Source organism: Hydra vulgaris, chromosome 06, assembly GCF_038396675.1.
Source record: "Hydra vulgaris chromosome 06, alternate assembly HydraT2T_AEP".
NCBI lineage: Eukaryota > Metazoa > Cnidaria > Hydrozoa > Anthoathecata > Hydridae > Hydra > Hydra vulgaris.
The window spans coordinates 30,531,406-30,585,000 of record NC_088925.1 but is presented as its reverse complement, the minus strand read 5'-3'; the positions used below and the strand labels follow the sequence as shown (position 1 = coordinate 30,585,000).

The following is a 53,595-nucleotide window of genomic DNA, read 5'->3' as shown; positions in this document are numbered from 1 at the left end:
ATAAGTATCGAAATCAGATTACAACATCTAGGCAAGTTATTTACATTTAAATTTTCATATTTTATTGATTCCACAAACATGCGAAATGACATCTTATTTTGCATTTCTACAGCTTTAAGTTATGATTATTTTGCAAAAACTGTTTAAATTGATATAAAATTTAATTATCTTTAGAAAAATTTCTACTTTTGAATTCTGGGAAAGTGCATGTTGTTTCTACTTTAACAATGAGAGCTAAACTGTGTGCATCTAATTTTATCAAATATGTCAAATACTGCTAAAAACCACAAAGAATGCAGGTTTGTATTCTTTGCTTTAGTGAATGTCAACGAGAGCTAACATCAAACCTAAAAGAATTATACTGAAGATTATACTGAAATAGGAAATCGCTTTTAATGATCATAAAGTTCTACTTGAAATTTGTAGAAAATGTTGCTCTGGTTTGAGAAGGAAGGAAAGTGGAAAAGACATCACACTTATATCATTGTATAAGTTTGAGACTTTAAATCTTCGACCAGAAACTCAGGGCTATCACTGTGACCGTTTGATCTGTTCAAATGGAAAACTGAGAAACAATGGTCAAATGAAAATTCATTTGGCACAAAGTTTAGCAGCTAGAACACCTTCTTTAACAGGAGAGAAAAGATTCTCAGATTGCTTTTCAGTTATTTGCAAAAGATTGCCTCACAACTGCACAAAAGGCACTTAGAGAAATAATCTTGTTGCTATTGTAACAAAGGATCCTTTAGCATCAGAAAGAGGTTGGAATTGACGGAGGAGATGGGTTCCTGAAAGTTAGCCTGGGAATTATTAAACTAAATCATGAACCTAGCATTCTTCCAGCAAAACTCAACTGCACAAGGTTTTTAAGTATAACGATTTGTTGTTTGACACTAGTGTCAAACAACAACTTGTTATTGTTGAGGAGTTGCAAGATTTAAAACTTGCAAATATTATTATTACTTTTCTTTTTAATTATACACCTCCCCAAGCCCAAGAAGACCACTACAGTCGAGGAGGCTACTTTTGTGGTTACAACCCTCTCTCAACTCTTCAACTCCGAAGCACGAACCTCGACAAAAAAGGCTGCTGTGCGGAGAAACAAGTTGAGCGCAGTACTACCAGGGATGTGGTTGGGATTGAACTCGGAACTTCGTGCAGAGAAGCAAGTTGAGCGCGGTACTACCAGGGACATGGTGGGGAACTCAGAACTTCTCACTTATGAGGAGAGCGCTCTACCACTACACCACTACCCCACTAATTATTTGTAGGCTTCAAGCACACTCAAATGCACATCTCTGCACCTGGTGTGAATCTGATTCAAAGGAACTTGTAAAGCAAGGGAAATTAAGGACTTTTTAATCTCTGTCTCACTCTATAAGTCAACAGGTTCCAATATCAGAAAAGCTTGTGACTATGAAAAATGTTGTTCATTCTCCAATACTTAAACAACCTAGAGACACTTTGGCTTTGAAGTTCCTTCCTCCGATGGAATTGCATCTCCTAATTGGAGTTTTTATTCATCTGTTTGCTGCGCTACTTCGAATTTTTCTTCAAGCAACTCTTAGGACTGATGCATTACACATTAAGCAACAGCCTTACCATGGTGAACATTTTTGCAGGAAATAAATCCAGAAAGCTGCAAATCAGTATTTATATTCTTCAATTAATTGCTGAGAAACACTCATGCTATGCAGCCATCCCATTCATTAATACTTTCCAAAAATTCAATGCAGTAGTTTCTGGCTTAATTGGGTGCAATCTTGATCCAAACAACCCACAAATAATTGAAGCATTCAGGGTGTCTTATGTAGCATTGCAAAATGTCTGTTACACCTAAAGCCCATGCAGTATTTTTCCATATGAAAGATTTCATCAATAGACATGGCCAAACTCTTGGAATTTACTCAGAACAGGTAACAGAAAATTTCAGGCATCAAAATTTTCAGATGCACTGGCAAAGGCACAAAGCCCCAATCATCCAGAATACAGTAAGAAATTGCAAACTTGTTTCCTTGATTTCAATAGTAAACATTGCTTGTGGAAAGTCATTTAAGAAAAAGGGATTTAAGAATGAATTATTTTAGAATTTGTTCCATGTAAAAGAAACTTTTACATGGAACAAATAACAAACATAAATAACAAGTAATAAACATGAAGTATTTTTTTGTGAAAATACTTCATGTTTATTACTTGTATACCTTCAAGAATATATCATTTTGTTTTCCTTGTTTATTTTTATTGTTTAAACTGAGGATTTTTACCACTGTAAAAAGCAATATAAGCTGTAATTTCGCATGTTTATGCAATCAATAAAATGTGAAAATTCAAATGTAAATAACTTGCCAGAATGTAATCTGATTTTAATAGTAACCCCCATAGTGTGGGCTATCATTCCACTAAAGGGTTTCTCTGGGTCAGAAAGTTAAGGTTAGAACATGTTTTATAACAGTGTGAGAAACATTTTTCTTAAACTCAAAAAAAAATTAATACAACTATTTACAATTATAACTAACTTATGCAATTTTCAACTATAAAATATTTTAATTAACTTTTTTTTATATATTATATCTTTAATTATTTGTTATTAATAAATTATTAGTTAATAAAAAAATATAATAAAAAGGAAAAATTTTATTTATAATATTGGTTAGAGTTGTTTTAAAGAGACAGCGTTACTAATAGAGCTTGAGAAGTAAGAAGTTATTTTAAATGATCATGCCCAGACATTTAATTGTAAAAATAAAAATTGCTATCTTATTAAAAAAAAAAAAAACTTAATTTATTAACAAGAACTATAGTCCGAATATATTTTGCACTATTTAGGCTTTAAAATGCACACTTCAATCTAGACAGATTTTTCAAAAAAGAAAAAAAAAGAAAATGTAAAAAGGAAATTAAAAAAACTTTTGTATATTTTTATATAAAAAGAGAGCTGATTCCTAAAATCATTGAAATAGTGGTCAAGTCAAGTTTGTAAACAACAAGAACTGCATAAAATTTGTTTTGCTTGTGTATATTCTGTCAAGGTGTACAAGCACATAAGTTGTTTATGCACCAGTGAATGATATGCAGCTAATAATTAAGGATCAGACATGATCCTTAATTATTAGTTGCATATGTTGGTTCTCAGAAAATAAAAACCAACATTTGACCTAAACCTATTATGCTGGCTTTGTAACATAGCTAACAAATGATGAGAAATCTCAGATCTCCACACATCAAAAACATACTTGAAAGTCACTCAAAAAATGATGCCACCCACATCTTGGGTAGGGGGGGGCGGTAGGGCTAAACATTAAAATTTTTGGGATACATACATACGCAAATATATCATAAGAGAATGAAACTAAACATTTTATTAACTAATTACATTAACTTAAGTATTAGATTAAACTCTGTAAACAGTAAAAATAATAAAAAATTTTAATCTTGAAAACTAAGATAAAACAGATTTTTTCAAAACACTATTTATTAATTTCTTTTACCATAAACTAACAATAACAAATAATATCCATATTTAAAATAAGAAATATAAATAAGACCATCAATATTTTATTTTATTCATGTTTACAATTTATTCATGTGCACTTGTTTTACAACTTTTTTGAACAACTATAAGGTATTATTATGATATAAACATATTTTTAATAATATTTTTTTTGGATAACACTTTAAAGCTATTGGATAATAAAAATTCACAAAATCATTGAAGTAGTGTGACATAACAGGACTCGGATTAGGTGATCACGAATTGCGATACCTGGAAATGCTTCCGGTCTTTAAATTTTTAGCATTTTAAAAACCATAAAATTGTTTTGATCACTAAACTTAACAGCTGTTGATCAATGAAAAACATGTATGTTGATCTTGGGTTATGATATAAAATCTTATTGCAAAACCATATTTTTACTACTATTTTTATTATTATTAAAGATTATGATTTAAACTTTAATATTTTAATTCATTTCATAAATCATCAGATAGAACTAGAAAAATAAAGCACAATAAAGTACGATATAATTATTTAAAAACTAAACACAACAGTCTAGAGGAATTTAGCGGTGATCAAATATTTTAAATAAAAGAAATTGTTAAATAAGGTAAAATACTTTTATATCTTATTCAATATTTTCTTATAAATTAAATGCTCATAGCTCTTTTGCAGATATGTATACAAAATTAAAAGATAGAGGAGTTTAAAAATATATATAAACTAATAAAAACATTTTTTAGTTATTTTAAAACAAAGCAAAAAAACTCTAATAAATTATTTTAAAATATATCTTTTTTTATTAATATTTTTATTATCAATTAATTTCTTATTTAAAACATTCAAATTTTTAAATAAATAACTCTTTAAACTTTCCCCTAAAACAAAAATCGATATTTATATTTCATGCAATGCGCAAATAGCTTAAGCATAATTTTTTATTGGTTGATTTTTCATACAATGTTTTATACAATGCACAAATAGCTTTAGCATAGTTTTATATTGGTTGATTTTTAAATTACAGCACAACTTTTTTAGACCTATAGTAATTTTTGTCTAACAACTTCTTTATTTATTTATAATCCCTAAATTACCTTGTGTTAAAAAATAATTAAAAATAAGTTTTGACTGTTATTACTTTTATGGTAGTAAATTTATTGTTTTGTTTTTTCATTATTTTTGCAATACAATAAATTTATTGTTTTGGTTTTTTATTATTTTTGCAATACAATAAACTGACCGTTTCATTAAAACATTGTTCACGGTTTTTAATAAACCAAGAATTTAATGACCAGAAATATTTCCGGATATTGAAATTTACAATCACTTAATTCGATGTGGTCAAAAGTAAAGTAAAAAAGAATTATGGTCAAAAGTAGTGTGGCACTGGTAATTATCAAACTAGCAACAAAAATATACCTTATAATTGTATTACAGCAAGATATGATGGAAGATTCTGAACACAAAGAAATTCTTTTGTTGAATTCCAACCAAACCATATGAACTACTTTAGTTCTTTAAATAAAAAAAAGTATATCAAAAATATATGTCAAAACATAATCAAATCAAAAACTTATTTTTTTAAAAAAAGTTATATGCACAATAATTTAAAAAATAATATTGTGTCATGTTATCAAGAACCAAATTACGTTTTTGCAAAGTTTAAAAAATAATTTTTTAAAAAGGTTTTTTTTAAAAATGAGGTTGTCAAATGAAATTTTTAAAATAAAATGGCAAAATGAATTTAACAGAAAATGACAATATATGTTTTCTTTATAACACAATATTTGTTTTTTTGTTGTTGTTTTAATAAAAGAGTTAATGCAAATCTTGGGAGTTGATGCAAACCTTGATAAAATCTAAATAAAGAACTTTATAAAATTCAAGATGAATTAAAAGATCCTTTTTACAAATTTTGGTAAAAAGTTGAAGACAAATATTAACATAGCAGCTGTCGTGCCTTGACAGAAGGTTCGGTTCAATATCATTTTATGTAGGAATTCAATTGTTTCAACATTTAAACTAAAGCTATAGAGTAAAAAACTGATACTTTTTAAACAAAAATGTTTTCTGACTCTTAAATAACTTAATGAAATGCTTCTATATTTTTATAGATGATAGAACAGAGTATAATATATAATATATAATTGTTATATTAATTTCTACAAACATAGTATATATCTCAATTAAAATATACCTCATTTTAAAGAAGTATTTAATTTTAAAAAATAAAAATCTATTAAACATTAAATGTTTAGACATATAAAGTCATTGAACAAGTCACTATGTCTTTGTTAAATAATGTTTTTGTAAGCAGAACTCATTTATTAAACCTATTGCCATAAAAATGAAGAAGAGCTTTAGAAAAGAGAAAGAAGAAAAAATTAAAACATTGGAAATTGGATATTGGAAAAAAAGAAAAAATATATTGGAAATATCAATATTTCATTTTCATTCCAATTCATCTGGAGAAAGTCTTAATATATTTATATATAACATTTTAACGAAATAACTATAAAATTATAATTAAATTATAAACATGAAAATCTTTTGTTGAAGCAGTAAATAAACTAAGCTAATTAACAAGTAAGCAAGTCAGAGCTGCTCATATTTAAAGATGTTTTGAAGAGATTCTAAATGAAGTAATACTTTTCTTTAATTTGTAAAAATATTTAAAAAAAACTGCAATCTTCGTTGCAACTAAGAAAATTAACTTTTAAAAAATTATAGTAAGAAAAAAAAAAAGAAATTTATGCTTAAAAATAAGATTTCCTTTAACCACTGATTGCGTTTTGCCCAAAGGCTCATTCATTCAATCATCTTATAATATACAAAATAATACATGTTAAAAAAGAGTAGATAAACAATCTAATTATGTCTGTGGTGAATGTGGCCAGAATCTTTATATTTTTCTAGGCTCAAAAGAAAGTAAAACTTTATTTTTTATATATGAAATCTAAATGGAAAAATATTGTGAAAGTGCAAATAAGACCAGTTAGTGAATAGGAGCAAAAAAATAAAAGAAACTCAAGAAAACAAATAAAATAATGAAAGTAATAATTAGGACACGTTTCATTATTATTATTTTACAATAATTTTCAGTTGGAATCAGATAACTTTAATACTAATTATAAAGAACTTTTCATCATGCATATAAAAATTTTAACTATAAAATCTTAATGTACATCATATTGGTTTGACAGAATTTAGATTAAATATAACAACATAATAAAACACAACAGCTGCATCAATAGGCAGTACAACATTAAAGGTATATATAACATTAATTATATATTAAAGGTATATATAACATTAATTATATATTAAAGGTATATATAACATTAATTATATATTAAAGGTATATATAACATTAATTATATATTTAAAGGTATATATAACATTAATTATATATTAAAGGTAATGCAAATTTTATTAAGAATAATGTTTCTGATTAAGCATTGCTATGTGCCATAAAAAATTTGAGAAACCAAAGTTAAGTGTTATGAAATAAAATATAATAAAGAAAATATATTGAAAAAAAAGTAAAAAAAAAATGCACCTATTCAATACAGATATCTTGTCCAAATATTTAAACGAAGTAGCAGGTTGTGGTGTAATAACTTCTGTATTGTCAATGCCAGACAACATCTTAAAAAAAAAAAGTTGAAAATGTTTTAATGTTGAAAGATTTTATGTATATACCAATAAAAAGGCGCTCTACATATGCATTACAATGAACTCAAATGCATTAAAGTGCATTGTAAAACAATGAATTTTTGAAATTCGCTAGTAGTACCTCTAAAAAAAGTGCATTTCTACATATTTTTTGAAATTTTTTATTTTTTTTAAGCTTTTCATAAAACAACTATTTTTAAAATTTTTATAACTTAAAATTCTTGTGAGTTTGAGCTCAAAAAAAAATTTTTCATACTAGGGACTAATGTAAATTTTTCTTTTTTTTTCTTTTTTTCTTTTCAACATCTTCCGCCCAACAAGTCTGCAAGCAACAACTACTAGAGTTGGAAGTTACTAAAAGTTAAGTTGAAGTTTATAGTGCAAGATAATGATTAACAGATGACTTAAAAGATTGCAAATTATATGAATCAGGAAACAAGATAAAAAAAGCAAATTCCAAAGAACTGATGTTTGAGGAAAAGAATCAGACAAATAAGAATTTTTAAAGCACTTAGGAACAGTCATTGTAAATGGACTAAGCCTAATTAAATGACGAGTAACACAAGAATCAATTTAATGGCACAAGAGAAGCTAGTTCTTTAGAGCAACACCTACTACAGTGTTCATGGAGAAAAAAAAAAGCAACATTTGAACGATGTGACAATGTTAAGTGTCCCTGTTTATACTTTTGGAGTGCATTGTCGAGGTCACATTTGAAGCCTTTTGTTTCAGCCTAGGGTTTATTAATAGTAATAAGGCAATTGCTTAGACTATTAGATTGTGTACTGAGTACTATCTGTGGTTTGAGTCAAGTTCTTTAAAAAATTTAAAAATGACTTAAGTATCAAAAACTATATAACACAAAACCCATTGACAACACCAAGTTCTCTGAATCTATTATTCAATAATATTTGTGGTCTCCAAAGTTGTTTTCTTCTGTTAAGTCTTATCTCTTGCAAAGTTTACTAGACCTACTTCCTCTTTGTGAGACTAAGTTAAGTTCAGCTGCCTCATCTTGTGATGGTGGTGTTGATGATTATCTTCCTTTGATTCATTAAGACTCCAATAGTCACATGCTTGGCTCGGGCATTTACATTTGTAAGAATTCACCCATTTGTTGGGAAAACAAAGTTTGAATCCACAGACTATTCTTTTATATGCTTTTGTTTAGCACCAAGACCAAACCCTTTTCTCTTTATCCTTCAGCCAATATTGTTGTTGTTGTTTGTGACTTGTTCATCACACTGAATGATTTAGTTCTAATGTAAGTGACTCTGCAGGCATTAAAAACCACAACATTTGCCTTTTTCAATCCCTAACTCAAATTGTCAACTATCCAACTTTTTTACCAGACAATCCTTATCATTTACCTCCACTGGACTCATTCCAAGTCAAGCCTTACACTTCTCCATGGTTTTCCTCACATTGTGCTGTTGCAGTTTCCAATTGCAACCATTACTTTCATATCTATCAGCAAAACAATTCTCCAGAGAACAGAGGTCTATTTACTATTGCAAGAAACCATTGTAAAAAGGTTTTGTCTAAGACCAAAGCCCACTGTTCTCAGGTCACCAAGTCATGTATTTCATCTAAAAATTTAGACTATTGTAACTTCTGGAGAATCTTTAACAGTATCTATAATTAGGGCAAACCTGTTGTTTCACCTCTCTTGTATGGTTCAGATTTTGTCACCTCGCCTAAAGGCAAGGCTGAATCATTTGCTAAGAACATCTCATCAATATCATCTCTTGATTCCACTAGTCGCTAGAAACAAGACATAAGTCGAGTGGAGGTAAATGATAAGGATTGTCTGGTAAAAAAGTTGGATAGTTGACAATTTGAGTTAGGGATTGAAAAAGGCAAATGTTGTGGTTTTTAATGCCTGCAGAGTCACTTACATTAGAACTAAATCATTCAGTGTGATGAACAAGTCACAAACAACAACAACAATATTGGCTGAAGGATAAAGAGAAAAGGGTTTGGTCTTGGTGCTAAACAAAAGCATATAAAAGAATAGTCTGTGGATTCAAACTTTGTTTTCCCAACAAATGGGTGAATTCTTACAAATGTAAATGCCCGAGCCAAGCATGTGACTATTGGAGTCTTAATGAATCAAAGGAAGATAATCATCAACACCACCATCACAAGATGAGGCAGCTGAACTTAACTTAGTCTCACAAAGAGGAAGTAGTTAAATTTTAAAAAAAAATTTTAAAAGTTTTAAATTTTTTAAAGAACTTGACTCAAACCACAGATAGTACTCAGTACACAATCTAATAGTCTAAGCAATTGCCTTATTACTATTCATAAATATGGTCTAATTTTAAACATTGCAGCTAGCCTTTCAATTAGAGATTATTATGCCTTGATATTTTTTGAAGATAGCCTTCACTTAAAATAATTCCTACATTTTAAAAATAGTAAGAACTCAAAAACAAAAAATAAATCAAAACATACCTTATGATAAATTGATGGAACAGAAATATTTGGAACTTGTAAATGAGCATCTTTTTGAAGTTTTTGATTATTCACAACCTAAAACATAAATATATCGTTCAAGGTTATTAGAATAAGAAAAATATCATTATTTAAAAAACTTTAAAACAAATGTTTTAATAAAAACTTTAAATTATATTCATTCTTGAAAAATATTTCAAGACTTTTTTTTCGAAAAAACTCATTTCAGTTTCTTGAAATGAATTTTTTGTTTTAAAATTATTACTTTTGTAGAAAGTCATCATTTTAAAAACTTTAAATTGACATTTTTAAGTTTACATTTTTATACTCAAAATAATATAATCTTACTTAAAACAACGCTATTCCATGCTACACGTTAATACGATTTAAATCGAGAAAACAAAAATTTAGATTTTTTACTTTTCAAAAATAAAAAAACATACTTAACTATAATATTGCAATAACCTAAATGTATAAAAAAAACTTACTTGCTGTTATTTTAGTTATTATTTTCAAAAATCAAAATACATGCGCCACAGCGTGACATTCTTTTGTCACACCATGACGCTCTTATTTTAGCAATAACTCCTAAAATACTAAAAAGAATAATTAAGATTTAATCCTAAAGAACATATACTTTTTTACCAAAATAATATAAATTTAAATGCTTTTTTCATACTCATAAAAGCTTCTTCAGCAAAAACATCAAGGTGCGTAGAATGGATCAACATTGTTGGTTTAAAGTTTTTAAATACAAAAATTCTTAACTTAAAAATTTTAAAATATTTTTGAAAAATTAAAAAAAAATAGCAAATCAATACTTTAAAAAACAAATTTAAATTAAAGTGCAGCTTTCAAAAAAATAAATTGCACAAGCATTTTTTTTTTAAATTTGAATAAATTTGAATAAAATTTTTAATTATTTGAAAACAGCATTATATTGATGCACTGTATTAAAAAATTGTCAAATATAAATTCATTTGACATTAAAAAATCAACTGTGCTTATATTCATCAAACCATCTTGCAAAAAAAATGAAACAAATAGGAAGAAATTCCAAATTTAGGCAAATAGTCAAATTTCAATACTTAGTATGGCAATCCTTTGCAAGAATAGCTTCTTACAGATGTAGAGGCATCGATTAAACAAGAAATTTTGTTTCTACTGGAGTTATTTTCTCCCATGCTTCAACTATAGCTGCTTTTTAATATCATTTTGTCTTCTGTAAGCTTGATCTCCAACTTTCTGGTATAGAATGTCTCACAAATGCTCAATTGGATTAAGGTCAGAAGAACATTCCATCATGGGCAGACCATTCTATCATAGGCAGGCCATTCTATCACATTAATATCATTATTTTGAAAATATACCTTTGTTGCTATGACAGTATGTATCAGGTCATTATCCTGTTGAAACACAAAATTATTTCTGAATCTAAATTTACAGAGGGCTTTAAATTTTGATTTAAAATATACAAACTGGCTTTCATAGTCGATTCAACTAAAGTCAATTCGCCAGCTCCTCGTAAAGCCATTGATTCCAACACCATGACATTTCCACCAGTGTTTCACTGTTCCTCTCATGTAACTTAATTTTTATACCTCACTTTGTTTCTGCAAGACTTTTTGCTGCCAATCTGATGATATCAGATTAAACTTAGGTTCATCACTATAAACTTCTTTCTTCCAGTACTCAATAGGCATCTTCATATACATTTTTTGCGAATAACAATCTTTGTTTCATAATTTAGAGTCAAATGGGGTTTTTCGTGACATACTCTACAGTGAAATCTTTGCTCTCTGATTCTAGTTTGAGCTAAAATCATGATTTTTAACTTTGTCTGCTTTTTATCTTTTGAGCACTTCAAACCTGTTTTGCTTGAGTTGAAAAATTATGTTTTAATGGCAGGTGTTTTTCTTTGACAGCCTGTTCTTGCAATAATAATTGTAGTATCATTCAAATTATGTTTTTTTATAATACCGCTGACTGTTCAAAAAGGGATTCCAGTCTGCTTATTAACTTCTTTGTAGATCTTACCATTATTCCCCAAATCCTCAACTAAGTTTTCTTGATAAATTGTCTAATATCATTTTACAACGCGCATGTTACTATAATTAATAAATAATTATAAATTAATCAATTTTATTCAATTAATCAATATCTTATGGGTTACATTGATTTGAGACTTGTGACTCTGACTCTAGCTTATGTTCAGTTTTTCCTTTAGGTAGTTCAGACTTACTAATGTAATAATGGTAGAGTGCTCATTTCATAAGTGAGAAGCAGAGGCGTGGTGGCCCCAGAGGTTATGCGGGATTCCCGCATGGGCTTTTAACTTTTTCATCTAAATATGGGCCTTTTGACAAATTTTAATCTTTTCTACATTTTAAAGAAATTCCACAATCATTTACAATATTTTTGTTTGCACAAATTAAATTGTATTAATCCCTTGATTTTAAGTCTTCAACTTTAAGCGCAATTATATGAATATTTTGCATAATAATAATATTGCTCTGAAAACAAAGTAGATATTTTAAGACGTATTATGATATTTTTTTCATAAGAAAAATTATGAACCCATAAACAGTTTTTGACAATTGTAATGTTGACAAAATAAATTTAAAAAAGTCCGCAGACCCATATTATTATTGTTGGACTTAAATTAACATAATTTAAAATTTAACCCCAAAATATTTTTTTAAATGAATTTAAAGGCAATACAATTACTATAATATAGTAAATCGCAATACAATTACTATAATATAGTAAAACGCAATACAATTACTATAATATAGCAATTGTAATGCATATTAATTCATTTAAAAAAATATGTTGGGTTAAATTTTAAATTAAGTTAATTCAAGTCCAACCATATTAATATGGGTCTGCAGACTTTTTAAAAAATTTTTTATCAACATTACTATCGTTAAAAATCGTTTACAGGTTCATAATTTTAAAACACAATACAATTACTATATTATAGTAACTGAATTGCGTTTTAATTTATTTAAGAAAGATGTTTTGGTGTTAAATTTTAAATTAAGCTTTATATAAATAAGTATCGAATTCATGTTTTGCATTTTTGTAACTTTTCAAAACAGATATAAACTTGTTTTATAATAAATAAAGTTTTATATCTTTATACAGTTTATATTATTGTATAAAAATAAACAAATAACTCCGTAATATCCTGTCCTCAGACAGATCAAAAAAAGGATGATGGCTGACAATCAGATTTCTGATGAATCTTTGTTGATGAAACACAGTGTAAAATGGAAAAAAAAATTTGTTAAGTGATTTTCTACTAATATATATATACATATTTTTTTTTTTTTTTAATTTACACTTTTGCCGATAAAAAAAATTTACAGTCGTAACTTATAAAAAAATAATTACATGACCGGGGCTAGAAGAAGACAAATTTAGTCTTATCATTAAGCCCCAAAATATATATATATATACAGTATTGTGCAAATTAGTTCGGACAGTGGCAAAATTGGAATAATTTTCACAATAAGTCCGACTTTTAGCTATGATACTAAAGATTCTCTTGTTTTTTCAGATAAATAAGCGTTTTACTGTAGTCTAGTGGTGTCTGGCAACTCTTTTCTGCCGGGAAAACATTCTAGCGAATGCATCAGTGGCTTCAGTGCTACTCCAGGCTTTGTGCAGAAAGGTTGTGACGGAGGTTGTGACGAATTATTCACCTTGTATTCACAATTGACATCACTCCCAAGAAACGTGCAAGCATTATAGCTCTTAAAGAACATGCTGGTTTGAGCATTAGACAGATTTCTAAGAAAATGAAGGTGGCCAAGTCAACCGTTGGTGTCATCTTGAAAAGAAAAAAAGACACTGGTGAATCTTCAATACTGCAACAAGGAAGATGTGGAAGAAAACGCAAGACAACACCTCGCGATGATACAGTCATCATCAGAGAAAGTATAAAGAATCCTAAGAAAACAAGTGCAGACCATCAGAGAGATTTGTCCACATCAGACATAAATATTTCTTCAACTGTCCGACGAAGGCTCCTTAAAGTTGGCAGATTTGCCAGAAAACCTCTAAAGAAACAGTTATTGACATCGGTTATGAAGAGAAAACATCTTCAATGGGAATGTAGGTATTCTCAATGGACAACAGACGACTGGAAAAAAGTAGTATTCTCCGACGAATCGTATTTTGAAGTCCATGGCTACAGGTCAAAGTTTGTGAGATGAAGCAAAGGTGAACCGCTTCGGTCAGGACATATTCAACAAGCACCCAAACGTCCGCCTAAGAAGATGTTTTGGGGTAGTTTTAGTGTTAAAGGCCTTGGACGACTCATTAACGTAGAGGGAATGATGAATAGTGATAAATACAAGGCTATTTTGGAGACTCATTTGCTTCCTAGTATGACAAGGGACTTTCCTGATGGAGATAGCATTTTTCAGCAGGATCACGCACCATGTCATACTTCACGTAAATGCACATTCACTATGCGCACATTCTTTGAAGAAAGTGGACTGGAGATTTTAGACTGACCTGGAAATTCTCCAGACATTAATCACATTGAAAACTTATGGGCTATAATCAAACAAAGACTCCTGAAAGAAGACTGTTCGACAATGGCAAAGCTAATTAGTGCTGTAATTAGGACCTGGTATCATGATGAGCAAGTGACTAAAATAAGTTCAACTTTGGTCAAATCCATACCAAATCGTGTTCAAATGCTTGTAAAAGCAAAAGGAGGTCATATTTCCTATTAATTATATCATATTTTGTACCATTGGCATGTTTTTTTTGAATAAAACTTCAATGTGGCAAATAATTGTGTTATTTCAACCACTGTCCGAACCAATTTGCACAATACTGTATATATATATATATATATATAAATATATATATATATATATATATATATATATATATACATAAATATATATATATATATATATATATATATATATATATATATATATATATATATATATATATATACATATATATATATATAAATATATTTATATACATATACATATTTTTTTCATATGGACCTTTACATCAAGCATATATGGTAAAATACCGCATATATAGGCCTTTTAATAAAAATCCCGCATGGGCTTTTTAGAACCACCACGCCCCTGGTGAGAAGTCTTAAGTTTGATCCCCACCATGTCCCTGGTAGTACTTAACTTGTTTCTCCATGCAGTGACTTTGTATCTCAAGGTGTGTGTTTTGTATTTAAAGAGTTAAAAGAAGGTTGTAACCACTATAAAGTAGCCTTCTTGACTGTAGTGGCCCTCTTGGCTTTCGAGTCTTTAATAAAATAATTTAAAAAAAAAATTATTTTTTTCTTGCATACATGGATTTGATCTCTGATACTCCTATGATAAGTTAGTTTGTTGATAGTTTGTACGTTTGTTTCTTTAATAGTGAATGATGTTAGTTCTCCAAATATAATAGTAATTGATAATTTGTTCTCCTAATATAATACTGAATTTCCAAACAAAAGTTTGGTTGAAGTAACTTCAACCAAAACTCAATCTCGCAAAAACTGTCATTCAGTTCCTTCATGCTCAAAAATTTTTAATACCAGTTTTTTTTTTCTCAAATATAGGTGCTTATGATCTTCTACATTTTCGCTATTTTTTAAACTTTTACTTATTAATTTAAATTAGTTCTCTTTTAAAAAGATATACTTGTTTTTTGTTTGTAAAGTCTTGATTTAAATTCAGTATATATATATATATATATATATATATATATATATATATATATATATATATATATATATATATATATATATATATATATTTATATATATATAATAAAATAAATATTAAATATAAATTAAGTTGACTATTAAAAAAGAAATTAAATATAAATAAACATATATAAAATATTATTTAATAGATATTATATAATATATGTAATATTGCCATAATTAAGTAGCCTCCTCATCGGTAGTAATGTTCTCGGCGTTGGGGAGGTGAATTAACAATATATATATATATATATATATATATATATATATATATATATATATATATATATATATATATATATATATATATATATATATATATATATATATATATACATATATATACATATATATAACAATTAAGCACTTGCATTAGCGCATTGGCAGTTTTCAGAATAGCGTTTTTTTATTCTTTCGATTATGCAATCAAAAAGTGCATCAAATTGTACTCAATTTTGCAATAAAAATCAACTCACAATAAATCATTTAGCAATTAGCTCTATAAAAATGACAGCATTGCAATTACTGAACTAAATATTGCATATGCAACTAAGTGCTCCCAATTTCTTATCTAAATATTGAAATTTACTGCATTACAGAAATTAATTGAATTGCGGTAATGGCAGTGCTTAATAACAATATTTAAAAATTTTGGACAAAAAAAAAATAAAACTATAGATTTATATATTTTTAAAAACAAATAATAAAAAATACTAAATATGTAATAAAAATCAAAAATTGAAAGCATTTTTCCTGAAATAATGTTTCTGAGATTTTTTTAAACGAGTTTTCAATATTGCTATGAAACAGGAAATGATATTAAAATTTTATTTGGAAATAATATTCTTTATGCTTGTTGACATTTTTTAATAATACTTGAAACTTTAACAGTAAACTTATTATGATCTATTATCCTTCATAAAAAAAAAGGACATAAAGTCCTTCATATAAAAAAGGATAATATCTTTTATAAAAAAAAGACAGAGTCCTTCATAAAAAAAGGACAATAACCTTCATAAAAAAGGACAATATCTTTCATTAAAAAAAAAGTCCTTTCATAAAAAAAGGACAATATTCTTCGTAATAAAGGACAATATCCTTTAAATAAATATCCTTTAAAAAAAAAGGATATAAGTCCTTCATAAAAAAAAGACAATATCCTTTATAAAGTACAAATATAATTTTAATTTAAAAAAATTGAATAATTCTCAGAAATTTTAAAAAAACATATCAATATTTTCTCAGTAAAAAATACTTTATTAACTAATATTAAAAAATCATAAACAACCTGATTATAAATAGCAAGCAGTAGAGCATCAACAGAACATGATATCTAAAAACATTTAGAAAAAAGTTTGTTTAATCATGCAAATCACTATGCATAATTAACTTTTCAATTTGTTGAAATAATTTAATTCAATTTATTGAAATGCTTAAGAAAGAAACTTTTATTATTGAATATGTTAATTAATACTCAGATTAGATTTAATTGACTAACTAAATTTAAACTTAATTGACTTTTTTTATAAGCCATTATGAATTTTTATAAGCCATTATGAATATTTAAAAATGATTTTTACCAATTAAAAAAGAAACCTCAAAATTGAGTTGCACAAAGTAGATAAAACCTGATTTAAAAACTAATACCTAATTCAATGTAATTTACTTAATTATCTAAGGTTAACTTGGACCTTGCTAATTTGTAATTTGTAAATTGTAGACAACATAGACAAATCTCTATCAAAATCTGAATCAGCTAACAATTAAATAAATATAGTCGCAACTTTAGATTATCTAGCTGTATTACCCCTACTTAACTTAGAATAAAGTTTATAACAACTTAACTTAATATAAATATTGTTTAACAACTAATGGGCTATCACTGTAGTATGGGGTTTACTTAAATCCACAGAAAAATTAAGAAGAATCAATATTTTCATAGTTTAAATAAGAATCTACAATTAAATCCTAATTACCACTAACAAAATATTTGCAAACTTGACAACTGTCCTGTTTTATAATACAAACTTTTGACTTATATTTTTTTAAACTACGTTTTTTAAGCAATACTACATTTTTAAAACAACAGATGTAAATCTATATTGTTTTTTTGAATTTCTTTTTAAAAAAAGGTGGAACTGCTCCTCCTGTTTTAGCCCATTTACTAATTGAAAACTTATTAAGTTACATTGTGTTTCGAGAGCTTTGTTTTTGAACCTAAAATTTGTTATTTCAGTCTCCAACTGTAATACTTGCATTTTTAATATACCTATCTGCTCCAAATTAGTTTTTTTTTTAGAAATTAATACTATTTAGCTCATGATTCCTATTTGAAATGAAAAAACCGTCTACATTAGATGATTTTTTTGAACTTCTTTTTAAGCATTCAAAATTATAGAAACAAATTTATAGATAAAAATATGGCAAAAAGTCAGATATTTTAATACAGCAACCTCTAATCAATAACCAATTATTCTGAAAATTTGAGCATATAAATGCCAGGTATATTCAGGAAGGCGTACAATTGCATGCCATATAATGGCATGCAATTGTACGACCAAGCAAATAAAACTTTGCTTTGACTTACAGCTATAAACATTTTAACAGGCGCACTGAATAAAAAAGATTTTATATGTTTATAGGTTTGAAATCAATAACATTGAAACTTTTATCTTTGCTAATGTTTTTATATAAGCAAAATGTTTTTAAATAAAGTAATAAATTACTGATATTAAATTTTGTTTAAAGTAACGAAAGTTGTATATAACTTTTTTTTGTTTATATTATATAAATTATATAAGTATACATTTTTTATAATATATGTTGTAAACGTTTTGACAACAATAGCTTCAATTATTTTTGTATAAACATCATTTAATACACTCAAAAAGATAAAAAGTTTTGTTGGAAAGTTATTACAATTAAATAACTTTGATCTTTAATAATGTTTTTTTATTATTGAAACACTTATGAGATGAAATCAGCTTGGTTGCTCTATTTTTTTAAAAGATGGAATCAGTTTGTTTGCCTAATTTTGAACATTTTCTAAATGATTTATATTCTGTTATTGTAAACAATGTATATAATAATTTTGCAAAAAAAAAATTAAAATTTTTAAAAACTTTATTACCATACCAAAAATTCATTGTTTTCTGCTTTTATTACTTTTGATTGTGTCACTTTTAATTATAGTATGTCAAAAAAATTGCTTTCAATTCCAGTTTATTGTAATTTGGTATATTTGATACATAAACAAAAATTACAGAAGTATAAAACTATAATAAAAAAACCATTAAAAATACCTCCTTTACATTAGCCACAAGACTTTTATAATGCAACCATATTATCACAGGAGTGACTTGAGTTATTAAAAGCAAACACCTTTCACTCTTCAAAGAATATGCCCAATATAAACATTGACACAAGCTTATCTAAAAGTAAAACGATTTTTGAAGAAGTATACACAAAAAAAAAAAACATTTAATTTAGCTGCTAGATTTAAATAAAAAAATAACAGTAAAAGAAATTAAGAATAATTAACAATATAAGAAACACTTTTAATTTGTTACCAGAATCAAATTGTTCAATTCATCAAAGATTTGGATTATTTCATCAGAAATAATCGCACCTGTTTCTTCTAAGAACGTTTCTAACTGCTCTTTACTTCTTTCCTAGTATTTAGATGCTTGCCACTGTTAGATTTAAAAATAAATAAATTCAAATAAATGTCTACTTACCAAAAATACTTGTGTATTTGTTAATTTTTTATTTTACCATTTTTAAAAACCTTATAAATTACCTTATAAATTTCTAACAAAGTTTCAATTGATTTACTCAATGACATGATGAGACTTTCATACAACACGCCATTATTAAAGATTCAAAATATTTTTTTTTTATATTTATTACAAATGTATAAAGGATAAAATCTAAAACATAAAAAAAAACTCATTATAATAGTTAAATTAAAGTTACAATTGTACAAACTGCTTACAGTTGAACTCTCTAATACTTTAACCCTTTGTGGTCCAAGGTCTGACAATGATTTTTTTTTTAGTTGTTTTATTTTTTCTTTAATTTGTGATGAATTTACATACAAAAAGATTTTTATTTTTTATTTTGGCTGTCTTAAAAATTACTATGGGATAAATAGGTCTCAACAGGCATTATCTAAACCAACAAAAAGTGCATATTATTTACAATGTACAGATAAAATTGTTCACTCGTGAAACTCTTTTATCGTTTATACATAAGAAAATTTTATAAGTACTACACTTGAAAAATGGCCTGGCTTCAACCTTCTTTTTTGAACAGACTTTGCACTTTCCTTGTTTTCCATCATGCTGTGGCCAATGAATTCCAAGATTTCTTTACCAATTGGTTGCGCTACTGAATAATTTGACTTTCTTCTTTTGTTAGTAGTAAATCTGTTGGAAGGAGATGATGACATTGGTCTGCAAAGATTTGGTGGCTTTCCTTTAATAACCATGGATTGTGCTGATCTTCGAAAGTCAAGAAGATTTATATTTTTATTGGACATTTTTTTATAAACATAAACATTGCATATTGTTCGGTCAACAAGACCAAAAAAATGCAATGCCACCACTTTTTGGATTTTCTAGAAGTACCATATAGCATTTCAGCTTTATCAACACCTCCCATAAAAGATATAATCTTTTACAGCTTTCGGACAACAAATCATTGATATGGTTCCATCCTTGTTCTTTCTCTTTATTTCTGATGTATCTGCTCTATGATAGTTTGAAATGACATAAACAGGTTTGTTGTTAATCCTTCCATATCAATATATAATCAAAGTCGCCTTGCTTTAGACACCTGTCTTTTATAAAGTCTTGTGGCATGTACTTTCTTTTTGTACGCAAAGTTCCACAACTTGATGAGAACCTGATGAGAGAGTAAATATTCCATTAGCAGAACGGATGTGAAATAATTATCAATAAAAACTTCATGAAACTTTCCTTGCAATGATTTTGTCATTTGATAATTGAATTTTTCTCCTAAACCAAAATATTTAGGCATAGAAAGATCAATTCTACAACTATTCTTTCCTTAATAAACCTCAAGTTTGTAAAGATAGCCATCCATATCTGCTAACGACCAAAATTTATAACCTGTTTTTATTGGTTTCATAGGATTGTATTGCTTTAATGAGCTACGCCCTTTGAAAAGAATCATGCTTTCATCAATACTAATTGAATGTAATACGCTGTATAATTTACAGTAAACTTTTTATTCAAGCTGCCAATTAGTGGTCACATTTTATAAAGTTTATCAATATTGGTATCTGGAACTGCATTATTGTCATTGACATGGATATTAGATAGTATCTGTAAAAACCTATTTCTAGATAAATGGTACAGACAAATCTTGTTCGCCATTCCAATAATGATTCCATGATGGTAATTCGTGATATCCCATCACCATGTTAATTCAGCTTAATAACTCAGCTTTTGACAACACAGAAACTCTTTTTTGTGTCTGATTGATATACAAATTACTTTGGAACAAGAAGGAATCCATTATTTAATTATCAAAATATTTTTAAAAGTAATCAACTGGTTTTTGGCATTCAGCAAAATGCACTTTGATAGGTTTTAAAATATTAATGTAGAATAAATTGAAATCATGTGCTTAATTATTATGAAGATTAATAAATAACATACTATAAATGTTATATAGTTAGTTAATGTATATGTACATTCACATCCAGAAAAAACACATCGAGAATATATGTATATATTCTCGATGAGCTTTTTTTGGATGAAAAATAAACAAACAAAAAAGCATTTTGAATTAATAAATAAAAAGGCACCTTCAGGTTAATTGAAGCTTGAAACAAATTCATTCTTTTCAATCTTGCTCCACATTATAGTCATTTTTATCTGAAAATCAATATCACAGATATCGCCATCATATAAAAAATCAGATGACTCATTCAGAATCATCTATTTTAACTTGCTTAATGGATAAGTCATTATTACACTGTTGTTCAGCTTGCAGTTTATCTAGTTCGAAAATCTCATCATTATCTGAATAGTCAGATAAACTACTGCTGTCTCCTAGGGGAATATCTTCTAAGATTATTTTTGCAGCTTCAGCAGCAGTATAATACTTTTTATGTTTCATTTTTATTATCTTTTTAAATAAATAAAATCAAATTAATATTAATAAATTAAACATAATACATACAAAACAAAGGTCCATAAAACCTGAAGGGACATATATGTCCCATAACAAAATAGTGAAAATAAACAAACTAGAACAAACTTTCAGTCATAAAATTTAATATACATTGATTATATTACTGCTAAAGAACACAACAAAAAGTTTTGAAAGTCTGTAATAATTTGAAAATGAATAATAAAGTTTTTTTCTCATACTAAAATCAAAATATGCGCAACATCAGCTTACCTTTATAAAAACAAGTATTTATGCCATAAAAGTACTATAAATGCCGCAAAATGTTGGTTTGAGATATAGCGAAACAATTATAGAAATGACATAATCAAAAATTTTGAGTTTCTTAACTACAAGTGAATGGCCATAGAGCCTTAAGTAAACTGTGACATTTATGTCCCATTGGACCACAAAGGGTTAAAAGAAACTTTAAAAAATTACAATTATACAAACAGATTACAGTTAAATTCTCAAATACTTTAAAAGAAATAACTGAAAAAACACTCAAGGAAAAGAACTTAATTTCCTAATATTACCATAACATTAACACTTAATTCAAACTATAAACAGTATTGTGACTATAAACTACTGTTTATTTGGACAGTGTTCAAATCACTGAATTAACTATGTATATTATCATCAACTTTATGAATTCTGTGATTCCAATTCAGATCATCAACAGTCCTGATAATACTATCTTGTGACTTTTGCAAAAATACCTCACTGCCCAACAGTGACATAATTAAAATGCTTAAACATAGATAAAAGATGCAAATGCAAGTGCTTCTCAACAAACACTTGGATTTACAAAACATAAACAATTTACAAACTAAACTATTTTAATAAACCCGTTAAATCTTTTTTAATAAAATATGAAAATGGTTGATGATTTTTTTTTAAACATTATAAAATTAATAACTTTCTACAATATAGAAATGATTAGAAATTACAGTATAAATAAATGATTAGAAATTAATAAATAAATTACAAATCTTTACAATTTAACTTCAAATATATAACCCAGCAAACACAATTAGAAAATAAACCAACAACCACATCAAAAATGAAAATTAAATTTAGAATAAACAATTTTAATTAATAAGAATTTTAAATTCTAGAAAAGGAGCAAAATTGAATAAAAATAAATAATTCTGTTCAAACGAAATTACTTCAAATGTTAATAAGATTATAAAAAGATATTTATGAATATTTGACATTCCTATTAAATTTATTAAACCTATTAAGAACACAATATAAATAAAACTATGCTTGATAAGTTGTTGATGCAACTCGCCCACCATGACCAGTCCAATCAGTATGATGAAAAGTACCAGGAGTATCATTTAATTCATAAGTATGAGCCCCAAAGTAATCTCTTTGTGCCTATTTAAAATATCAACAAATAATTTTTACAAATATTAAAGTAGAAGTTGTTATACTTTATATTAACATATTTATAAAAAGGGAATAAATACTTTATTAAATAAATTAGTGTTATTTTTATACTTAAATATAAAAAAATTAAAAATATCAATAAATTAGCAAGTAGTTTTTTCAAATATTAAAGTACAACAAGGAGCAAAAAATACTTTATTAAATAAATAGGTTTTATTTTTAGCTGTTATACTTTTATATGAGATAATAAAAATTTTTAGTATTAAAAGTGATGGTATTTGTAATATAAAGTTCAGATTAGTTTCTCTACAAATCTCTTTGCATTCTTCCCTGTATGGAATACTTTTGCCATATTTGGGCTGGCTCTTTTAAAGATGCTCTTTCTCTATTTGACTTCTAAAGTAGATAGAGAAAGAGGATTTTTAGAATGCATCTTTAGAGTCTAAAAATGTATTGAAAATGTAGTTAGACCTGCTCTTTCTGCCAGGCTTGAGCCACTATCCAATTGTTGCAAGGTTACATCTCTTTCTCTTTTCTACAAATACTGTCATCATTGCTGCTCAAACAAGCTATCATCTCTAGTTCCATCAACTATTTTGGTTCAGCAAAGTTTTTTTACTGTATCTGTCTCTTAATTATCTAGTTTTTTTCCTCTCACATCGATGTTTTGGAGCTCACTCCTACTTTCATATTTTCCTGACTCATACAACCTACAACCTTTCAAGTTTTCTGTCAACCTTTTTCTCTTTAATACAAATTTTTTTAGCTTTTTGTCACAAAAATTTCATCACACAAATGATATAACTCAGCCAGCACAAACACATGTTTTTAGAATCTAAAATGTTAACACCTTTAGACGTCTAAATTCAGATAACTATAAGACATCTAATTGTTTTTATCTTTGAGACGACTAAAAATAGCTGTTTCAAGCCGTCTAAAAGATGACTACTAATAGATGTCTTATATTTATCTGAATTTAAACATCTAAAAGTGTTAACATTTTAGATGCAAAGAAAAACGTCTAAAAGATGTGTTTGTGCCGGCTGGGAACATGAATTAATAATTGAACAAAAAATGAACAGAGAGAAAACTATATTGCAAAGTAAATGAAACATAAATCAAACATTTAAATCTATTTCCATTTAAAAATTAGTTGTCAATTGAGAAATAAACTTATTTACGCATTAGAACTCTTTCCCGTCATCATGTTTTCCAATTCATTCAAATTACAGTTTTTTAAATATTCTTTCAACTGTTTTATTTCTCTTAAACAATTTTTTTTGTTCTCTGATAACTCCAAATTAAATAGTAGTTGTTTGCAGCCTTGTTGTGAGTAAATGAACTTTAAAAAAAACCTTTTAACAAAAGACAAAGCAACTAAAGCGTAAAATTCTCTGCTTAAAATGCCATTTACATTTGTTTTAGGCGCGTTGTAGTTACTATTTAACCTTTTTATAAAACCATGTTTACCAGCATTCAAGTAATTTGAGTTTATATAGTTGTATCTACAATTAGTCTTTTATTTTATGAAACCATGTTCACCAGCATTCAAGTTGATTGATTTTATATAGTTGTATCTATGATTAGTCTTTTTGTGAAATCTTGTTGTTTGTGTTTAGATGTATCTATGATTAGTCTTTGCATTACTTTACTACTGGGTGGTGATAAAGAGATAGGTTTTTTTCATAAATAGTGTCAGTGTTGTGATAAATAGATTATGATTTACATGGTTATTTATCTTGAATGTTTAACATTAGGGTTATTCTTAAATATTGTTCTAATAATTTGTGTAAATATATAACATAATATTTTCTTCTAATTTGTGTAATTATATAAAAAAATATTTCTGTAAAAACTTTAATTTTTAAGCTTAAACTGATACCTGAATTAGATTAGCAGGAAGTCTTTCAGTGCTAAAAAAACCAAAGTATTAAGATTTTTTTTCAAATAAAACTTAAAGTTTACATTTTAAATTTAAGACTTAAAGTTTACATTTTAAATGTTCACTCACCGAAAACCATCATAAAAAGCTAATGCAGATGAAAAGCATGGAACAGCCACACCAAGAAGAACAGCATTTGATACAGTTCGTCGCCAAGACAACTGAAAAATCCAAAACAAACTTTTTATTTTTGAAGAAAAAATGTCACCCAAAATCTTTTAACTTTTTAATAATCCCCTGTATCAAAAAGCTACAAAAAATTTAAATTTTCTAATTTTTTCTTAACATGCTGTCAATTAGAAATCTATCAATTAAACTTTATCAATATTAATTTGCTTTTATTATATTTAAAAAACATATCTAAACCCAAACCCTATATATCTAAAAACCTTATTTCGCTTTTAATAAACCTGTCTATAGGCTATCTATAGATGTTTTAATAACACTATAGGAACTATGAATGTTTATCCTATGGTAGGTTTTTCTTTATTTTGAAAATCAGTTTGTATATTACATTTTAAATAAATAAATTTTTATAAGATAAAATCTGATATTGCTAGATGATGAAAAGAAAGAGTTTTTAATTTGTATTAACAATTTTTCTTTAGACATTTTTAAAACAGTTGTTTTTTGTAATTTCTTAATTTAAAAATAATTATAATGCTAGCACTTTTAACAACATCTTGAATTAGCTTTTTAGTATTGTAGAATTTTAAAAAAATAAAAATAAAAAAAACTATTATAAATTTTTCAAAATACAAAATAATTAAGCATACCTGAGCTTTATGAATAGCAGCTTTAAAAAAATCATCCAATAGCAAATTCGTAAGGTTGGGATTTTTTTCAAAAGCATCACAAATATTTCCAAGAAACTGGCTATAATCGAAAAACAAGAAGATTTTAAATAAAAAGTATAATAATTATTATCTGAAACCCACTAAAGTACCTTCTTATAATACATCCACCCCTCCACATCATTGCTATGTTGCCATAATTTAAATTCCATTTAAAATCTTTGGCTGCTTGTCGAAATAACATAAAGCCTTGTGCATATGAAACTATCTTTGATGCATACAAAGCCTAAAAACAAAATATTTTTGTTAATAAAAATTACAATAAACAACTTGTTTACTAATTTTTAAGTAAAGTAGTAAAGCAAGTTATATACATTTTTTATAATGGTAACACGTACTACCATTAAAAACAGTGTAAAATAACTATGAGTATCTGTTTTTTAATGTTGCAACACATTTATATGTTAGTGTGAGTATGTTGCACGTTGTATTCAGGCAAGTGACAAATGAAATGTACATTAGGCCAAAATTTTTAATTATTGGAATACTTAAACAATCTTTTGATAATTTAAGATAATTTACAGTTTATTCAGCATTTTAAATGCTACATAAATTATATCTATTTAAGTATATTCCAAAAGATTAAAGATAATTCAAATATTCAAATAGATAAAAGTTTTATGTAAATGGCATAACGCACAGGTAAAATTGCCATTTTGTATGCAGACAACATAACACTTCTTAACAAGGCCTTATATATGTAAAATCCTTGTAAATGTTCAACACTGTCAAAAATATGCAAAAAACTTAAATTAAACTTGCTTTAATAACACGCACATATCAACTACTTTGAAAATTGTATTAATAAATTATTAAAGCAAACAAAAATGCTGGTAACAACAACTTGTATCAAATGTCAAAAAAAAAAAAAAAAATTGTACTTTACATTTTAAAAACCAGCAGCAAAATATTACTACTATATATATATATATATATATATATATATATATATATATATATATATATATATATATATATATATATATATATATATATATATATATATATATATATATATATATATATATATTTATATATATGTATATATATATATATATATACATATATATATATATCAAAATACTGCACTACATTGTACACAATAACATGTCTGCAATGTTTTTTGTCAATTAAACTAGATTTGTTGTAATTTAGCAAACTGTAATAGTTTTAAAACATGTCAATAAAGCCTATAAGACTTACAAAAGCAAATAAAAAGTATTTCATGATGTTTCATATCAAAATATTAAATCAAATGACCACTATTGAAACACTGTTTTTTTATTTTGAGTAGTACTATAAAATAAAAACTCAGAAATATATGTAATACTTGTTGATTAGGAATTATTAACTACAATTTGGACACTTAATTAATGTATGTATATATATATGTAATACTTGTTGATTAGGAATTATTAACTATAATTCGGACACTTAATTAAAAATATTAACCTGGCGAATATCTTCAATAAATTCTGCTTTGTTACCAGTATAAATGTTTTGAAGAGGCCCTTTCAATGATTTGCTAGCTTCAATTCTTTCACATTTTAATGAAGAAAGACATCTTGCAAACACAGATTCAGCTGTAATTTCAACACATATTTAACAAAATATTAAAAAAACTTGAATTTAAAAATTTAAAAATTATTGTGTCAAAAAAAATTTTTTACCGATTAGGGTAACAGGTACTCCAGAATCCAAAGCATTTATTGCCGTCCATTTTCCAGTACCTTTCTATTATTACAATATATAAAACAAAATTTTAAACATTAAAGTAATTTTATCCATAGTTTTGTTTGACAATTTTATAATTAAATCTACTGTACTTATTTTATAACACAGGTATCTCTTAAAAACATAGTAAAGAATTTAACTCAAATTTTTGTCAGTTAATTTAACACAATTTAATACCTGGCCAGCAGTATCTCGAATTTTCTCAACTAAGTAGTCACCATTAGTGTCTTTATATTGAAGTATAGCAGCTGAAATTTCAATTAAATAAGAATCCAATTCTGTTTTATTCCAATCTTCCATGACCTTTAAGAAATTAGTTTAAAATGTTAAATACATAAATTTATTTATATCAAATTTAAAAATTCAATGCCATACTTTAAAACAATATATATATATATATATATATATATATATATATATATATATATATATATATATATATATATTTTACTGTAAAAGACTTATTTATCAATTTAAAAAAATTAATTACTTTTCCTATTTCAGGAGCTGACATACCAAGACAAGTTTTCATTAAACTATATGCTTCACATATCACCTAAAAATTTTATAAAACATCTTGTGTATTCAGTGAAACTCAGTTATCTTGAATCTCTAAGGCAAAATAATCAAATTTTTAACTATTTATAAAATATGTTTGAGCAAATTTCAATGAATTAGTGAGAGATACTTTGACAATTTCTTTAAGTTTAGTTTTGGTGTTTCAACAAATGTTTAAATAATAAACATTAGGATTAAATCAATTTTCAAACAAACACTTAATTAAAAACTAAATTAAACCATAAATTCTATAAATCACTAAAAAAAACAATGCAAATTTCAAAGATAAGGAGGAAAAAATTAATTTTTTCTTTTTAATCTTTATTCTTTAAAAATTTTCATGTTGAAATTTCATGTTAACTTTTCATTTTCTAGTCTTCTGCAAGGTACCTAATTGTGGTTACAACCTACATTTAAGTTGTAGTCTGGTTGCAGATAGAGTAAACCAAATATTTAAAAATGACTTTGATTTAAAATAAAATATTAAATTTATTAGATAATACTATATGTATAAACAGATACAATATAATAAAAATAAACCTACTTGCATATCTCCATATTCTATACCATTGTGAACCATTTTAACAAAATGTCCAGCTCCTTCATCCCCTACCTATATATAAGATGAAAAAATCTTATTTTTTCTTATATAATGAATAAGTGCAAAGTACATTTATTGTACAGTTTTGTATATATAAGATGATAAAATCTTATTTTTTCTTATATAATGAATAAGTGCAAAGTACATTTATTGTACAGTTTTGCAAAAGCTGAACATATTTTTTATGAATTTTACAATAACCAATATATACATTAAAAGTGCTGTCTTGAAGTCACTAAATTTATGTTTTACATTAAAAAAAATTTTTAAATCCCATAATTCAAACCCTGATGATATATAAAATATCAATAGTATACCCAATCACAGCAGGACTCATTTTCTTTAGTCTTTGCAGAGATTGCTTGGAAAATCTGTTTAATATGAGGCCTAAAATAATACAATATTGCTTAAAGGAAAAACAAATAAAAAACTTTACAAAATAAAGAATAAATATTAAACTTATGTTAAAAAAAACTTTCTAATTTTTTACAAATTGATAACTCTCCAGGCCAATACTAAAATTGCAACATCTAAGAAAACTTTAAACATTTTAAACTAAAATTTTGCATGTGAACTTTCTTTATAAAATGCTGAAGCCAAAGATGTTTTTAAAAAGTATGAAAGCCTGTGGTTCAAAATTTCCTAAAATTTGTTGATGTTAAACCAAATATTAAGTTGTGAAATTTAATTTGAAATTCTTCAACATCCCTATAATAATTTAATTGAGAGTATTATATTACTTAATGATGTGAAAAAACCTATCAACAATTTCAAAGTTACACCTATCAATTTCTCCAAAACTCCAAATTGATGTCATGGATTCTTTCAATAATGATAGATATGAATGAAATTAAAATGAGATAAGTTCACACAAAAATTATAATTTTTATTTTTAAACATATTTTTAACATTTATAGGACAACTTAAATAACCTGGACCTTATGGCAGTGGGATCAAAATGGATTCCCTAAATAAAAGTATTTTCAATAAAAATCAATTTATCCAAATATCAATCAAGATCAAGCCTTCCCAGTGTCAAATAGGTGGCCAAAAATAGTTTTGAAGAAAGTAATAACTTTTATTTAATTTTTTTATCTTTATGTCATTTAAACTAACAATTTATTGACTTAGTTCAAACACCTGGACGGCGCTGCGTTTTGACACAATTTTAAGAGTTTTTATAAAAGTACAAATTTCAAATTTTTTTTCTTTTCTCTCTTATAGTTAAACTTATTAAAGGAAAAACTTTTAAGATTTGTTGGGCCCTAATGACTGTTTTTTTATGGGACAATTCCGAACAACTAGCCGCGCTACTGATTATATTATTTATCATTAATTATATTGTTTCATTGGAGCAGGTAATTTGTAAAGATAACCCATTACCCTCATAGACCTAACTAGTAAACTGTGTAGTAGGCCACAAATACCTAAGAGGACACTAGTACTTCTACTAAAGGTTACAAACTTGTTTTAATTTTTAAAAAGAGAATATTTAAAAACTTTCTTCAAAGTAATAATTTTTCACAATTTTTACTTTTAATATTGCTATATTTATTTCACAGGTCAATGCTTTTATCTTCTAAATAATCTTCATTAGTAGCTTCAAAATTTTTCATTATTTCATCTTCTAAATTAATAATTTCTGTTGGTTCCTAAAATTTTAAGTCTGAGGATTCTAGTTCTGTCAGTTTTATTGATTCTTTATTGTCCACTTCTAAAATTAAAAAACTATTTACTTTTTCTGGAAGTTTGAGCACAACTTTCTTCATCCATCTAGATTCCCAGAAGATAGAACTAATAAGAGGATCAGATGGTCTCATTGCACAACTAAAGACGTCTTTAAAATTTACTTGTCTTGAACATTTACAAGCATGTAGTTCACGGTGTCGTCTGTAATATTTGTTTCAGCATTCAGATGCTTCCTTGGCTAAAACTCCCAAGGAAATTGGTGAGTTGATCATTATTTCTGCTCAACGTGCAAGAACTTTGTGAACTGTTGACGACATTTTATACTAATCATACAGCTCTAAATATTGACGGTATACTGTTTTACAGTATAGCGCAAATAACTCTGGATTCAATGTTTGCTAACAACTTATTGCAATTAAGATATTTTTGAACATTTTAATAATTGTCTTATAAATCCCTAATAATTTGCATAGTTCTTTTGGGTCAGAGAACGCTTTTCAAAAACATTTCTAGTGGTAGATGTTCCTGCTCCACTAACTGTGGGAAAATCAACTCGGAGATGCTTTCTATTGAACATTAATTGCTGGATAAATTTCTTTTTGTTATTGTATATTGTCTTGAACTCTTTGGTTACTCTCTATTTTTTGAATTCGAGTCGGTATGAAATATGTAAAAGACACTCTAGAAATCTTATCCAAGCATGTAATGGAGATATCCCATAGATAAGTGTACCTTTTTTTGCTGTAAATCCACTAAGAGGCATTAATTTGGTCCACAAAAAGTCATTTTTTGAATTGGAAACACTAAGCCTCAAAGGTGCAACAACTGCAAACATGCTTGAATCTTGACTGTCAACAGAATCGGAAAACACTTGGTTGTACAAAGCCTGCCCAGTAGATCCATCCTTACCCCAACTGTTTAAAAGCAACATATTTTCACTAAGTTTGTTACTGATATCCAAATAATCCATTATATCTTTTTGCCTCATTTTTACAATTTTTTCAGCGATATGATTCATAAGTGCTTGTAAATCTACTTTGACTCTTAAATCACTGACTTCTAAGTGATTATCCTGTAGACTACACTACTTAAGTGCTTTTTCAACTGTTGAATAAGTTGGATATCTTATTTTAGATGCCTGTTGGATTCATTTATATTCAGATACGCTAAGATCTACGTCAATTATTATTGCAGCGGCTTCTTCAGCTATCATTTTATTGCTGTCATTTGTCAACTGAACAACATATGATGTGAATCTTTATGATTTTTGATGACATCTGTTAACACATTGAATAAAGAAAAAGCTTTTTGATTATATATTTTTCTATAAGCTATAAGTAATGTTTTTTCAATTAAATCAAAATTTGAATTTGTATGCCTGCAATTATCCGATATTTACTTCTCTTACTCATATCATCAAAATCTTTTTTTGTTCGGCCTTTTATATTTTGTGCCAATTCCAATAACAAAACATCTATTTCAAACTTTTGATTTAACCCTTTTCGTGTTTCTTTTCAAAAAAAAAAACTGTGTTTCTTGATGAATCTCTCCAAAATCTTAGGTAATTCGATTCAACTCCATTTAACTTTTGTATCAAGTTTTCTTTTTTACCATCACTTATACAAACTCTAGAAGTTATGAAAAGTAAAGCATTGTTTATATTTTCTTCTTTTGTTGAATATTTGAAACAGCTAATAATATCTTTAGTTGTAAAATCTATTGCTTTTAATTTTAGTAGAATATATAATTTTTTATTTTTTTAACATTTTTTTTTTTTTTTTTAATTATGTAATAACCTATAATAAATAAAGTATAGTTTTCAATTGATTATTAAATACAAAGTCTTATGCAGACTTTTGATTAATTATCACTTGGGAAAACAAAAAATTGAAAATTAGCTATAATCCAGGTAGCGCAAACTTCAAATAGAAAATTCTCGAATAGTTGCAAAAAGTCGCCACTAATTTTCGCCGCTAATTTTTTAAAAATAGACTCAATTCCACGTTATTTAATAATAGTTTGGTTGATACCTTTTGACACTATATTTTTTGTGAAATCACGGAAATTGAAAGTTGTGATTTAAACTTCTTTCAGCTTAAAACATCATAAAAATTTAAAAAAAAAAAGTTTTTTTTTTTCTTGAGCATCTTAAGACAAATATAATTTGATACTCTTTAATATATATAAATTTATTAGCAGAAAAAAAAATTATTCAAAAAACACTGCAAGAAAAACAAAAAAATTTTTTTTTAAACTTAAATTTGGCAACCATTTTTGACTTTGATGGTCACTATCTATGGGATTACCATCACCAGAATAAAAATATTATGTATTTTCCTTAATCTGAGTATTCTAAAGCAGTAGGAATTTAGTTTTCAAAAATCTGAGACAATTTTTTATGTATTTTGGCCACCCCAAAACACATAGTGCTTGTGCGGTTTTCTGTCACGTTTGTCCATGTAAAAGTTTTTTATTTAAACAACTTGGTCACAGCCGTTTGCAAAGTTTCAAAAGTAAAAAAAGCAAAACTAACGAAAGAGTAAATTAAAATAAACTAAATTTTTTTTTTTTTTGCAAAACATATACTTGTTACATTAATATTTATTATTCGTAACTGGACAAAACAGCCATAGAAGCCTCAGGGAAGAAGAAAAGATTATATTAGAGTAAGAGTTAGCTAAAAACTTTTAAATGATGTTGGACAGATGTCCAGTATAAAAACACAAAATTCAAGCAAAGATTTATTATTAATAATTGTTTACATATATTTCACTAATAAGGTATTAGACCAAAAGGAAGGGGACAGGTAGAACTAAGTGCACTGAGCCAAATGCTAAAAGCAACAGGTATCCAAAGCGCTAAAAGATTGAGGATAAAAAATGTACAGGAATAGAAAGGTAATATGAAACAATTAAGGCCATGGGGGAAATGTGTAGACAGCATGGCACAATTGATGCTTAAAAACTATGCATATACGTGTGCGCACTTTACTTAGAAAATACACTGAGAAGCTTAAATGGTATAGGAAATCTAAATGTGAAGAGATGTATATCAATCAAAAACATAAACAAAATAATTTTTATCAAAATGAAAAGATAAATGGTCACAAAGCAAATATATGAGCAGCAAGTTTTACGAGAAAAACAATGAAAACTTGGAGAGAAGTAGAATTCGAACCATGACCATTCCACGTATGAAGTAAACACCTAATTCAAATAAGCTAAACATGTGTGTACTGATGGACATATGAATTTAAATATATAATTAAAAAAATGATGTAAAAAGTAAAGCATATGAGATAGATACATATATATGTATACATAAACAAACCAACATATGTGTGTATATTACCATTTACACATGCATTACATAGACATATTCATATAGAGACAATATTTACTTGTTACATTAAAATTATACAAATATATTTTACAAACAGATAACAATTTATTTTTTTGTTTTCCTTTTCAAAAAGAACAAATAAAAAAATATATCAGTCTTTTTATGCCGATTCAAAACTGTTTTATTTTGCTTTACTTTATCCAATTTTGTTGCTGAAAATAACAACTACCCTAAAGAAGCAAAAATAAAAATAGTACACAAATTATTTAAATTAGTAGTTTTTATTTCATTTTTTTCTATTTAAATTAATTTTAATTTTCTATTTTTGTTAGTTTTGATTTCTTTGTTTTTGATTTAATTTTTTCAATTTCCTTTTTAATAGTATAAAACACTTGAGCAGCCGTGGCACAGTGGCAGTGCACTTGCCTCAGAAGCAAAAAAGGTTCAAAGCCCATCTCTGGACAAGTTTTGCGACATCAGTTAGGAAGGAGGCGTGAACTTCCAATTAAATGCTCATCCGCGGTGCTCTATGATAAGACTGTAAGGACTTCTTGGGACACCTAAATAAAATTTAAAAACAAAAAAAAATATGTTTTCACTTACACCAGAAATACCATTAACAATAAAGGTAGTTCTACAAGATGTAACATGAATTACTGGTAAACACTTTCCATCTTTGATGCCAAACTGAAGAATGACTCACAGAGCACACTTTTACTACAATCACAGAAAGCAAAAACTTGATAAAAATATTTTAGTAAAACATTATTTTTTATCGCTTTCAGTTTCCAACAGTTACGAATAACTATTTGTATGGCTTCAATAATGTATTAATTAAATACTTTTTGTTGTTAACACCGCGCAAAATGAAATATACATTACATAATTTATTCCAACTGCTTTTAAAAGTAGCTTATTTTTTATATAATTATACCAACACAAATGTATTAGTTTTTAATTAGGTTTATAAATTATGTCAAAAAAACACTTCAAGATATTTTTATTACTTTATAGATATATCTCCTGCAAAACTAACAGACCTTCATATTTTGTGATTATTTACGAATTCTTTGTTTGCATAAATTAAATACCAATAAATATAAAGTTGTTCGGTTTGGCACTAACAACCAATTGGATTTGTTTAAAATTATCAGCTTTTTTTTTTACGAGTTTGTTTATTATATGCCTTAGTTGCATTGAGTAAGAAGAATAAGTGAAATATATAATTATATATTATTATACATAACCATGTCAGAAATTAATGAAAACAGCTTATTTATCTCAAGTATATGGTTATATATAAATTATACATAACTATGTAAGAATTAAAAAAAAAAACAGCTTATTTATCTCAAGTATGTGGTTATATATAAACTATGCATAACTATGTCATAATTTAAAAATATATATATCTTGATTGTACATTCAGCAATGCTGACCTAACTGCCGACCTAGGGAGTTTTGAGGTTGGCAAAAATTGCCGCCCTCTTTTCTATATTTTATGGTCAAATCTTTGTTTCAAATTTTTTCTGCCAACCTGATGCTGACCTCACACAGAATAAGGTCAGCAAATTATTGCTGACCTTATTTTTCGTAATTCAGAGGGCTGTTGATATTAACTTTGTTATATAATTACTTTATGTTACTTTAAACGTTTATCAGTTGCTTATAAGCTGTACATCTCGGAATTATTTGAAACGGTAATGGTAACAAGAAATCAATTAAATTTAGAACGAGAAAATTACGATTTATTTTATTATTTTTGTAAAGATTTTTCTTTATTATTATTATATGAGTTTCACCTGATCGAAGATCTGCTGGATGTAAATCAATTTGTCAACAAACTCGGTTTGAATTTTTGTTCATTTAGTTGTAACAATTTGCCTGCCTGCTGAGAAGACTCAACAGAGAAAGAGAAGACTCAACAGTCTGAGAAGACTCAACAGAGGTTGTAGAGGAGATGATTATGCACAATTAATCTGGAGCTTGTTCTTCCAGTAAATGAAATATTCTTCTTATTTTTCCACCATTCTAATGCATTGCACCATTTTTCTGTTTTTAATCTATTCATAGACATAAGTGTCCCATTCTGTCTCAATATCGCTCTTGCACTTAATATTGACAGTAAATTTAGCTGCAGCATTATATATTATACATAGTATTATATTAATACATTAGCAATCATTTTCCGTATAATTCTCTAAGGGGAAGTATTTATTTCGCAATCGCTAATAGTTATTCTGAATGATTGTTAGAAATTATTGTCCATAGGGAATTGTTTACGTAACAATCTTTACAATACATTATAATGTGAAATTATAATTATATAAGTATATAATATATACATTATAATATAAAATTATAATCATAAAAAAATAAAATTACATTAAAAAAACAAATAAATAAATATTAAATTCAAAACTATATAAAGAGTAATACAACTTCTTATTTGAAAATCCATTTTTAAAGAACTTTCTCACCTAAAACTAAAAAACTTTGTAGACAAAAAAGGATTTCTGATTGGCTAAAGCATTACCTAACATTTTGCGAGAGAAAAGCGCTAATTTTTAAAAAAAGATGTTAATTTTCATTAAATTTGGTACAGCAAAAGAATTAGAGGTTTTTGATAAAATTTTGTTTTGTCTCGAAATGAAGCGAGATTAGATTTTTTATTTATCTTTATAACAAAATGGCAACAGTTAATTAAAAAGTAATCGAATGCCTTCTGAAACGATAAACTGCTGCATTTTGTTTCATTAATCTCGCTAAAAATTACCGTTTAGTTCCGAGATACAACAGCTTAGTTGCTTATTTAATGCAACTTTATGCAAAGTTTGAAATTGGATTTACTCTTTTTTTTTTTTTAATTTTATTTATTCTATAACAAACCTTTATTTAACATGCTCTACCAATAATTTTCATAAAGATGATAAAAAGTTTAACAATAGATTGGTATGTATAATTTAAAATTTTAAATGTTCAAAATTTTAGGACTATCCTAGTGACCACCAACGACTATTATCACCTCAAAGTGTTTCCTAAGATAATGACATTAGGCAAATTTTAATTTTTTTTTTCAGCAGTGTAACTACTCATGATTAACCAAAGTGTTTGGCGATATAATATTATTTCATTTTTATTGAATCCTACTGATTCTGAGCTAAACAGTTCTTTATTTTTCAGTAAGTTTTACATGACATCCACAATAAATATTGTTACTTTTTATTTATTTAAATAAATCTGTCTATAAAGTCACAAACATGAAATACACACACATGAACCACCCAAGCATTAAAAATACAAACATCAAGTATGTAATTAAATAAAATCCTAGTTATATGAGCTTACCATGCTTCTGGTGCTCCACCAGGCATCAAAGAAGGACCATGTCGAGCTCCCTCTTCTCCCCCACTTACACCAGATCCGACAAAATAAATATTTTTTGCTATAAGGTCTTTACAACGTCTCTAATATGTAAAGTATTTTATAATATAAAGTATTAAATGTTATTTAATCACATTTTAAAAAAATACTGATTTTAATAAAAGTTTTTATCTAACTTAACAAAATTTAAAACCAAATAAGTTTTAACTTTCACTTCAGGTTTTGAAATTTATAACCTAACAGGCTTTAAATTTCATTTCAGGTTTTGAAATTTAAAACCTAATAGGTTTTTAATTTTATTTAATTAAAATAATGAAGAAAAAAAACCCATATAAAGCCCACAAATATACTAATAATTTGATGCAAAAAAAACATACATTAGTGTCAGTGTATTCAGAATTTCCACCATCGATTATTATATCTCCAGCTTCAATCAACGGTACCTAAAATCATTTAATGAAAATTTTACTTTTTTTAATTATATACCTATTATGGTTTTGATTTGACTTTAATTTTGATTGACTATATATTCATGAGTATTGCAGCCTGAATTCTTGCCTATTTTAGTAAACTTGACTGTTATATAAACACAAACAAATCAGTATGTACACATTACTATGCCTACTTCTAATTAAATCAGTCAATGCATGATTTGATGTGCCTATGCCTAAATAAAAATATCATTAAAGTAAATTTTTAATGAAATAATAATCAATTCTTCAAGTTTAAAACACAAGGTAACTTATAGAATCTTTTATTATAAATAAATTTATTTTATTAATATTTACCTTAATCCTGTTTGTTTAATGGAGATAAAATCTATGTACTCAAAAGTACATTAAGTATTTTTGAGTACATAGATTTTAATTTATATACACTTAAAAAACTAAAATAAAGGTAAAACAAACATTAAAGAAAAAAAATCTCTATTCTTAAGTAAACATGAAATCAATAGATGAAACTAATTTTAGAATCATAAGAGGAAATAATATAAAAAATTGAGATTAATTGAGGAAACTACTTTTTTGACCATCATTTTCTCATTGAGCTTTATAACTCCAAAAGATAAAGATCACACAAAAAAATCAGAGTAACAATGTTTTTTAATAGTCTCACCAGTTTTTTTATGTAATCATCAACTGCATCTCCTGCTTTAACTAACAACATAATTCTTCTTGGTTTTTTAAGCTTAGACACCATATCTTCTAATGAAGTAGCTCCTATTACATTAGTTCCTGCAAAAAAAAAAAAAAACTTAATAAATTTTTTTTTTTTGTTATTTTACCTCCCCAAGGCCCAGAAGGCCACTACAGACGAGGAGGCTACTTAATTGTGGTTATAACCCTCTCTCAACTCTATAACTCCGAAACACGAACCTTGACGAACAAGGCCGCTGCGCAGAGAAACAAGTTGAGCGCGGTACTACCAGGGACGTGGTGGAATTCGAACTCGGAACCTCTCGCTTATGAAGCGAGCGCTCTACCACTACACCACTACCGCATAAATATTTTATGAAGATTCTTTGTAAATTTAAAAAAAAAAGTACTACCTTTTGCTTCATTAGCCATAAATTCTTCAACTTTTGAAACAGTTCTATTGAAAGCAACCACCTTAAATGAGAATTTTTTTCAAAAAACTTTACTAATTTTATTTAAAATAAATTTTAAAACCAACTTTAATTTAAGTACATGTTAAATTACTAAACATGAAATCGATACTGCCAAGTTTTTTTTATCTCCAAATGGAAGTACAACTTTAAATCTAAAGCTCTCAAAAATATTGATTTCTATTAAGAGTTTTAAAACATCAAAGTATTAATAGTGCCATGTTGAGCATAAAATTCTATTTCTCTGTTAGCACTTTTGTTAGTTAGGTGTCTCTGTTAGCACTTTTGATGTGCATTGTTACGAATTTGGGTTAATTAGCTAGTTAACTAGGGTAAATGCATAGCTCAATGCTTAGTGGGGTGTTACTACCTATGATTAAGTCAAGTTCTTTTACAACATAAAACATGACTAAAATGACTAAAAATATTAAACATAACAAACCATCAACACCACCTAATAGTTTTAATTTTTTACAATTACTCAAGATTTTCGAAACAACATATCCTCTATTGAATAGTAGCTTTTGCAAAATTTACGAAACATATTTGCTCTTTGAGAGATTAATTTGAACTTAGCTGTTTTATCTTTGATCTTAGCATTGATAACTAGTTTCCTAGTCATATACTCCAACAGTCATATGCTTAGACTGGGCATATATTTACGTAGCAATCAACCTAATTGTCCTGCAATTAGGAATGAATCCTTTGACTATTCATATTTAAGCAAATATTGTTATTATTGGTGACTTTGATACTCCTCACCATGAATGACTTGGTACTAGTTTCACAGACCTTGCTGACTCTAAAGATCGAAATTATTATTTTTAATCCCTTATCACATACTTTTACTTTGGATTTGATCTTGTTTCTAATCTTAGCTTGTGGTCATGCTCATGGTTCAGATCATGCTATAATCTCACTAAAAAAAAATGATTGCCATTTTTTTTAGTGAGATTATAGCTTAATCAATTTTGAACAAATGCAAAAATGCATGATTTTTTTTTTAATTTTTATGTTTTTCTGTTGATCCAACTTAAATAATCAAACTAATATAAATAGTTAAAGGAATTAAAAATATATATGTATTTTTTTTTAAAATTAGCTTTTATCTTTATGAATTGTATCTCAAATAAAAACCTTTTATATCTAATGGTATATATAATATATACCTTAACATTTAATTTTTTATTCATTTATAGCTAATTTGAAAATTTGTTTATTAACAATAAACAAATTTTCAAATTAGCTTTTACCTATAAATATAAATTAAATATTAAAAAAAAAAACTAAAAATGACTTATATCAAAAATGAATAAGTATAATCAAACTGTATACTTATATTTGTCTGTATTTTAAAAGTGTTTACAAATATGATTTTTTAATAAGTTTTCATGATTGTTGACCTCGAAAATGACAAAATCTAGTATAAAATAAAGAATTAATAAATTCCAAAACAATTTATTTAACTTACGATTGACTAGATATTTTAAACACAGCTAAAGCTCTACAACTTTTACTCGACCTTTAAAAGTCTATGAGCTCTAAAGTGCTAAATTTTTATTCTGAAAATCTTGTAACAAAATAGTAAAAATTGTTTGGTTAACAATTATTAGTGTATAAAACAATCATACTTCAATTTTTTTATTCAAATTTAAGTAACAAAATAATCAAGGCATCACTAAAAACAAAAATTTTTATACATAACTATATGTTAGTTTTAAAAAAACCTGAGTGCGATCTTTTCAAATATGGTTGAATAAATAAGCTCCTTAATTCAGCAAACTCCCTGTTATTTGAACCTCTTAGGGGAATTTTAATTTTCTTTGAATAACAAAAACTTTTTCATGGAGAAACCTGGGAAGGCTTGAAATCTCGTATTTTATTTTAGAAATTAGGTTCTTTCATAGAAATTTTTCAAACACTTTTTCAAAAAAAATTTGGCATTTTGTTAGAAGAGTACACCGAAAACCAATGACAAAGATGTAATTCATCATAAAAATGTGTTCCACGATTAACAGTTTGTGTTGTCACAAGTTAAAAAAAACAATTTAAGTTGTTTTTAAGTCTTTTTTTACTCCAAAACTATTAGACAAAATGCAGATAATTTTTAACTAGAATTTTTCATCTGCAGATAAAAGTTTCCTTATGTAGAATTAAGTTCTAGATAATGAAACATTTATCCATTATTATTAATTTAAAGATGAATGAAGATAGGCTGATACCTGACCAATGTTTTCTTAAGTAATTTTAAAAACCTTCAAAAATTAAATGATGCAAAAATGCAAAGACTAACTTTAACTTAGATAACAATCAAAAACTAATTTAAACTCCTTTCACAAAATGCTTCATTGATACCTTAACATGAGTTAGCATGATGATCATTTGTGGAAACTTTTATGAAAGTAAATTTAATATTGAATTGTTTTAGCAGACTCTACAGACTTAAATCTACAATCATATTACATAAAATGGTTTTATTGCACAAGATTTTCTACATTATTTTAGCAAGCATATTGGATGACATTTTGCATGTCAAAATTCGCCTTATTTTTTAAACTAAATTATACATTAAAAAAAAGGTTCTTTTAAAATGATTTAAAAAAAAATCTCTGCATATTAAACCAAAAAATATCTAAATTTAAAACCAAACCGATGTCAACTTGACCAAATAAAGAATGTGGTTATGAAAAGAGATATGAACTTCCTTGTTAAATGCTCTTCTGCGGTGCTGTGACAAGAATGTTAGCACTTTTTGGAGCACCTATATAACTTAAATAAAAAATATTGAAGTCCCGTAGTCCTAAAATCTTAATAGGAACGTTAGAGTTGTGCTAGAAAAAAAAATTTCCAGTAGTCATCAGAGAGATAATAACTACTAGGAAAGACTTGGCCATCAAGATTCTGAGCAATCTTTTATTTTTTTAACAACCCGCTTGTACAAAAATATTAACAATTAATATAATGCTCTTGTGACTTTAGCTTAAACAAAGTTATTCCTTAATATCTTAATAATAGTTTTTTTGTTTTTTTTCACAATCTAAAGAGTTTTAAAATTATAACTATTTTTTTTTTTTTTTTTTACAATCTAAAGAGTTAAAAAATGATATGTATATATTATACTTACTATAAAACCATGGTCATTCATGTTTAAAATCAAGTTTTGACCCTAAAGAAAAATTATTTGAAATATGTACAAAAAAAATTATTTGCAAAATAATATGTATTTCAAAATATATTTATATTTTTATTGTTTTCATTATATTTAATGTGTGTTGTTAACTTTACGAAACTAGCTTTCTTACCATTACAGCCAGGCCAATTAAGGCAATGTCTCCCCTAAAATAAAAGTCAAAATATTAGAAAAGAGAATTTAAAAAATATATATTTGAGTAGGGTTTATAATGTTAGTTCAACATTTTCCTCGGAATATAATAACTGAAGATAAAAGCAATATAAGCATAACTTATGGTTGTGGGGCATAGTGTAATATAATATTTACTAGTATATACATAGTTATGTGTTTACTAGTATATACACAGTTATGTACATACTAGTAAAGGTCCGCTAAGTTTAAGCCAACAGTTATTGTTGTAAACAATAACTGTTGGCTTAAAATAATCTACACCTTATCTAAAACTCAATTACAATTTATATTTACAAAAACTTAGCACAGAAAGTAATTGTAAAAGAAAAAGAAGACAAATATCTTTAATTCCACTTTAATGTTGAATTAAAGATATTTGTCCCATATTTGTTCCCATGGTTGTTCCTGTTAATTGTAAACAGTGATAAGCCGAAAAATAAAATTTGCTGTGGGTTAAGATGGTTTCTAATATAATGTTAACAAAAGCTATAGGTGGGGGTTTAAATCAACTTCAAAAGTTTAATTATAAACTTGTTAGTAAACATCTAAAATTAACAGTCTTCTTTAAATAAATAAACTTTTGAGAATAAAAAAATGATGTGAACTTTAGCCTTGTTCCTGCCCTAAGATAATATAATCCTTGTCCTACTATTTAAGGACTTGCAAAATTCTAAAAAAACTAGGCCATTTTTCAATTTAAAGTCAATTAAATTTTTATTCTAAATTTTAAGAAGAAAAACAACAAAGAACTTTTGGACTTCTGAAATATATAAAAAACCTGTTTAAAAAACAACAAAAATAAAACAAAAACTCAACTGAGATCTATTCATGTGTATTAATGATAATAATACACAATACCTTAAAAAAGCTCTTGAATTTTCAGACAATAATAACATAAGTTGCTCTTACACATATATCTGTATTAAACATCCCATACTTTGTATGGATATTCTGTAGTTCCAGTTTTACTTTACATGACATGAAATTTACCAACACCACAGTAATAATTAAAATAATTTATATAACTAGTTAATTTTAGAACCATCTTATTTTAGATAATAACAAATATTGGTAGTCTGGTATTAAACTTTTGTTAAAACTTTAAATAAAATATAGCAAAAACATTTGCTAAAAAATATAACTTTTTTTGGTACTAAAAAGCAGAAAATAAGCTTTTTAATTTAAATTTATTTGTTCAGTAAACTAAAGCTTGACAAGTCTACAAAAGATTTATTTCCAAACAGATCTGTCAATCTTTAGTTTACTAAACTATTAAATTTAAATTAAAAAGCCTATTTTCTGCTTTTTAGTACAAAAAAGTTATATTTTTTAGCAAATGTTTTTGCTATATTTTATTTTCTACTTTTTAGTCAATGAGTTATGATATTTAGCAACAATGAGTTACAACATTTAGCAATGCAGTTGTCAAGACATTTGTAATTAAATGGAGCTTTATAGCCTTATTGAAGAAATGGAGTTTTTCCTTTTTAAAGGAATTTTTTTGTAAAGGATAGAAATTTTTCATATAAAATATAAAAGTAAAATAACAAAAAATAACAAATATTTCATTTGCTTTACCTTTTCATTCTCCCACTTTTGCAGTATACTTTTATATAATATATATATATATATATATATATATATATATATATATTATATATATATATATATATATATATATATATATATATATATATATATATATATATATATATATATATATATATATATATATATATATATATATATATATATATATATATATATGTATATAAAAGCAAAAATATAAATTGCAATGTGTTTGTAAAATATATTTGCATAACTTCAATGTAACAAGTATATATTGTCCTTTTATGAAAACGTCTATGTAATGAATGCATATACTTTTATGTATAACTTTTTGTATTACATGACTATATTTATTTCCTCCAAATTATACGCACGTTTAGCTTATTTAGATAAGGCATAGACTTCGTAAGCGGAATGTCGGTGGTTCAAGACCAACCTCTTCCGAATTTTTTTGTTTTTTTACACGCATTAAGCTGAATGATAAAAAGAAAAGTGTCTCCGTTAAATTAATTTGGATAAAAAACTTAAAGGAAAACAAGGTAATATGAAATAATTAAGGCTATATGTAGATGGCATTGCCTAATTGAAGCTTAAAAACTATGTATATATGTGTGTGCGCCTTACTTAGAAAATACACTGAAAGGCTTAAATGTTATAAGAAACCTCAATGTGATGAGATGTATATCATTTATAAACATACAAGAAGATTTTTTATATACATAAAAAAAAGGTAAATAGTTATGAAGCAAACACATGACCAACAGTATTTAAAAGAAAAACAAAAAATGTGGGTGATAATGGGGATCATACCGAGGACATTCCGTGTATGAAGTTAAAGCTTTATCCAAATGAGCTAAAAATGCGTATGCTTAGAGTAAAATAAATATACTTACATCAGGTCTCAGCGGGAAGAAATGAGTGCAAGAGCGGAGAAAAGTTCTCCTAAAATGAACATGGCAAGCCATGCGAGCTGCTCCTCTAAATAGCTTCTTATGAGAGCTTTTGGATTTTGCACAAGCTATCTGTTTATTCAATAAAAAATTGCTTATTAAAAACAAAACTTGATTTTATACTTGTTACATGTTAGGGTGTGACAAATTTACTTATTAAATGGAAATTGACATTTGTATCTTTATTTAATGACGAACATCTAATTTAAGAGATATATGTCATATAAGGAAGTTTTATTTTCAGATAATTTTTATAATATTTTTAAATATGCAAATAAACATTGCTTCACTTTAAGAAAAAAAAGAAAATTTTAAAAAATAGGCACACTATAAAAAAAATCTATTGTAATGTATAAAGGATGGTTTGTTTTAAAGGATTGCAAATGCATTTATTTTAAGTAAATTTGACACGCTTTTGTTAACGCATGCAAAAACCACGCAAAAACATAATTACTTTCTTTGATAGCGTACTTAGTTATTTTACTTAAACGCTAACATTATTAAAGAAAGTAATCATGTTTTAACACAATTTCTTTTAAAGTCTTTAAAATGTATTTTAAATTTTAGTAACTAATTGTTTTTTATTATAAATATGTTGTTTATAATAAATAAAAAACAAATATTTATAATAAATATATATATAAATATTTATTATAAATATGTGTGTTTTATTTATTATAAAAAACACATATTTATATATATATATATATATATATATATATATATATATATATATATATATATATATATATATATATATATATATATATATATATATATAATACATTAGACATTCGAAGTTGGAGAAAAGACAGACAATCAAATGTATCAAATTGATAAAGTAGAAACATAAAAGTAGATAAAAAAAGCTCATAAGTACACAGATTCAAATAGAAAAAAATATAAGATGAAGTTTATGAATTCGAGGGGCACTATTTTACTCAAGAGAATCTACCTATATGTTTTTAGAATGACTTCACAAAACAGCTCAAATATTATCAAACAAAAAAACTTCCTTATCTAATACTATTTAACAGAATTATATGAAGATTTGAATTATCTCCTGCTGCTACATCTGCAACTGTATCTTCTTTTTTTTAAGATTTGATTAAATCCATTATTTGACACACAAATTGCCTAATTTAACATATGATCCTAAATATATTTGGAGAGCCATGCAAGGGTGATGATTGAAACTAGTGTTTTGCCATAAAAACTAATTATTTAAGTACCTATTAAAGGTATATTTGCAGATTGAAGAAAAGATCCCACTATGATTTTGATTCAGGATACAATTACTATAAGGTTTAATTAAAAGATAGAAAAACAAGAAAATATAAGTGCTACTTCTAAACCAGAAAATAGCTATTTGATCCACTATATACCTTCAAAAAGTCTAAACAAACCAGCAAAAAAAACAGATATTGGACTTTATAACCGGATGGTTTCCAGAGGAATTGATCAAACCATAATTGTGATTGGCTCAGACTCTAAAATTCAATGACCGGATTTGGCAAAGATGGTGGATTACTAAAAAAAAACTTTGCAGTAAGGTTAGAAGAGATTCAGAGTTAGGTGATGCTGTCTTTCCCTGAACCCATTGACTGAAGTAATGAACTTATCTTAGATCCAATCTTTATTATATAAAAATTAGTGAAAACTGATAATAGACACATGTTTGAGATTTCACTTAATAATTCTTTAGTGTTCAAAAATTATGCTTACGTAAAATTTGTAACACTAAAATTTAACAAACACTAAAATATTATTAAATGAAATTTAAAATTTGCTGGTGAATTTAAATAACTTATAGGATAGTAAAACTTTATATTGTATTAGTCCTCACACTTAGGCAAAAAGAACTTTTAAGCTTTTGGTTTCTAGAGTCCAATCACAGTGATTTTTTACAAAACATTATTATTAGAAATAAGCATGGCACAAGCATACTTAATTTTGGAGTTTTACTATAGGCTGAAAGTGTCATGTGAAATATTGAAAATCCTGTGGTCTAATTAAAAAAAAAAAACAATTCCTACCTAACTTACTGTCTTTTTTAGAAATGCAAAAATTAATTATTCATATAGCAAGTAACAAGCTTGTTTATTTCGTTCTGTTAAGTTGTTTTAACAACAATGTGTTTGAAAAATTTAACTTTTTATTCTTTTATTGTTGTTTTCATTTTCATGTTATTTAATTTAAAATATTGCAATTTTCATGTTCATTTTTACGCCAAAAAAAAAAATTTCTGGAAAAAATTTTTTAACTGAATGTTGCCTAAAATACATATCGCATGATAAAATCACTCCCCAATAATAATAAAATATAATAAAATTAATCTATCAATATGTATACTAAATAGTATTTATCATATCAATTAATAATAACTGTAGCTTACGTTGGTTCAACCATGGTTTACTCCAGAAAGATTTTAAAAATCTTTTAAATGTTTTTGTCAGTTTAAAACAAGGAAGTATGCATTAAGATTATTAATGTAGGAGTCATTTGAACAACTGAGACAACTAAACTTAATTAGCGTAAAAATCGTCAAAAGTTGAAAAATGTGACGGAAATCAAAGTCATAATGAAAGTCTTATCTTTTTGACTAAAAGTGGTTTTACAAGAATTTAAATCGCTTATTTGTTAAAACCAGAGATTTATTATGTATTAGAGATTTTTATAAATTTAGAAATGGTTAGAATCAAAAGTTATGCTATTTTAGGTGGGAGTTGGTCCCCCTCTTTTTTCCGAAAAATTTTTCGCACCATTTATAAAAAAAGTTTTTTTACTCGTATAATATTTTTTCGTTTTGCATTATCCAAAATACATACAAAATTTAAACTCGTCTTCAGTATGCAACTGAATATATCTACTGCATTGATGTTAAAACAGATTCTGTTTCCATTGTTGATGTTTTCAAAAAAGCGTTACAAAACGTTCGCTCACGCAAAAAGCGGTTTTTGTCATCAAAAAAGAGGTACAGTTACAAAATTTTGAGGTGTTTATCTTCCGGAAAGCATTACTTGAATATTATTATAGATGATGAATTCATTTGGACCATTTTTTATTGAAATGAGAATTCTAAATACCGGCCCGTAGAAACAAAAATTATATAGGAGGGGGAGGGGCTAGCAGTGCTGGATTAAGGGGCCCCGAAATAGTTTTAAGGACCTTTTTTATTATTATTATTATTATTATTATTATTATTATTATTATTATTATTATTATTATTATTATTATTTAGTCATTTTTCAGTCAATTTGTTCAAAATTATTTATTTGAAAAATTATTGGTGGGCAAATGCCCCTGCCCACTGCAGCCCCCCTCCTCTGAAGCTGTATCTGAAATATACCTTAGATTTCCCTAATTCCAAACAGTTCCTAATTTCGAACAGTTATCTTATTTATCTTAGTTATCTTATATCTATGTTAGCTCTTTTTTTTTGTGAGGAATTTTCCAAAGTAAAACTGATTCTTAAATTGGTTGACAAGGCTAATGAGAATATGAAAAAATATTATAAAAATATATAATGAAATTTTTTGATTGCAAGTTAAACACTTTGTAAAACCATGAAAAACCAAAAATTTAAAACCGATTTATATGAAAAATCAAAAGTTAGCGATACTTTAAAAGGTATTTAAAAATCAGAACTTTTTTTGCATTATTTAAACGTTTCCCAAAATCTGAACTTTAAATTAAAATAACAGAACTTAAAAACTAATAAACACTTTTAAGTTTTTCAATGAACTTTTCAACATCTTGTTTCTTAAAGTATGTTGGTACGTTGTTAAAAAAATATCAATACTTTAAAAAAAAAAAAAACTATTTGAAAGAATCTAAACAAACTTATTTATTTCAGGCCGGTAAACAAAATTGAAAGTGGTATTATGGTTTCATGAGAAAATATGTGAAAAATATTTGTGAAAAAATGGCTGCTAGCATGCAAGCTATAGAAGCGGTGTCTTTGCAACCTACAGTTATTGATGAATGGTTCACCCAAGTTGACGCTGTTTATTGAGACCATAATTTAAATGAAAAGTTGTTTCATGTGTTCAACTGTAATGAAAGTGGATTGAAATTCCATTAATAATCGATCAAATCAACATTTTTGTCATAAAGGAATAAAAATCCAAAACAACTTGCTCAAACAAATAAAAAACAAATGAGTACAATTTTAACGTGTTATGATGCTTTTTAAAATTTCCTACTACATCAAGTCATTTACAAAGGTCAAAATTTTATGAAAACTTGGGTTCAAGGTGCAGCTTATGGTGTTTATTATTCTACCAGCAAATCAGGTTGGATGGATCATAGAATGACTTCCTTTCATACTCTTAGTTCACGCAAACAAACTTCAAGGAGATAAACTTCTATTTTTAGATGGCCGTGCATCTCACATAAATTTTGAGTTAAAAAGATTATCTAATTGAAACAACATTTTTGTTCCAATTGCGAATTCACACAAGTCATTTTTTGCAACCACAAGATGTTAGATTTTTTAAAAGTGTAAAAGCAGAATGGAAGCGAATTATAGAAGTTTATTTGGTTACAAATAATGATTGCAATCCCAGATTCCGAAATCCCAGGATTCCGGCCTTTTTTTAATCCTGAAATCTCGGAACTGTCTAGTATCAATCCCGAGATTGATACTATTAGAGAAAACAAAGCTTAATGAAAAAATATATAAAAATTACAAAAATTTTTACGTATCAATAAAATATCTTTTATTTAGTATAAAATTGCAGAAAGTAATTGTATTTTTAGTTGTACAATAAAAAAGTTATCGAATTAATTTAGAGGAAGAAAAAATCTTCTTAATATATATCATGTTGTTTAACATATACACAATTTAAAAATTTAAACACTATCTTTTTTAAAAAAGAACTGAATAAGTTTTAAAATAATAATAATATAATAATTCAAATGCTGTTGAGAGCGCCAGTCAATATCTATGACAGCCAACACAATAATTGTCTAATAATTTAGCTTCAACCTGTTGTTCTTGTTCAATATTATCTGCAAGTCAATCAGCTTAAGTCTGGATTTAAACTCTTTGACTGATGTAGACTCCATTACCGATTCCGGTAAACTATTCCATCCAAAGACAACCTTGTTTGTAAAGAAGTGTTGTCTACTTAAAAAATTTTTAACAAACTCTGATTTAACACGATGTTTATAATCTCTAGTATTGGATGCTGGACCTAGTGTATTGATTGAATGCGTTTGTATCTGGAATTTCTTCATATCAGAAGATTCAAAACCTTTATATAATTTATACTGTTGTATAAGGTCAACTCTTAGTCTTCAAACTTCTAAAGTTGTTAAATCTAATATTCTTAGTCTTTGATTATATCCCAGATGTCTTAATTCTGGTATCAATTTAGTTGCTCTTCTTTGAACTTTTTCGTGTTCCTTGATAACCTTTTTTATAATAGGGATTAGAGGCTTAAATTGCAAACTCCAAATGAAGTCTAACGTAAGTGCAATAAAGCATTTTCATAAGGTACTCATCTTTATACCTAGAAATATTATTTAATGTTGCAAGCATATTGTTTGCTTTACTGGCAGCATTTCTTACTTGTCTTTCCCATTTCAAATCCTTGGATATATAAATACCAAAATCTTTTTCTAGAGTAGATTTTTCAATTTCTTTTAGTTCATCATCATCTTTCATGAAATAAGAATATCTTTTATTACTTGCACCAAAATGCATTATTTTGCATTTTTAAAAATTCAAACCCAGTTTCCATTCAACAGACCATCATCAAGTTTTTATGTCATTTTGAAATGATTTTGAATCAACCTTGGTATAAACAAGAGCAATTATTTTCTTGTCATTGGCATAAAAACAACATTTAATAAGAAGTTTGCTTGGTAAATTGTTTATGAATATCAAGAAAAGAAGTGGGCCAAGTACAGAACCCTGTGATACTCCACTTAAAACATCAACCCAATTTACCTTGCATTTTCCCATCACTACCCGTTGTTTCTTATTCGATAAGAATGATTCGATCCATTTAAGAGGCATACCAACAATACCGGAAGCGTAAACCTTACCACATGACAACCATAACAAATAACAATGATAAATTTTTTTATAACATGTTTGCAGTACTTGCAATACCCACACTTTGCATAATTATGTAATATGGTTTATATTTATAATATAATAGTTCCTTTATATAATACTCCCTCTCCCCTCTCTCCCCCTCCCCCTTCCCCTCAAAGATCAAATAAATAAATATAAATTGATATAATGACTGAAACAATATAAAAGCAAGATCAAAATAAGTATAAATAGGTAAAATGACTGAGGAGAAAAAAAAAAACAGGAAAAAAACAAAAACTACAATAAACTAAAAATACAAGTTAAAAAAGTTTTAAAATGTTCGAAATAAAAGATATTAATAAAAAAAGAACAAAAAATTTTACTACCAGCGAAAAAAAAAAATTTAGCTTTAATTTTTTAAATTATTCTTATGTTTAGTTTAAATTGTCCTGTATTTTTGTACGTTGTTTATTTTATAATGTAATTTTGTGCGCTGTTTGCATTGTTTGTTTGTTAGTTGTTGTTTTTTGTAGGTATAGAGGTTTTTTTGTAGATATCTTGAATTTTGATATCTTATATTTATTCAAAGCATTATTTTTGGCTATTTTTATTCTTATTTTAAATTGCAGAAAAAAATGAATTTTTTTAAATCGCTTTAACTGTTTTAACTTGTTGTTTTCCAAATGTGTTGTTTTTAAATTTGTTAATTAGTTATTGATATGGGTATAAATTATATTTCTACTTTTATTTTATCATATATTAATAGTGGCTATATATATATATATATATATATATATATATATATATATATATATATATATATATATATGTATGTATATATATATATATATATATATATATATGTATGTATATATATATATATGTATGTATATATATATGTATGTATATATATATGTATGTGTATATATATGTGGAAGTGGGGGAAGTGGGGGCATAACAGCCTTCGTAACGTTTAGATTAATGGAGTATGAAAATAAAAACGGCATGCGTTCTTTTAACAGTGTATTTCGATAAACACATCATTAAGCCTTAAATTGCTGCAATTAAGAAAAAAATAAAGCGGTTTTTGAAAATGTTATAACACAAAATTAGACTAAGTGAAAAAAACGGTTGTGCCCCTATAGAGAGGCACAACCGCACCCTAAAATATATATATATATATATATATATATATATATATATATATATATATATATATATATATATATATATATATAGATTTTAGGGTGCGGTTGTGCCTCTCGATAGGGGCACAACCGTTTTTTTCACTTAGTCAAAAATCGCCGGGGGTATACTTTCGTGGTACAATTTCTGCAGATGTATCATTTTTTGTTTCTACAGTCTTGTCAACTGTTTGAGCACTTTTTCTTTTTTTAGTCTTTATAAACATCTTTTTTGCCAGTTCCGCTTTATATGGTGAACTGGTGAGTATAGCTGTTTTGCCCTTTTGCCGTCGTTTGTGAGTTTGCTGAGTTTTCTCATTCGAAATACTTACAATTTCTGCAGGTGAAGCAATTGTGAAAGATACCATAGATGTCGAAGACAAAGTTTCTGATTCAGAGCAAAATGTCAGGGATAATTCTTGCAGTGAAATAGTTTGTGTTTGAGACTTTTTAGTTAGATTTGGTGTTGCTGAATCCATCTCAGGAAATGACCTGTTGGTTGTTTCTGAAGGCTCAAACATCCAGTCATCAAAAACTTCAGGGTTAAGTGGACTTATTCTAGTCTTTCTAAAACAATTCACAGCTGTCAACATGTTTGCAGATTTCATATAAGCTATTCCAAATAGTTCTGGAATCTGATATTTGGTCACAACTCTAGGATAATGTGTATGCAGCCAAATACAAACTCCATTCGAATAGTTGCTACTAAATGGTGCCATGAAGGAGACAGTAGCTGCAGACGGTGTGAACAATGTGGTGGAAAGCAAATAACAGTAACATAATTTTCACGTACTTTCATTATGAACTCCATATTTTTTGTATGTGTTGCATGACCATCTAATAATAGTAGTACAGGCCTTTTTTTGGGTGGCATTACAAAGGACAGAAAATGGTCAAACCACTTCAAAAATATATCTGCTTGCATCCAACCACTAAGATGATATGATGCAATAGTACCCAGAGGAGCTTTTTTGATAATATTAACATTCTTGGGGAACACGGGGGAAAACAGTCAAGGGGGCACGTATATACCAGAAGCACTCATACACATTTCGATTGTTATGATTTTCCCTTGTTTAGCTACTCTTGTTCAAGGTTAAAAACTGATTTAGAATTCCCAAGTTTTTTTACTGCACAACCACTTAGTTCTAAACTCCCTTGCTGAAGTCTTTTTATTCTGTATCGCAGTGTCGTTGTTGGGATACAAAACATTAACGATGTCTTCTTATACCCCATTTCCTTCTTCATTACTGATTCAATAGCTGCTTTCATTGAATTTTCTTCCCAGGATTGTCGATTAGTTAGATGTTTGTATTTTTTAACCATATTAGGTAACTGTATGCACAAAATAATAACTTTTTCTCTATCGAAGAAAAAATATAATAACAATATATAAATATACAATATGTATCTATATATCTATATCTATATATATCTATATATATATATATATATATATATATATATATATATATATATATATATAATATATATATATATATATATATATATTTATATATATCTATATCTATATATATATATATATATATATATATATATATATATATATATATATATATATATATATATATATATATATATATATATATATATATATATATATATATATGCAGTGAACGAAATTTTCTTAGCCGCACACAATTTTTATCAGATTTTTCATTATAGAGACTTAATTAAACGTTTTATTAAGAAATTTCTGTATGTGATATATTTATACCATTGTTTGTTAATTGATAATTAAAAGATAATTGATATCATTGTTTTTATAATTTCTTTATATAAAAAAA

General features: G+C 26.5%; 2 protein-coding genes across 4 annotated transcripts in view; both read right to left on the bottom strand.

Moving 5' to 3' along the window:
• The window catches only part of LOC100215340 (hyccin 2), a 36,598-nt gene extending 17,286 nt beyond the window's left edge, over positions 1-19,312 (bottom strand). For all 3 annotated transcript variants that reach the window (XM_065799837.1, XM_065799838.1, XM_065799839.1), the window contains exons 1-7: positions 19,171-19,312; positions 18,941-19,042; positions 18,674-18,802; positions 16,660-16,704; positions 9,626-9,703; positions 7,053-7,141; positions 4,913-5,008 (exon numbers count right to left, since the gene is read on the bottom strand). In XM_065799837.1, coding sequence (XP_065655909.1) covers positions 4,913-5,008; positions 7,053-7,141; positions 9,626-9,703; positions 16,660-16,704; positions 18,674-18,802; positions 18,941-19,042; positions 19,171-19,215 — 584 coding nt within the window. In that variant the 5' untranslated portion in view covers positions 19,216-19,312. The remainder of the gene's footprint in view (positions 1-4,912; positions 5,009-7,052; positions 7,142-9,625; positions 9,704-16,659; positions 16,705-18,673; positions 18,803-18,940; positions 19,043-19,170) is intronic.
• Positions 19,313-22,517: 3,205 nt separating this feature from the next.
• On the bottom strand, positions 22,518-47,094 carry LOC100211738 (6-phosphogluconate dehydrogenase, decarboxylating). The gene is made up of 18 exons (XM_065799836.1): positions 46,953-47,094; positions 41,977-42,010; positions 41,799-41,840; positions 38,618-38,678; positions 38,185-38,303; positions 37,446-37,511; positions 37,033-37,151; positions 28,971-29,040; positions 28,597-28,665; positions 27,985-28,050; positions 27,672-27,797; positions 27,431-27,494; positions 27,213-27,343; positions 25,853-25,986; positions 25,683-25,782; positions 24,976-25,067; positions 24,847-24,877; positions 22,518-22,952 (listed from the first exon to the last, which is right to left on the bottom strand). The coding sequence occupies exons 1-18, from the start codon at positions 46,964-46,966 to the stop codon at positions 22,833-22,835; spliced, it is 1,458 nt and encodes a 485-aa protein (XP_065655908.1). The 5' UTR covers positions 46,967-47,094; the 3' UTR covers positions 22,518-22,832.
• Positions 47,095-53,595: the final 6,501 nt, after the last annotated feature.

Bases quoted from the DNA above. Each gene is read 5' to 3' on its own strand.
- LOC100211738 (XM_065799836.1), bottom strand. The intron at 28,051-28,596 runs GTAGGTTTATTT...TAAAATTTTTAG, and splicing joins TAGAATATGGAGATATGCAA to GTGATATGTGAAGCATATAG. The intron at 27,495-27,671 runs GTATTAAATTGT...TTGTAATAATAG, and splicing joins TTCGAGATACTGCTGGCCAG to AAAGGTACTGGAAAATGGAC.